Source organism: Oncorhynchus gorbuscha, linkage group LG16, assembly GCF_021184085.1.
Source record: "Oncorhynchus gorbuscha isolate QuinsamMale2020 ecotype Even-year linkage group LG16, OgorEven_v1.0, whole genome shotgun sequence".
NCBI classification, from domain to species: domain Eukaryota; kingdom Metazoa; phylum Chordata; class Actinopteri; order Salmoniformes; family Salmonidae; genus Oncorhynchus; species Oncorhynchus gorbuscha.
Window position 1 is genome coordinate 18512942 of NC_060188.1, and position 70399 is coordinate 18583340.

The 70399-nt window shown below is 42.6% G+C and overlaps 4 protein-coding genes, 2 long non-coding RNA genes and 1 pseudogene across 14 annotated transcripts; 4 read left to right on the forward strand and 3 right to left on the reverse strand.

The window, feature by feature from the left end:
• The first annotated feature begins 17447 nt into the window (after positions 1 to 17447).
• On the forward strand, positions 17448 to 32476 carry LOC123999394 (TLC domain-containing protein 4-B-like). 5 transcript variants are annotated; one of them, XM_046305158.1, is made up of 7 exons: positions 17448 to 17540; positions 20894 to 21056; positions 25541 to 25630; positions 28257 to 28315; positions 28443 to 28537; positions 28709 to 28782; positions 28883 to 32476. In XM_046305158.1, exons 2-7 carry the CDS (start codon positions 20911 to 20913, stop codon positions 29217 to 29219), a joined length of 801 nt encoding a protein of 266 aa, XP_046161114.1. In that variant the 5' UTR covers positions 17448 to 17540; positions 20894 to 20910; the 3' UTR covers positions 29220 to 32476. The 5 variants fall into 5 exon arrangements, with proteins under 5 accessions (XP_046161114.1, XP_046161115.1, XP_046161113.1 ...); XM_046305159.1 differs by lacking the exon at positions 17448 to 17540 and adding an exon at positions 17940 to 17997; XM_046305157.1 differs by lacking the exon at positions 17448 to 17540 and adding an exon at positions 18004 to 18378.
• LOC123999395 lies at positions 27252 to 35169 on the reverse strand. The gene is made up of 3 exons (XR_006832447.1): positions 35038 to 35169; positions 33776 to 33920; positions 27252 to 27520 (listed from the first exon to the last, which is right to left on the reverse strand). It is a non-coding gene; the product is annotated as an uncharacterized LOC123999395 (long non-coding RNA).
• Positions 35170 to 38104: 2935 nt separating this feature from the next.
• LOC123998908 (calponin-1-like) lies at positions 38105 to 46521 on the forward strand. Its single transcript, XM_046304133.1, has 7 exons — positions 38105 to 38351; positions 43219 to 43340; positions 43660 to 43726; positions 45079 to 45216; positions 45359 to 45475; positions 45665 to 45811; positions 45997 to 46521. Exons 1-7 carry the CDS (start codon positions 38292 to 38294, stop codon positions 46234 to 46236), a joined length of 891 nt encoding a protein of 296 aa, XP_046160089.1. The 5' UTR covers positions 38105 to 38291; the 3' UTR covers positions 46237 to 46521.
• Positions 46522 to 48271: 1750 nt separating this feature from the next.
• Positions 48272 to 50712, reverse strand: LOC123998910 (transcription elongation factor 1 homolog). Its single transcript, XM_046304134.1, has 4 exons — positions 50654 to 50712; positions 49394 to 49523; positions 49213 to 49283; positions 48272 to 49039 (listed from the first exon to the last, which is right to left on the reverse strand). Exons 2-4 carry the CDS (start codon positions 49507 to 49509, stop codon positions 48975 to 48977), a joined length of 252 nt encoding a protein of 83 aa, XP_046160090.1. The 5' UTR covers positions 49510 to 49523; positions 50654 to 50712; the 3' UTR covers positions 48272 to 48974.
• A 431-nt stretch (positions 50713 to 51143) lies between these two features.
• On the reverse strand, positions 51144 to 53436 carry LOC123998911. Of its 4 annotated transcripts, none has more exons than XR_006832363.1 (8): positions 53389 to 53436; positions 53086 to 53159; positions 52871 to 52952; positions 52504 to 52682; positions 51834 to 51922; positions 51648 to 51721; positions 51398 to 51512; positions 51144 to 51237 (listed from the first exon to the last, which is right to left on the reverse strand). It is a non-coding gene; the product is annotated as an uncharacterized LOC123998911 (long non-coding RNA). The 4 variants fall into 4 exon arrangements; XR_006832362.1 differs by having other exon boundaries at positions 51834 to 52344; XR_006832361.1 differs by adding an exon at positions 53272 to 53299 and having other exon boundaries at positions 51834 to 52682; positions 53389 to 53425.
• Positions 53437 to 53575: 139 nt separating this feature from the next.
• LOC123999629 (transmembrane protein 205-like) lies at positions 53576 to 55868 on the forward strand. Of its 2 annotated transcripts, none has more exons than XM_046305569.1 (4): positions 53576 to 53727; positions 54230 to 54338; positions 54503 to 54666; positions 54845 to 55868. In XM_046305569.1, exons 2-4 carry the CDS (start codon positions 54239 to 54241, stop codon positions 55145 to 55147), a joined length of 567 nt encoding a protein of 188 aa, XP_046161525.1. In that variant the 5' UTR covers positions 53576 to 53727; positions 54230 to 54238; the 3' UTR covers positions 55148 to 55868. The 2 variants fall into 2 exon arrangements, with proteins under 2 accessions (XP_046161525.1, XP_046161524.1); XM_046305568.1 differs by having other exon boundaries at positions 53576 to 53678.
• Positions 55869 to 58693: 2825 nt separating this feature from the next.
• LOC124000258 lies at positions 58694 to 69652 on the forward strand (annotated as a pseudogene).
• Positions 69653 to 70399: the final 747 nt, after the last annotated feature.

A 70399-nucleotide genomic window follows, 5' to 3' on the forward strand; every position in this document is an offset into this window, starting at 1 on the left:
TATACACTGCTCAAAAAAATAAAGGGAACACTTAAACAACACAATGTAAATCCAAGTCAATCACACTTCTGTGAAATCAAACTGTCCACTTAGGAAGCAACACTGATTGACAATACATTTCACATGCTGTTGTGCAAATGGAATAGAAAACAGGTGGAAATTATAGGCAGTTAGCAAGACACCCCCAATAAAGGAGTGGTTCTGCAGGTGGTGAGCACATCTGGGACATCATGTCTCTCTCCATCCACCAACGCCACGTTGCACCACAGACTGTCCAGGAGTTGGCGGATGCTTTAGTCCAGGTCTGGGAGGAGATCCTTCAGGAGACCATCCGCCACCTCATCAGGAGCATGCCCAGGCGTTGTAGGGAGGTCATACAGGCACGTGGAGGCCACACACACTACTGAGCCTCATTTTGACTTGTTTTAAGGACATTACATCAAAGTTGGATCAGCCTGTAGTGTGATTTTCCACTTTAATTTTGAGTGTGACTTCAAATCCAGACCTCCATGGGTTGATAAATTTGATTTCCATTGATAATTTTTGTGTGATTTTGTTGTCAGCACATTCAACTATGTTAAGAAAAAAAGTATTTAATAAGAATATTTCATTCACTCAGATCTAGGATGTGTTATTTTAGTGTTCCCTTTATTTTTTTGAGCAGTGTACATATTGTGTATGTATGTATGTATGTATGTATGTATGTATGTATGTATGTATGTATGTATGTATGTATGTATGTATGTATGTATGTATGTATGTATGTATGTATGTATGTATGTATGTATGTATGTATGTATGTATGTATGTATGTATGTGTGTGTGTGTGTGTGTGTGTGTGTGTGTGTGTGTGTGTGTGTGTGTGTGTGTGTGTGTGTGTGTGTGTGTGTGTGTGTGTGTGTGTGTGTGTGTGCGTGTGCGTGCGTGCGTGCGTGCGTGCGTGCGTGCGTGCGTGTGTGTATATATATAACTGGTCAAAAATGTAACGCCACATTAAACAATTTAAAGGTTTTACTGAGTTAGAGTTCATATATGGAAATCAGTCAATTGAAATACATTCATTAGGCCCTAATCTATGGATTTCACATGACTGGGCAGGGGTGCAGCCATGGGTGGGCCTGAGAGGGCATAGTCTCACCCACTTGAGTTTGGCCCACCCACAGGAGAGTCAGGCCCAGCCAATCAGAATGGGGTTTTCCCCACAGAAGGGCTTTATGACAGACAGAAATACTCCTCAGTTCCATCAGCTGTCCGGGTGGCAGGTCTCAGATGATCCCACAGGGGACGAAGCTGGATGTGGAGTTCCTGGACTGGCGTGGTTATACGTGGTCTGCGGTTTTGAGGCCGGTTGGACGTACTTCCGAATTCTCAAAAAGGACGTTGGAAGCGGTTCAGGGTAGAGAAATTAACATTACATTCTCTGGCAACAGCTCTGTTGGACATTCCTGCAGTAAACATTATTAAAGTCAGATATACAGATATTACTAGCATCGAATAGTCCCCACGATATGCAATTTTTCAGGGAAGTCAGGAACCAATACACACAGTCAGTTAGGAAAGCAAAGGCTAGCTATTTCAATCAGAAATTTGCATCCTGTAGCTCTAACTCCAAAAAGTTCTGGGACACTGTAAAGTCCATGGAGAATAAGAGCACCTCCTCCCAGCTGCCCACTGCACTGAGGCTAGGAAACACTGTCACCACCGATAACTCCACGTTAATCGAGAATTTCAACAAGCATTTCTCTACGGCTGGCCATGGTTTCCTACTGGCTACCCCAACCCCGGCCAACAGCTCCACACCCCCGCAGCTACTTGCCCAAGCCTCACCAGCTTCTCCTTCACCCAAATCCAGATAGCAGATGTTCTGAAAGAGCTGCAAAACCTGGACCCGTACAAATCATCTGGGCTAGACAATCTGGACCCTCACTTTCAAAAATGATCCGCCGCCATTGTTGCTACCCCATTACTAGTCTGTTCAACCTCTCTTTCATATCGCCTCTCTTTCAGATTCCTAAAGATTGGAAATCTGCCGCGGTCATCCCCCTCTTCAAATGGGGTGACACTCTAGACCCAAACTGTTACAGACCTATATCCATCCTTCCCTGCCTTTCTAAAGTCTTTGAAAGCCAAGTTATTAACAAACAGAACTCTGACTCTGATTTTGAATCCCACCGTACCTTCTCCTCTGTGCAATCCGGTTTCCGTGCTAGTCACGGGTGCACCTCAGCCACGCTCAATCCACCTCTATGCAGACGACACCATTCTGTATACATCTGGCCCTTCTTTGGACACTGTGTTAACAAACCTCCAAACAAGCTTCAGTGCCATACAACACTCATTCTGTGGCCTCCCAGCTGCTCTTAAATGCTAGTAAATCTAAATGCATGCTCTTCAACAGATCGTTGCCCGCACCCGCCCGCCCAACTAGCATCATTACTCTGGACAGTTCTGACTTAGAATATGTGGACAACTACAAATACCTAGCTGTCTGGCTAGACTGTAAACTCTCCTTCCAGAATCATATTAAGCATCTCCAATCCAAAATTAAATCTAGAATTGGCTTCCTATTTCGCAACAAAGCTTCCTTCACTCACGCTGCCAAACATACCCTCGTAAAACTGACTATCCTTCCGATCCTTGACTTCGGAGATATCATTTACAAAATAGCCTCCAACACTCTACTCCGTAAACCGGATGCAGTCTATCACAGTGCCATCCGTTTTGTCACCGAAGCCCATATACCACCCACCACTGCGACCTCTATGAACTCGTCGGCTGGCTGCTACATATTCGTCGCCAGACCCTTTTGGCTCATCTATAAATATTTGCTAGTTAAAGCTCCACCTTATCTCAGCTCACTGGTCACCATAACAACACCCACCCGTAGCGCGCACTCCAGCAGGTATATTTCACTGGTCATCCCCAAAGCCAACATCTACTTTGGCTGCCTTTCCTTCCAGTTCTCTGCTGCCAATGACTGGAACAAATTGCAAAAATTGCTGAAGTTAGAGACTTATATCTCCCTCACTAACTTTAAGCATCAGCTATCTGAGCAGCTTACCGATCGCTGCAGCTGAACATAGCCCATCTGTAAATAGCCCATCCGACTACCTACCTCATCCCCATATTGTTTAGATTTGATTTTTTACTCTTTTGCACACCAGTATTTCTACTTCCACATCATCATCTGCACATCTATCACTCCAGTGTTCATTTGCTAAATTGTAATTACTTTGCTACTATGGCCTATTTATTGTCTTACCTCCATTTGCACACACTGTACAATTGTATATAGATTTTTCTATTGTGTTATTGACTGTACTTTTGTTTATCCCATGTGTAACTCTGTGTTGTTGTTTTTTTTGTCACACTGCTTTGCTTTATCTTGGCCAGGTCGCAGTTGTAAATGAGAACTTGTTCTCAACTGGCCTACCTGGTTAAATAAAGGTGTTCTCAACTGGCCTACCTGGTTAAATAAAGGTGTTCTCAACTGGCCTACCTGGTTAAATAAAGGTGAAATAAAAAAGTGACCAGTGTTCAACGATTGGGTAAAATAGTATGTAAACATGATTAAAGTGACCAATGTTCAATGACTATGAACATAGGGCAGAAGTCTCTAAGGTTCAAGTTAGAACAGTGACTAAGGTTAGTGGTGACTATTTAACAGTCTGATGGCCTGGAGATAGAAACTGTTTTTCTGTCTCTTGGTCACAGCTTAATTTAGTATTTTTCTTTGGTACGTTTTACCCTTTTTTCTCCCCAATTTGTGTTTGCAGTTTTGTCCCATTGCTGTAACTCTGGAGAGGCGAAGGTCGAGAGCCATGCATCCTCCGAAACACGACCCTGCCAAGCCGCACTGCTTCTTGACACACTGCTCGCTTAACCCGGAGGCCAGCTGCACCAACGTGTAGGAGGAAACACCATCAAACTGGTGTCAGCATGCATGCACCCGGCCCGCCACAGGAGTCGCTAGAGTGCGATGGGACAATTGAGCCGATGCTTGGCCAATTGAGCGCCGCCTCATGGGTCTCACAGTTGCAGCCGGCTGGGACACAGCCCGGGATCGAACCCGGATCTGTAGAGATGCCTCTAGCACTGCGATGCAGTACCTTAGACCGCTGCAACACTTGGGAGGCCATCTTGGTCCCAGCTTTGATGCACCTGTACTGTCTCAGTCTTCCAGATCATAGCGGGGTAAACAAGCCGTGGCTCGGGTGGCTGAGGTCCTTGATGATCTTCTTGGCCTTACTGTGACATCGGGTGCTGTAGAAGTCCTGGAAGGCAGGCAGCGTGCCCCCGGTGATGCGTTCCGCTGACCGCACCACCCTCTGGAGAGCCTGTGGTTACGGATGGTGCAATTGCCATACCAGGCAGTGATATAGCCCGACAGGATGCTCTCAATGGTGCATCTGTAGAAGTTTGTGAGGGTCTTAGGGGCCGAATGTCTTCAGCCTCCTGAGGTTCAAGAGGCACTGTTGCGCCTTCTTCACCACAGTGTCTGTGTGAATGAAACTATTCAGGTTGTCAGTGATGTGCACGCAGATTAACTTGAAGCTTTTAACCCTCTCAACTGTGGATGGGGGTGGGCTCTCTGTGCTGTCTCCTGTAGTCCATGATCAGCTCCTTCGTTTTGTTGAAGTTGAGGGCGAGATTATTTTCCTGGCACCACTCCGCCAGGTCTCTCACCTTCTCCCTGTAGGAGTATCGTTTTGGCCACGCAGTCATGGTTGAACAGGGAGCATAGGAGGGAGCTGAGCACGCAACCCTGTTGGACCCCCATGTTGAGGGTTAGCGTGGTGGAGGTGTTGTTGCCTACCTTCACCACTTGGCGTAGGTCCGTCGGGAAGTCCAGGACCCAGTGCCCTCCAAGCATAGTGATGAGCTTGGAGGGCACTATGGTATTGAAGGCTGAGCTGTAGACGATGAACAGCATTCTTGCATAGGTATTTGTCTTGTCCAGTTGGGATAGGGCAGTGTGCAGTGCAATGGCGGTTGGATTTGTTGGAGCGATATGCTAATTGTAGTGGGTCTAGGGTGTCAGGTAAGGTAGAGGTGATATGGTTCTTACCTTAACTAGCCTCTCAAAGCACTTCATGAGGACAGAACTGAGTGCTACAGGGTGATAGTCATTTAGTTCAGTTACCTTCACTTTCAAGGGTACAGAAAAAAGGGTGGACATCTTGAAGAAATTGGGGACAACAGACTGGGATATGGAGAGATTTAATGTCCGTAAACACTTCAGCCAGCTGGACTGCACATGCTCTGAGAATGCGGCTTGGGATGTCGTCTGGGCTGGCAGCCTTGCGATAGTTAACATGCTTAAATTGCTTACATTGTCAACTGAGAACGAGAGCACACAGTCCTCGAAAGCGACAGGGGCCCATGTCGACAACTCCATTTTGTTTTCCTTGAAGTGGGCAAAGAAGGTGTCTGCGATGTGGCTGGATTTCCCTTTATAATCTGTGATTGTCTAGAGTCACTGCCACGAGCCATTGAATTGCGACTCCACATTGTCCCTGTACTGTCATTTTGCCTCTTTGATTGCCTTACGGAGGTCATAGGTGGTCTGTGTTCCCAGTCACCTTGCCATGGTTAAATGCAGTGGTTTGCGCTTTAAGTTTTGCGGAAATGCTGCCATCTATCCATGGTGTTTGGTCTAGATAAGTTCTAATTGTCAGTGGGAATATCATCCTCTATGCACTTCCTGAAGAACCCCATCAGCGAGTCAGTGTACACGTCGATATTATTCTCAGAGGCGACATTTCCCAGTCCACGTGATAAAACAGCATAGAATCAGATTGGTCTGACCAACGTTGAACAGTCCTTACCACAGGAGCTTCCTGTTTAAGTTTCTGCCTATAGGTGGGGCGGAGCAGAATGGAGGCGTGATCTGATTTGCCGAAGCGAGGGCGGGGGAAGGGACTTGCCGCCTCCTGAAAGGGATAGTAACAATGATCCAGGGTCTGTGTTGCGCGTGTAGCACAGGATTTCCTTTATTAAAGTCCCCAGCTAATCTAAATACGCCCTCAGGATATATGGTTTGCACATTCCAGTGTTGTTAGTTGAGAGCCGTCTCTGTGTTGGCTTGGGGGTGTATACACGGCAGTGACGATGACCAAAACATTTCGGGAGGTAATGCGGTCCTCATTTGATGGTTAGGTATTCCAGATTGGGTGAAAGAATCCCTGATGTCTCTCTGGAAGGAGATCCTCGCCCTGAGCTTGTCTACCTTTTATTGTTCAGTTTATTGTCCAACAAGTAATATACTCGGAAGCAGTGGATGGTATGCATGCCGTCCACTCCTGACTAGGGCCCCAATCTTCTTTGGCCTCAACATTTTGGTGCAGCCCCCAGGATGAATTGCGCCTGTCTCGGGAAGTTCAAACAAAGGATCCACGTTTCTGCTCAAATTTCTGGTGGGTGACTGCCGATCAAATATCCAAAAGGTATTTCCAGCTGTAGGTAATAATAAAATGAACCTTCTGAGCAAATAATGTAAGAAAAAATATTGCAAAGTTGGCTAGGAGCTAGAAACAGGGCTACTGTATCTGTCGACACCATCTTGTCATGTGAAAATAAAACATCTGTGTGGTATTTGGGCTCCCCTTAAATTGACATCTGTTTGATAATTGGCTTCCCTGGTTCCTCGGCTTCGGTCATGCTTAAATGGAGGTTTGGTGGAGAGGAAAACAAAGGTGTGTTATTGTGCGTTCAAACTGATGGGGGAAGGGGCACTAGGTTGACAAATCATTTTTGTGTTGGTAAAGGCTCCACAGGTTTCATATTTGCATACATACAGCACTATACTATTCATTGTTCGCATTGGTCAACAGTTATTCTACTTCTTTACAAAGAAAGATCACTGTTGGTAATCATATAAGAGACTACCCACTGGGAACACACTGGTTGAATCAATGTTGTTTCCACATAATGTCAATGTAATTATGTTGAACCAACGTGGAATAGATGTTGAATTGACGTCTGTGCCCAGTGGGTATTGAATACTATCATACTACCAAGCTAGCAACAGGGCATTCTGTATGTTGTGTGGTGATTTGAGACAGAGACCCAGAAGCCATATTAGCAGCTTCCGCAATTTGTTAGGCGCTTTAGAGGGGAGCGGCCGTTAAATTGCATAGATAAATATGGTGAATAATTGATGTGATGCGTAGTGGGGAGCTGGTTTGGAGTGGCACTGATGCTCCTGGAATCCCACAGACTGTCAGTGGTAGATAGGTGTATAGCTGTATCTCCTCTTCTACGTTAGGTGTCCATACCCAGGATGTAGTCCTGTTAGACAGCCCTGTCATGTTCACAGTGTAGACATTATATTGTGTATATACCTCTATACAGTATAGGCATCAATAGAAATCATATAAACAGTTGCCTAGACTATATGTCATAAAGGCCCATATGTATACCTCATGCAGTATGTTCCATGATCCTGTACATGTTATAGATGGCATCTTTGGTTCAGGGCTACAGTACTAGCTACCTCCGTTTGGGGTTTGGGATATGGGAGACTGCCCCTCTCCATCCTTCCCTTTAATTCACTCTCCTGTGTGAGAGCCCAAGGCAGTTTTAAAGAGGGAGTAGAGCTAAAAAGATAGCTTTGAATTTCAGGCCCTGGAACCACAAGGATGCTATCAGACTCCTACCAAAATCCTCCCATTTAAACCCTTTCAGGGCTTTCTGTCTTCCTTCTTTCACTCCTCCTCCAAACGTGTGGTATGTCACATGCAGAGGTTTTTAGAATAATAGAGCTGGATTCATTCCTTTCATGTGCTCGCCTTTTAGCAGAGACGTGCAGAGCAGTGTTTTCTGGGTTTGATTCCCACCCCTTGAGGAAGCAAGGGCATGAGGATGTGAAGTCTCCTTATCTCCACTGACAGCCAATCACAGCTCATAATGCCAGTCCAAAGCCAGGCGATAGCAGGTCCTTTAAGTTTACAGTCTGCCTGTCCCAATAAACACATCTCTCACTCACTCCCTGCTCCTTCCTTTACGCTCTCCCTTCTTTTTCTCTCTTTCTCTCTCTCTCTCTCATGTGTTCAGCGTGGGGGCCTGGGCTCCCGGCGCTGCGGGGGAAGCACACTCCTTCAGATGTGTGTGTGACTGTGGCTCTCACTGATAAACGCAGGGACAGGGATGGCAAGCCTCACAGTTTACACTCAGTCAGGGGCCGGGAATTCAAAAACTGCCAACTTTATTGTACACTGGTGTGGTGTGACAAGGTGACAGCACATGTGAGCTTGCAGTTACATCACGTTCAACTGGCCTTTCAGTCACCCCACACTGTGGGATTTGGACTAGATGTCAGATATGGACTAGATATGGCAGAGTTACTGTATTTTAATACTATTACAGGCATAGATACAGGTGATGTAGACATATAGAAGATATAGATACAGGATACTTATTCATTCATTGACTGTTCATTCCATATTACTACTCCAAACTGAAAGACGATTCTTCCTTTGCAAGTTGTTTTTCTTTTTTTCTCTAGGACCTGGACAATGTTAGCGGTAAATGAACCCCCGCCCACCCCTCCATCTCTCTTCCACTGTAATGAAGCATGGATGGGGAGAGGAGAGAGAGGAGAGAAGATGGAGGGGAGGAAGTGGCCGGAATGTTTGCTCCCGTCTCGACCACGGGTATTCTTGGGTTGATAATACAGATGTCGATGTTATTGCTTGAGAATACGCGTAGCTGAGTGGAAGCCATTTTCCTCAACCAACCTTTCCTTCTGGAGTCATATAGACATACAGGAGCAACACCTTCCTCCAAAGATCAATCTTCACTTTTGTACTATCATTTGTTTTAAATGTTCTACATTATATGGACCCTTAGTGTTGATCCAAGCAGCCTCAACGCTGCCCAACACTCTCTCTCTCTCTGAGCTGTGTTGTGACTGGTACCTTGAGCCCCAACCAGACATCCTCTTCAGAAGGTAAGCGCCTCCCAGCCATATATCACATCCCTTTTTTGCTCTGATTATTCCTCCGCTTGACAGATGCCCTTATCAGAGGCAGTGCGTGGTGAATGGGGAATCCAATAAGAGTTTGTGAGGAAGTGGGCCTGGGCGACACCACACCACACATCAGAGGTCCAGCAGCAGCTCCTGTGGCTCGTGGCGAATAAGGTCACAGCCAAAGAGCAAATCCAATATCCAGACTGGCAGGTAGGAGCATGGACTGAATGCATTAGAGCACAAAGATAAATCTCAGCCTGGATGCTGTTTTCCAGGCTGGTTGGAGGTAGTACAGGGACAGTCAGACAGGCAGGTTGAGGCAGGGCAACAGGGAAGGACAGTCTAGGCTGAATGGTGTGGGAGATTTAACAAGCATTCCAACCAAAGATGTGTGTGTGAACTGGTGTATTTGTGATACAGTGATCTTGGTTAAACTACCTTTTTGTAACGCACATCCAAATGTAGACAGTATCATTGCCTTGCAAAAGTACTCCATTTTTTCACATTTTGTTGTGTTACAAAGTGGGATAAAAATGGACTAAATTGTCATTTTTTTGTCAACAATCTACACAACGTATTCTGTAATGTCAAAGTGGAAGAACATTACTTTTTTATACAAAAATTTGTTTATGAAAGGCTTAGTTAAATCACATAAAAAGTTACATGGACTGTGTGAAATAATAGGGGTTGACATGATTTTTAAAGGACTGACCTTTTCTCTGTCCCTCATACGGTACATACAACATCTGTAAGGTCCCTCAGTCAAGTGTTGAATTTCAAGCACTTATTCAACTACAAAGATCAGGGAGCTTTTCACATTTTTATTTTAAAAAAAATTAGACATTGAATGTCTCTTTAGGTATGGTCAAGTTAATAATTATGCTCTGGATGGATCAACAACATTGTAGTGACTCCACAATAATGGCCTAAATTACAGAATAAAAAGAAAAACACAAATATACAGTATATTCCAAAATGTGCATCTTTTATGAAACAAGGCACAAAAGTAATACTGCAACAACAACAAAAACATAGCAAAGAAATACACTTTTTGGCCTTAATGCAAAGCCCTATGTTTGGGGCAAATCCAACACAGCACATCACTGAGTAACTGCCTCCTTATTTTCAAGCATGGTACTAGGGAGTTGTTAAGGATAAAGGGAAATAGGATAGGGCTAAGCACAGGCAAAATCCTAGAGCATAACCCGCTTCAGGAATTCACTTTTCAGCAGGACAATAACCAACAACATAAGGCCAAATCTACACGGGAGTAGCTTGTCAAGAAGACAGTGAATGTTTTTAAGTGGCCAAGTTACAGTTTTGACTTAAATCTGCTTGAAATACTATTGCAAGACTTGAGAATTGTTGTCAATCTATGATCCCCAACATCTCGACAGAGCTTGAATAATTATAAATAGAATAATAGGCACATATTGCACAATCCAGGTGTACAAAACTCTGAGACTTACCCAAGAAGACTCACAGCTGTTATTGCTGCCAAAGGTGTTTCTAACATGTATGGACTCAGGGAGCTGAATACTTAAGAATGACTATATTTCATTTATAACATTTGTATTCATCTTACATTTTTATATATTTTTTCAATCTTCCACTTTGACAGAGTATTTTGTGTAGATTGTTGACAAAAAAAAAGACACTTAAATCAATTTGAATCTCACTTTGCAACACAATAAAATGTGAAGAAAACGAAGGGGTTTGAATACTTTTGCAAGGCACTGTACATGTACATTCATTTTCTGTTCCATTTTTTTATTAATACTTCCACTTGTTTAACTGCACCTGTACGTGGAAAAGCAGAAGAGAACTAGTAGGGTTGTGTCGGGTGGTCAAATTAATAACTTCCCTCTGCGGTGATTTTCATTTTAGTGTTTTTAGGGTGTAATAAGATTATGTAAATACCTTGATTTCACAGTGGGAGGAGTCTGGGTCTCATCCGTGTAAAGGGTCTTTGACAGTGTCTCTGTATTAAACACTCAGCCAAGAGGATTCTCCACAGCAGCCCCTAGAGACAGCACTGACATGAGCTCCTCTCTCTCAGGGAGGTGTGTGTGTGGGGGGGGGTCGCATGCACGTATGATAGACAGTTGGCCTAAGGTTAGCACAAGCCTCCAGACTCTTTATTCCAGTCTCTTCCTCCATCCTTTAATTCATGATAGAACTTGATCTCTAAGCCCCCGCTCATTAACCATTTTAATAACTTAATTTGTCCCTAATAAACCAAATTCCATGTTGACCCCATGTAATGGAAAGCTAGAAAGTAAACTACGGACTTGGCGGGTAAGATGCCCAAGATTTGAGTTTGTTTACTTAATTACATACAGTACTGTATGTATTCAGGTTATAAATAAAGGCTAAAGAGATTGCTCACACTGTTATTCCCTCCACTCCCATGGTCTTGCACTCAACAATGTTGCAATGTCATATTTACTATTTGTTTCTATTTTGGCTATATCAACTGACCATGTTTATTTTCTGTGCATCTTGCATTCTCTTAACACTAGCATATCACTAATGAGATCTACCGTGTCTACATCTGTGATGAAGCTGGTATGCTACTGTATATTGTTCACAACTAAAACAACACCAGACAAGTCTGACTGCAGCCTGTCTCTCTGTACACTTCTCCTAATAACCATCCCAGTGAGCAAACAGAACAGAGAATTCAGACTGGGAATAAATAAGGAGGTCTTGGATTTGCTGGGTGGGGATAGCTGTAATTTCCCCTGGATGGGTCACTCCATTACAATTACCCTGTAATATTTATCTAGACAAACAAAAGGCTGTGTGCCGGCCGCAGGGAGGAAATCACTGTGCAATAAGAGCCCTCTCATTAGGACCCTGTCTTTATCATGGAGGAGCTCTTATGTGATGTGGCAGATTAGAGGAGGGAACAGAAGGCCAGGAGAGAGTAATGAGATGATGACCGTTATTGCAATGATCATCACTATTTGTCATCCAAATAGTGCACGTTTGCACCTGTGGTAAATGCAAACTAACCGTGTGTGTGTGTGTGTGTGTGTGTGTGTGTGTGTGTGTGTGTGTGTGTGTGTGTGTGTGTGTGTGTGTGTGTGTGTGTGTGTGTGTGTGTGTGTGTGTGTGTGTGTGTGTGTGTGTGTGTGTGTGTGTGTGTGTGTGTGTGTGTGTGTGTGTGTATGAGAGAGTGGAAGAGAAAAGAGTTTGCATCATTTCATGTATGTGTGTGAGAGTGATTGGATGCATTTAGAATGAACAAATAGATAAAGATAGAATTAAATAAATAAGATGCAATCACATGCATTGCTCTTGGTGCCTGACAACCAGATCTATTGGTTGCCGTGGCAACAGTTGCTACCAAATGTGAGGTGATTGGCAACCATGCCAACGAAGAGGGAATAACATTTGACCCCTCCTGCTGACGAGGAGAGGTGAGGGGGCAGAGGGGAGCTGAGAGAGAGAGAGCGAGAGGGGGGGGGTAGAAAAGAGTAGATCAAATAAAAATGTAGATATTCATCTTCTGAAACCTCTTTCACACTCCTCCTTCTCAACCTCTCCCCTCTAGCACCAGCACACTTAACTACCACAGATACTAACACACACACGCTCCTGCTGCTCGCCTGCACACACACACACACACACACACACACACACACACACACACACACACACACACACACACACACACACACACACACACACACACACACACACACACACACACACACACACACACACACACACACAAGCCCAAACTCACACTCTCTCACTCAGTCATTCTATCACACCCCCACCTACAGACACACAAACACGTACAGTATCTACTCAACACTATCTCTCACACATGCAAAAAACACACACACTCATACTCAGCACACCTGTATTCATCAGCAAGGCATTGTTTTGCTCCTGAAGCTATGTGAAACAGAAGGCAGTGTGAAATCATTATGTGAACTGCTCTGCCAAGAGGAGGGCCTCTCTTCCCTCTCCATCTCTCTATCCCTCTTTCTCTTTATCTCTCTCCTCTTTCCTCTGTCTGCATGGCTAAACTAATAAGTGAGTGATTAATGGTCTGCTAATTGCTGTGTAATCTCCGTTAATTAGTGTTGAGATTTTTCAGTGGCTGAGTGCAGTGAGAGAGAGACAAATTTAGAGTTACTGACAGTTGGACCCACAGACACAGAGAAAGAGAGAGCCGGGGGAGACAGACCAGGGAACAGATGAGTGAGTAATTTGATAAAGAGGTGAACATTACTATACATGTATACAGTATTTGCTTGTTGGTCAGGAACCCTCATGAATATGTTCTTTATTCCCGGATAGAGTTTCCTCTTTGTTCACTGGTTATTCAACCAAGATGGGCAGAATATAGCACAGCAGTATGTCAGTCAGGTCAAACCTGCACATTCACCAGATACAGATAAAACAAATGAAAGTGCATAAACAGTACACAATGTATGTTCACGATTCTCATTTAGACGTAAACCAAACACTGGCAGTGCTTTTGAACTCTACACCTGACCCACATGCACCACAGTGTCTGGACTGGAGTATCTGAAAGTATTTTGCACCAGCGTTTAGAGTAGTAGATGTAGCTAGAGCCGCAGGGATGTAAAGTAGCCTCTGGGAGTTGGGCTCCAGGTAAGCCAGGTGACAGGTGTGTGGGTGTCTTCAGGATGGAGAGCAGCAATCTCAGGCCAGATGTGCTGCGCCACAGATGTGTCAGTGAGAGTCATAACAGATCAGAGCCCAGCTGCTTAGATAACACATTGCACCTTGTCTGATGGCTGCCCTTAAACTGGGCATGGCAGGCCTTGTGATAGACGGTAAACAGGGTTAAGTTCTGCTTGACATTCATTAGGGCAAATGTATGGACTGAGATGTTGTTTGTGGTCATTGTGTGTGTGTCTGTGTCTATGTGACCTGTGTGCAATATTGGTGCTTTATATGAATGTGTGCTCTGCTTGGTTGTGTGTATGTGCATGTTTCTGTTAGTTAGTTGTGTGTGTGTTTGTGTGTGTAGGTGTTGCATGGAATAGATTGTGCATGGCACAGTACAATTTATGGCACCTTCTACTGCCCTCCCTTTCAGACGCCTCCACACGCCCCCACACACAGAGACCTGGCAAAATCTGTACTGCTACACATCTCATTCCAACTGTTTTACATTAATAGCAGAATATTACATAATGTTGCATAAACTGAATATACACACAGAATGTATTCCTTTGGGATGAGGGCAAAGAGAGCAAAGGAGTTTGGTAAATATGGTTTATATTTTGTTTCTTTGCTATATTGACTTCTTACATCATGAAATATTGGTGCTCATAATGCCGAATTTCACAACCACAGGAGTCATTGACAACAATAAACACCTCGACTCCCTTCAGAGCTGCTGCCTGTTACTATAAGATAACAATAATGCCATCTTGTGTTCCTCACTGGTACGACAAGGCCATATTTTGAAAGCTTTGTCTCGTTTTGGCCTTTGACCTTTCTTTTTTAATATAAATTACAATAATAATACGGTAATTTAGCATACAATTAGCATACATGTTCCTTATATACAGGTTTTGTGGACATTTTACTCACAATCTTGAGCTTGTTGTCACTAAGCCCCAGGTCCAAACAACAGGGCCACTTTACTAAAACTGCTAATCTAATGTCATTATGGATGAAGTCAGCATGTTCCAGGTTAGTTTGTCCTCATTAAAATTCTATAATTGTTTCCATTTTTCTTTTACAAGTTAATTGGTACTTGCAATAAACTAAGGCTAAACTATTATCTTTTAAACATACATAAGCTACTAACAGAAACGTTTTTATATTCAGACAGTAGGCTAACACAATTGAACATGGAGTTTGGTGTTGCATTGCTCACAAGTGACCCTTCCATTGTCCTTTCTGAACCACACACAAATCAGCTTCTTGACAAAAATGGCCATAAGAGAAAGCAGTGTTTACCCATCATTCTCTTATTTTGTCACGGTTGTTTCGTAAATCTTTTTTTTCCCGTTTGTGATATATCGAGACAGTTATTTCAGAGCTATTATTATTTATATGTGTTGTTATCTGAGTTAGTTGGCAATGGGCATGTAATAATGTGTGTTTGAACTCTCCCGCTTCCTTCACACCTGCTTAACCTGCATTTCTTGTCACACATCCAGACACAATTGACACAGTTGCCTTCCCACGGATCATTATGCACTAACAAAGCTTTTCAAAATTCCCTCATGTTACCTAATTATGCCCATTAAGTGACCACTGACAGTATGTGACCACGTTATTTTCCATCAGCCACTATACCAACTTCTTTTACTCCTTTCATCCCATCTCCTTTCATTCAGCCACATTGATACCCACTTACTTTCTTTGGCATAATTGAGTACCGTCTCCTCGCAAGATTGTGTCTATTGCAGAGAGATCTCATGGATCATCAATTCTGTCCCTACTGGGCAAAATAACCTGTCTCTTAGTCTCTACAGTACACGTGATGCTCGTTGCACTATAATTTAATGATATTAAGTACTTTAGCTGGGAGGGGCCTTTTCATTCTCAGCTGCTGACCTCCTCCTCTAGATCTTCCTGAAATCCAATCAAGTCCCAAACAGCTGTTTCCTCAGGCCACGGCCAAGGCTATGTATGCCTGTGTTTCTGTCATAGTTTTGACTCTCATCTCCTTTCTTCTTTTTCCTCTAAAAAATGTTCTCCACAGCCTGCCGATTGACGACCTTCTCCTGGGCTGGATGACAACTATCCAGGACCTCCATCCTCTTTGCCAGTGACATCACACAATCCACTCTCTTTTCCCTATTCTTCCCCTGAACTTGACAGTGGTTCACTGTTCCTGTTGGCACGCGCACAAAGATTCAGATAGTATCTTGAAATCTACTCTGCCCTCCAGCTAGTAGTGCTTAAGATTCATTGCTTATCATTACTGAGGAGGACACCCACAATTGGCACAGCAGTAAGGTGACACATTCACTGGAGAATTTGGCTAGCATGAGCCTAGAATAGCTTCCTTAAAATAGCTACTCTCATACACATATCATTATCATGATCTAATGGATTTAATTACGTTAAAGAAATACATGTTGCAAAAATAAGAGTGACAATGTGTGTAAAGAATGTGTTACTGGCAATTTTAGTATGATTTTGTTAGAAATTACATTTGTTTGACAGCCTTGATTGTGGTAAACACAGCCACCTCCCATCATGCACCAGAATAAAATGATTAGAATGGTTTTGACTAGATGATATACAGCTATGGATGAAAGTGACTTTTTTGTAGCAGGTTAGTAGAATTTAAGCTGCAGGTTAAGATAATTTAGAAGGTTAGGATAATTAGATGAAGGTTATGAAAAGGGTTAGGGTTAGCTAAAATGCTCTCCTAACCTGTGACGAAAAGTGACTTACGTCCATAACTGTATCCTTTCTAGTCACAACTGATAAGAATTGACCTGTTAATACTACTGCTTAGTGCTGATAGAAACATGGTAAGACAACCAGGCAGCACATTGGTGTCAATTATCTGCCAGTTATTCTACAGGCTATGTGCACAGAGCAAGCATTCTGCATTTTAAATATAATTATAAAAACACATGCCCGGTAGAGACATCTGTGGTATGACCAAAGGTCAATGCGGCAATCTGAGGAATTCACATAGTTTAGCAGAAAGCAGATGTTATGGAATAAGCAATGTACTTTACCACTCTACTGTACCATAATGGACTGTATAGCATACTGTTTTCCTCATTTAGCTAAAAGCAGCCTTTATTGAATAAGTGGCTACATGTTAGAGACCTGCCATAAGGATTTCCTTTATCTTTCTCTAGGCATACCGATAACAGTGGGCATGGCGAAGCACTGCCCTCACACAGTTTTTGTAGGACAAGTTTTGAATGTTGCCTGCAATCATGACCATGAAACCTCAGGAAGGGAAACCGTATTTCCCTTCAATTTGAAACTGAACGTCAATAAAACACGTGCTACTGTGTGCAATATTTCACAATCAATAAAGTGTTAAATAACCAAAAAATTATATAACTGTTTTTACCATCCTGAAGTAGTTTTAATTTCATATTTCCATTGCATGTGATTGCATTATGTCTCCCAAGGATGTGATTGTTTGGAAGAATGACTGGTGTTTAATCTGCTCTGATTAGCAGTTCATGTTTGGTTAATCTTTGAAGCCCTTGATTGTTAGCGATAGGATTACTTTCACCGGTGTCATCTGTCTCCATCCACTCTTTCAGCACTTCACTCTTTGTCCCTGGATCTCTAGCCCAGGGCCTTCTATTTACAAGAAGGCTCTAATCTAGCCTACAATCAATGCCAAATACCTGCGTGTTAACATGGGAAGTGCAAGGAACACAGGATGTTGGTGGCATCTTAATTGGGGAGGAGGAGCTCATGGTAATGGCTGGAGAGGAATGATTGGAATATCAATGGTTTCCAGGTGTTTGATGCCATTCCATTTGCGCCATTCCTGGCATTATTATGAGCCGTCCTCCCCTTAGCAGCCTCCTGTGCTGGGGAAACCAGACAGACAACCTTGACTCAGGAGGATGACTCAGTAAGTGACAGCACAGAGCCATAAAATGACAGAAATAACCACTCCTTTCAAAATAGATTGGATTCATAATATCTCTGTCTGTAAAACCCTTTCAGTTTCCAATTATAATAAGTAAAATACACATGGAAATGTGCTAATATAAAAAATGTAGGCTTGATTTAATTGGCCTATGGCAAGTGTAAAAATATGACCTAACTATTTGCGGTATATTCAATAGCTTGTCAAGCTGCCTGCAGTTCTTCGTGTTTTAGTTGTGGACATCTTACAAATGCAGGTTTCGTCATAGCAACGATGCTAACTAAGCCTTTGCATGTTATTGGTAGTGGTATCAGCTGTTCCGTCTTTGTCATTGAAGAATATAACGCTGTAATGAATGTGGCCTTTGTTTATTGTGGGTGTGGCCAAACCGAGGGGTGTGAGCTAGAGGGTGGGTGGTATCTGCGTGTACGCGTCACAGGTTAGTGCTAGCTGTCAATTGCATAACGGAACGTCTACAACTTTATATTTTAGGCAAAACTTGGAACGCATGGTGGCAGGGAAATTAGCCTGGAATCCGCAATTATCTAGCTACTGTAATAGTTATGCATGAATGCCGCTGCTTTCGTCGTATAGCCTTTTTCACGAGGACTTACACTAGAGAGCTAGCTAGTGGGCTACTGCTAGCTAGCTGACTTGCTAAGTTAGCTACCTAAGAAAGTGAACGAAGACGGCAGCTGAACAGAAGCTATACCAACTTACTCAGACCTATGCGACTGATATCGGGTAGTTATCTAGCTAGCCTTTCACTTATTATTTTGTTCACAACACAGCGATACATTGAGCTAATGCACTGCAATTGGTATGTATTAAACATTTAGCAAGTGACCGCAATACGACCAATGAATACGACCCTGGTTGTGGCAATATAGCACTGCTTTCTAGTCAGTAGCTGTGCTCATAATTCGTGTAGCTAGCTTGGTTAGTCTACTTGTGGCTAAACTGGAAAGTGTGCTACTGGCGACAATGTTGCCGAAAATCGAAGGATTGTACACGTTTCTTGTCGTGCACACGTTTGCTGTGTCACTCGCCGCAGAGAATAAGGGACTGTGCTGACAAGTTACGCATGATGTAGCTATCTGCCTCTGTAAGAAGGAGCACTACACCAGACGGGAGAAGCTGTCCATTTACCAGTTATGATTTAATATCCTCATTATTTTTAACTCTAGGCCAGGGCATGTAATTGTACTCAGTAGCACCATCGTTGGGGAGGATTTTTGTCTGCATCTCAAGATTTACGTTATTAAAGTGTACGGAAATCTCGTCTCTTGTCAGTTGGCCTAGAATGCCAGTCGTAATTTTACAGTCATGTGAGCTGCATTTAGACTAAAATAATATTACATTCATTGTATTTTTGCACATCCTGTCTTGTAAAAACCTCAATGGCATATGCATTGCATGAGAGCGAGAGGGCGTTGTATATTTCCACTGGAACATGGGAACCGCTATTTGTGTTGGTCGATATACCAAAGGGTCATAGTTTGCTGACTACAACATATAGTGCAGGAGGACAAGGTCAAAAGTGGTTGGTGGTTGTCGGGTATGTGCGCCTTTGCCCTCCTAGGCAGTCAGAACCAGCTTGCCATGTGAAGAATGCTAATGAATAATTGAAGCACATGCAGCATATGATCAGCATGCTCTGGAACAATGAGGCTTCTCTCCAACACTGCTATTTTATTGGTCAATGCTATCTGGATAATACTACAAATTCCTGATTGCTTACAGAGTTATGTCTATTCCAGGGAGAGCTGGGGTTATTGTATGGACCACTGCAGTAGCTAAACTATGGGTTTCCTGTGATGGTGTTGATCAGCTTGTCACAATGGCCTGTCCTCACATCCATAGATCTGGAGATTGAAAAATGATTTTGCTCAGAGCACATGAAACTGTGGTTTGTAGTAGCCTATGTTAAACAGTACATGTGTTTGTATCAGACTGAAGTGGCATTAGGCTGTACTGTACCAATGCTCCTTTGTACTATAAATGTGTGTTGATTTTGACACTATAGAACCTGCGTGAACATGGGGTGTTCCCTATTGTCTGGCTGTCGCTCTGGGTCCAGTCCTATTTTCTATTCATTTAGGCCAGGGGTACTAATTTACCCTATGAGGTCCGGAGCCTGCTGGTTTTCTGTGCTACCTGACAATTAATTGTACACACCTGGTGTAACCGGTCTAAATTAGTCCCTGACTAGAGGGGAACAATGAAAAAATGCGGTGGAACTGTCTTCGAGGTCCAGATACATGGTATCATGACATTGGATTTTGAGTATTAGAAACTACTGTACAAGTTTAAAGTGCCAGTTAGGGCAGAGATTAAAGCCTATTGGGCTTAGGTCTAGTGATATTGGAGAAAGGATCAACTTTCCAGTATCACTAGAATCTCCCTGTTGGTGACTAGTCATCGAATCAGTTGCCTTACCCAATTGTAATCGGCAGCACATTGTTTGTACTAGGATAAGCAGTTAGAACCTTAGAGACTATTGTTGTTGCTTCATCCAAGTAGCCAATTTCTCTGGATTTCAGATTCTTGTGGATTTAATGGTCCCAGATGCAGTTTTTGTGGAATGTTAGTATTGTAGTTCCTTGAGTACTCTGAGGGTTGAGGTGAGGACACATGACCAGTCATGGACCTCAGTCAAAGAGCCAGTAGTTTTGAGGACCTTTTGAGTTTACTGAAAATCTGATTCTTCATGAAACACAATCCCTCTTCTGGGAAAACGAGGTCAAGGGAGTGAGTGGCTGTTTCTTAGTACAGTGTAAACAGGGAGCGTGGACTCCAAGCTCTGTTGATACGATGTAATAGTGCTGCAGTTGATCCATGCCTGTCCTCAGGCTACTCAACTAGTCTCCAACGCTGGACACTGCAGGGCAATGACCCCTACACACAGATGCACATACACTGCTAGTTTCTAGACTTAGTCAGTCTTTCTACTTGTGTTTTTGCATCTCTCATCAAAAATGTTCTTCCTCCTCTCAATAGAGTGCGTTCACCAACGGGAACCTCTAGCTCCATCTTTACAATTCTCTTTTCTTTCAATTGTTAGCCACAATTGCACATTTAATCCCCGTGCAAAATATTTGTCCAATAATGAATTATTTTCTCGTTTCTGCTCTTTTACCACATCTCCTTTTCAATGGCTCTCTCCCTTGCCCTCCTGTCCCTCCTTTGCCACCCTGTTTTCCTCCCTTCCATCCTCCACTTCTTCTCTTATTCCTTCTGGCCCCCCTCTACATTCCCCCATGCCAGTCTAGGGATATTGTGTCTTCTGTACAGTAACAGTACATGCCTCTCACCCCGTCTCTCTCCTGGTGTAGTATATTGTAGGTGAGTGATGGAGACGAGAGAGTTGACTGTGGTGGCTGGCAGCTTCGTGGGGTTTCAGCTGCTCTTCTCTGTGGCCAGCCCACTGTTCTCCTCAACCTTCACCCCTGGTTACGGCCGCCTGCCCTCCACCAAGCTCACTGAGTGGAACTCCAGGTACAATATCCTTCCAACAGGCCTCTTAACAGGTTTCACATTATAGACTAGTACTGTACCGACTCTGCTGTAACACACCTCTATCAGACATTAACCAAGGCACACTGATCTGAGGTCAGAAATGATAACTAGTTGAAAGGTAGGCTAACAAGTTAATGATTATGTAGATACTTATTCTCTACATTGCTCTTGTACTGGCTTTGCATTCAAATAGTTTTATTGTGCTGATACTTCAGCTCTAATCAGACAAATTTTAATGATCTATTTACAATATTGTCATTTAGGTTGTCATGTGTACCATGGAAAGTTGAGAAGATGACCCGTCAGGGGCTGGGCTTTGAATTCAAAGACCAGAAATGTGTAATTAGTTTGGGGTTAAGTTCAAAAGTTGCCAATTGGTGTTTGGAATGAGTTACTCCATGTACTGAATGGTATCTCTTCTCTGGTATCAGTTTGTCTTGAGCTGGTGGGCGGTACTCACTATTACCACTGTTCCCTCAAAAAAATGTTGGCACTGAGCAAATTTCAGGTTTACTGAGTGGTAACTTGAACATTGTGAAAATTCTGTGCATCCTCCAGCTCATTTCTGTGAACACTGAGGCTGTACCCACTTTAAGTTAAAGTTTTAACAATGGCCAAGTAGTCTACTGTGGCTATTTGATTGTAATGTAGAGCTACCAGAGTGGACACCATCAAAAGCCCACATTCCATGAGACTTTTGGAAAAAAAAACTTGCAGGGCTTGACATTAACCTGTTAATCCACTTGTCCTTTGGACAAGGAGATTACTGAAAATGTTGTGGTGTTTGACGCAAGAAACCATTTGACAAAATAAAATGCTTTTCCATATCATTATGACAGAAAATCTGACAAATGATGTTACCCTCTGTCTATTGGCTAATTAACTCATTCAAGCCTGTCTCAAAATACAACACTGTCCCTTTAAGACAAAAAAAAGCTCTTAACCTGACTCTCTTTTCAAAGATGTCTAGAAATGTACACGTTATGTGCTGTTATAGGAAGCAATCACTCCCCCATTACTGACTATAAATTCTCTATAACTAGGCTAATAACTAATTAACTAGCAAAGGATATGAACAAAATGTGCACACGTCGCTACATGCAGCTCTCGCTTTGATCTCAAAACAAGCGCATCTACTCACGAACACTCATGCTGTAAACACAGTCCAATGCAATGTATTTACTTTGAAATGGTCTATTTGCATATAGGCCTACAGCAGCTCTGATTGTTTATGCCGCACCGGTATTTGTAGAGTACGGGCTGAGTAGTGCGTGTCAATGTAATAAAATCCTACTCCGATGTGTTCTGCCTACAACAAAATCTCTTGCATAGTTTGTTTTGGTATGTTGCATTGACAGTGGCTAATGTTGATTTGATCACAATTGCACAGTAAAGGGAAACTTTGATCATGTTAACAGGGAAAACTAGAACAGTAGTCACCAACATTTTCCGAGTCAGGATCATGGGGTGGCAGGGTAGCCTAGTAGTTAGAGCGTTGGACTAGTAACCGGAAGGTTGCAAGTTCAAACCCCCGAGCTGACAAGGTACAAATCTGTCGTTCTGCCCCTGAACAGGTAGTTAAGCCACTGTTCCTAGGCCGTCATTGAAAATAAGAATTTGTTATTAACTGACTTGCCTGGTTAAATAAAGGTCAAATAAAATAAAAAATCACATTCTGAGTCAAAATGCAAGCCGAGATCTACTGCTCAGATTTTATTTTTTTACATGTTTTAAAAAACGTAATCCAATGTCAAGATCACTTTCTGAGTCTAAATGAAAGCTGAGAATTACCACTCCATTTAAAAAAATAAAAAAACATTACAAAACAAACTTGTGGCCCATGCTACATTGACCAATTAAAAACAGTACTGTAGCACTGAGGTTTGTGCAGTAAGCTATAGGCACATATTGGCTTTGCTTGAATTGCCCATGTGTTGTTGTTTGGGCCATTTAAAAATATATATATATTTCAAAATGTGAGGAAGGCTATATGATCAGACCGGTAATAGATCATTGTTGCATTACTTGTGAGGCACAGCTGAGTGAGCATACATTTAAATAATTTGTCTTTTATTTTACTGGGCTGATGGTGCCCACATCTAATGGTCAGTCTCAGTGGAGGGAGAGAACAGCAGACTGAGGGTCCACCTCTCAACATCCCTCCGCTCTCCCTTTCCTCCACTGACACTGACCAAAAAGAGACACCGTCTTCCAGCTGATGGCAACTCGAGTCTCACTGTTATTTCTGCCTCATGCACAAATTCATGTTGTTACTCCTATGAACAGAGAAAGTGAACTATTAAAAAACCAAGACTCTAATAATAACAGCAATGCAAGCCTATAGATACACTTTCCTACTCATTCATTACTGCTGCAGTGCTTGTTGTAGCGCTGAGTGGAAATGGGAAGAACATGTGTTTTATGGCTTATAAGTGTTGAATACAAAGTGTTGACAGTGCTGAGTAAGAACTTTAATGTGATCTCAATCATAGAACAGCAGCTCTTTGATATATTTGTTGACAGTCTCTCTAGTCATGGGTTTTAAACATTTTGAAATCTCACAGTATCAATTTTGCTATAGCTTTCTTTTATGCCTGCTACATTACTGCCAACACAGTATTCTGAGCCATCCGATTGGCTAGCGATGGGCCTATAATGCACTTGATTTGCTCTCCGGCCCTGTCGGGAAGGCAGTTTGTACTTTCAGCCACATGAAATGGTTCAAAATGGCAACAGTTCACCTACTTGGCACACAGGCAGCTGAATCGGGTGCACATACCACCAACAGCCCGAGACAAATAAAATAGGAACACAAGGCTTTATTGTTTTTACAGAAAGGTTCGTCGACTAGGAATGCCTTGGAGATCGACCAGTGGATCGCATTTCACCTGTTGGTGACCACTGCTCTAGAAAGTTGTGAAGTTCAGTCTCGTGCTTCCCCCTGTGGGTTGATATTTCTTCTGCGCGGCAGTCCTGGGGGTGGAGCTGCGCGGCAGTCCTGGGGGTGGAGCTGCGCGGCAGTCCTGGGGGTGGAGCTGCGCGGCAGTCCTGGGGGTGGAGCTGCGCGGCAGTCCTGGGGGTGGAGCTGCGCGGCAGTCCTGGGGGTGGAGCTGCGCGGCAGTCCTGGGGGTGGAGCTGCGCGGCAGTCCTGGGGGTGGAGCTGCGCGGCAGTCCTGGGGGTGGAGCTGCGCGGCAGTCCTGGGGGTGGAGCTGCGGCAGTCCTGGGGGTGGAGCTGGGGTCCTGGGGGTGGAGCTGCGCGGCAGTCCTGGGGGTGGAGCTGCGCGGCAGTCCTGGGGGTGGAGCTGCGCGGCAGTCCTGGGGGTGGAGCTGCGCGGCAGTCCTGGGGGTGGAGCTGCGCGGCAGTCCTGGGGGTGGAGCTGCGCGGCAGTCCTGGGGGTGGAGCTGCGCGGCAGTCCTGGGGGTGGAGCTGCGCGGCAGTCCTGGGCCTCAGTTCATACAGGGGTCATGCACACTAAACACTGCTACAGGATGTGTACCATGGCATAACAAGCCAAAGGTGACGCACTGATAGTGGTTGAAGTTTGATTCAAAGTTACCCTTCATTGCATAACGGTTCCCAGTGTGTCAGTGTGTTATTTATTCAAGCTTTGCTTGTAAAGGGACACAGAGAATATCTACAGAAAGATGCACAGCAGAGATGTAACCCTGAGGTGTATATACTGTACTCGATACCATCTACTGTATGCTGCTCTGTACCATCACTCATTCATATATCCTTATGTACATATTCCTTATCCCCTTACACTGTGTATAAGACAGTAGTTTTGGAATTGTTAGTTAGATTACTTGTTGGTTATCACTGCATTGTCGGAACTAGAAGCACAAGCATTTCGCTACACTCGCATTAACATCTGCTAACCATGTGTATGTGACAAATAAATAACATTTGATTTGATTTTGATTTGAAGGAACACCTCACTAGCTAGAGTGAGGGAGGGGCTAGAGGGAGAGCAAATGCACTTGCCCCTTCTGCTTCATAAGAGACTGCCTCAAATTCCACTCCAGTTATACTCTCTCAGATAGTCATGTTATAATGGTGACACTAAAAATAACAATGTTTATTGTACAGTGGCTGGTTTGTGGAGCCAGCATTGCTAGGCCTTTGGGACAGCTTGTGTGCTCAGGGTCTGGGGACTGTGTGTGTGGATGAGGGGAGATAAGAGGCGTGGTAGCACTGGAGTTCTCTTCACTAGCCCAGATAAAGAGTCCCAGAGGTCAATGAAACCTGAGTAGTTTTACACACACGATTCTCCTTCAAATTAGTTCCATTGCTAAGGTTCCACACGGCCCCAATGAGGTCTTCATTGTGTTCTCAGTGTTATAAAGGATGTTATTGTTATGTTACTGGAACTGTTTATTAGTATTACTGCTGCCGTGGTGCTAGTCTTGTATCATTCTCTGCCATGGCGCTAACTGTCCCTGTTTCTGTGTGCTTGCCCAGATTGGTGTCCACTGTCCATGCTCTGATCGTGGGCCTCTTCTGTCTCTACATCCTGTGGTTTGATGATGCTGTCAACGCAGACCCAGTCTGGTAAGAAACTGCATTACTGTCTGCTTTCTGTCACTCTAGCAGCCATGGCTACTAGCCTACCCCAAGAGGGTAGGAAGGATGATGCTGCCATTCCCCACTGTCAGAGAGAAATCTCAGTGGAGTCTCCAGAGGTGTAGATGCAGTGGATTTGTCCTTTCATTGTCTTTTCTATGTTCTCTCTCCTACTGCTGACTGTGTGATTACATCATTGTATCCTGAAAGAGAGGAATGGTAATTTCCCCCTATCCCTGCCTCCCTCCCTCTCCCCTCTGTTTCTGTCTTCTACTCTTGTTTCTCTTCCTCTCTTGTTCTGATCAGACAGACCAGAGTCCTGCCAACAAGGCTCCTTTTTCATAGCAAACAGCAGCCCATTCTTCAGCCCCCCCCTCCCCTTCTGGTGACGGTCTCCCCTGACCCCCCCCCAGCAGCACCCTGCGTCTCTGGCTGTCTGATCGATACAGCACTTCCCTCGCTCTCATTGTCTCTGTCGCTGATGGAGCAGAGAAAAGGGGTTGTGAAGGGCCAATGGGGAGGAGTCCTGCCACCCCCCCTTCATCTGCTCTGTGTCCACATGTCTCACATTTAGACTACTTTCTTTTTCCTTCTTTGTTGTTCCTTTACTCTCATAGGGTTTGTTTAATAGGGGTGTAATTGTTGTACCCTCCCAGCCCAAGCCATGTTGTCTTGTTTTTTTCCTTTGTTTTGGTCTTTGTCTGTGTAGTATTGGCACTATCCTTTTGTCTCTTATGTATTTGCTTTCCTCTCTTTTAGTCCCTTACTTTTCCTCTATTTAGACTGGTAGCCATGTTATTTTGCTAGCGCAGTAGCTAGTTCCTCTTATTGCAACACTGAATGGCGTAAGCATTAAATCCTCAGACAATCTGATTGCATTACAGCATCATTTAGACATGCACAGACTGCCATTGTGCTGGGCTTCACAGAACTAACCGCCCATACAACCTGCATTGTGACAGATTTCAGCTTCTCACAACGTCACTCTGGCTACCTGGGTTTTGTCATCGTAATCCAATCAATCCAAATCGCTTTCCAAATCCGCCTACCTCACATCGCCTGATTGGTTTAGCTGAGCTTTAAAAGTGCGACGTGAGCAGAATACAGACTCAATTGGTTTAAAACAATAGTGCTCAGTTGGTTGATCAGAGTTCAGTGATGTAACCCCAGGTGTGGTTTACTGTAACATTAAGATCCCTTTATTGGTCAAATACACACTAAGATCCCTTTATTGGTCAAATACACACTAAGATCCCTTTATTGGTCAAATACACACTAAGATCCCTTTATTGGTCAAATATACACTAAGATCCCTTTATTGGTCAAATACACACTAAGATCCCTTTATTAACCCTCCGGTTGCCAGCTCACTTCCCGACAGATTTTTCCCGGCAGACCCGGGATTTAAACTGGCAACTGTCCGGTTGCTGGCTCTCCTCTAACCGCTAGGCTACCTGCTGCCCTGCCATACCTGGATCAGTCATGGAATCTGAGAACCTTTGAACTGATCTCATCCTGACCCCTCCTGTTGATCTATCTAAGTTCATCTCTTAACTTTAACAGATACACAAGTTTATTTACGAATGTCTTTGATTCTCTATATGCGTAAATAGATGATTAGGCTTATGGGTGGGCTCCAGGATGTACAGTAAACATGCAGTGAAGAAACGATTGGCTGCATATGACATTGATCGTGGCTACATGAGTGGGGGTTCAGAGAGGATGTTGCACTCAGACATACCCTGAACGGGTACGTTGGGGTGAAGGTCAGTAGAGGTGAGGGAGGGCGGTGTCACGTGGCGCCCTCCTCTGATCCAGAGAGCACGTCGTGGTGAGCTGTCACAGAGAGCCATGACCCCGCCCTCAGCAACAGGATACCTGTGATGGAGAGAGGCCAAAATCAGATCCAGTGTCACTTTACTTAGACGGAAACACATTAGGACCACAGTCACTTAGCAGATGCTTTTGTCAAGAGCCTCTTGTGCTACAGTCCACTCACAGGCCTAGGCAGTAAATGTGGCCCATGTGATACAGTGATCTGATAACCATGGCGTTGCCAAAACCTTGTCCGAACAACTGAGTCGTACAATCCACTCCTACAGTCGAGAACAGTGGTACTCACTCTTACAGTATGAATGAATGCAGGCTACTGCTCACATGTACACACATCCTGACACGTATTTGTCCATGAGCACACAATCACACAAGGGTACAGCAGGCAAACGGAAACACTCTGTGTGTGAGCACAACGCATTTGTCAACACAGTGCTATTTAAACTGGACCTTCCCTGGAGACGGGTATCTCAGTAGTAGCAAGACTATGACTCATGACATGGCCATGAGAAGAATGTGCCTATTTGAATGCTAGAGAAAAGATTGTAGGTGAAGTTTTATTTTTTTATTAGCTCTCATTGGAGACCCCTGCAGTAGACTTCACTAATATAGTATGTAGAATGTTTTGTGGACTTCACTAATATAGTATGTAGAATGTTTTGTGGACTTCACTAGATTTCTGTGAAATCGTAAGTAGCTTTTGTTTCTGTTTTACTGCTTTAATCTGTAATGTGGCAACTGTTATTCTGAAAGAACACTTTGTTTTGTTTTTGCTGTACAGGGGGGAGCCTGGACTAGTGAAACTTAATGTGGCCATAACATGTGGTTATTTGCTCTATGGTGAGTCTCTCTCTCTCTCTCCTCATGTTTATCCTCTTGTATAACAATAAGCCATCCACATTTCCCTGTAGACAGTAGATGAAAATAATAAACTGTGTGGTAACTACCCACTTGTTGTTCTGTGTAGACCTTGTGCTTCTGGCCACTAACTGGAGCACAATGGGGGACAGCTTTTTTGTCTGCCACCACTTGGCGGCGCTCTATGCATATGGATATGTCTTGGTGAGTCTGGGGGAAAATCATGAGCACAATGGCTAATATTAGATGGCTCTTTGGGTTTTGGTATTGAAATACTCACCTCTTCTTTCTAAAGATGTGTTGCACATTTAGTCTGTTTTTAGTTTATTTCTGCCCATGTCTATTTGTGGTAATACGTCTTTACGCTCTCTGCAGTCTCGTGGCGTGCTTCCCTATTTCGCCAACTTCCGTCTCATTTCAGAGTTATCCACACCTTTTGTGAACCAAAGGTAAGCTAGCTCCACTTTTACTATATATGAATGAATACTCCTGTTTATCAGCCCCTACCTCTGTCAGTGTTGACGTTATTCCGTTCTGCTCCACGTATAGGTGGTTCTACGAGGTGCTGAAGTACCCTCGCTCGGACCGCTTGGTTGTGGCCAACGGCATGGCCATGGCAGTGGTCTTCTTCATGGTGCGCATCTTCGTCATGCCTCCCTACTGGGCCCGGGTGTTTGCCACCTTCGGAACGGAGGCCTTTGAGCGCTTGGGCACCGGTGCTCAGGTGGCCTGGATCACATCCTGTATCGCCCTGGACATCCTCAACACCATCTGGATGTACAAAATCGCCCGCGGATGCTACAAGGTCATGATGGGCGCCCGTGGCAGGAAGGCCAAAGAGGTCTCCCCACTCAAGCAGAACCATGTGAATAACCACACAGATTAAGAGATACTGGCCGGAGGGGGGGGGTAGACAGACTCTGTGGAAGGGAGACAGGAAGGACTTCAAGGGCTCTTATAGCCCCTGCTAGCTCCAGCCTTGCTATTATCGCCATACCTGGAAATCATGCAGCCGAATGCTGTCAGGTCCTCATCCGATTCAGCCTTGCAGAATGAGACTGGTCCCACACTAGCTTCTGTACCTCAGTGTTTCATCAATGGTATGGTGGTACCCTGGCTGGGTTTGGTTGGAGATGACAGAGTAGCTGTTAAGTACACTCATTATTGTTCACGTTCAACCCAAACTCAGTCATCTGAAGTGCCTGTGATGGACAGGTAGAAAGCAATAAAAGAAACCGTACTCTAGCTCTGTCAGACTCCCTCGGCCATCATCCTTTACCCTTTTAAGTTCCCTGACCCGTCCACCCAGAGGGGAGCCTCCTGCTTTGCCCTCAGAATAAGGACCTCTTAGTGTGCTAGTTTGACAGACCGAGACACCACAATGCCTCTTACTGCATTTGCTGATGGCCTCCTTTTTATGAACACCACCTACATCGCCAGCAGACCGGTCCCCCGCTCACCGCAACAGTTCAGATTGAATCACTACTGGATTTCCCATCCACAGCCTGGATGCACATCCAGGGGAAATGGAGACGGGGATGTGGGGATTGGATGCTACCGCCAACTCTCCGGAATCATGTTTTTCATTGGACGCTTTTGCCTCATCTCGTCCAGGGTCTGGATGTGCTCTGTTTGGGTCTCAGTTATCCCATTTGTTCCTCCTGTTACTCAACATCAAAACCAGGAATTGACATCAATGCGTCTTAACTTCACTACACTATCATAACCCTCTGTCACAGCGGAGTGGTTAAATCCATCCAGTTTGATGCTTCTGTTCTACCTCTCCCCTGCCTTTATAAAGACGTGTCAGTCCCTCCATATGAGAATAATCACAATGAGTTGTTTTCTCCTTCTGTAAAGATGTTTTAGCCTTTGAAAAGATCTCATCCATTATCTCTAGTGGACTGGAAAGGACATTTTCTCTGGAGATTTTCCCAGCCACTGCAGTGTAACACTACTGTTAGACACTAGAACAAGTGTTGTGTTTATCTAAGGTACCTCTGGGGATTTTAACTTCCATTTTTCTCTATTTTCTGTGTTCTATTGAGAACTGAATTTGGAACAAGAGCGGGTTCCTTTAGGGGGGAAACATTCTCCTGTTTTAGGTGCTGTTCTGCCTACAGAGTGGCAGCCATAGGAATGCTGGAAATGTGATGTTCCCAATCGTTTCTTTAGATATTCATGTAAGATCAATTATAAATGACCTATCTGACAAGAACAGCCATACGCTGGCAATGTGGTACTATATGTGTAGCCATGTAAAGTCCTACTGTATTACTCAGTTGGAAATCTTCCTTTCAAATCAAGTTGATTTGATTGATTCAAATCACAGAGCTTGTTAAGGAAACGTTGGATTATGATGATTTATACTCTAGTTTGGATCACTAAACAGGATAAATATGAATTGCATTAATCTATGGGTTCCTCTGCACTTCATTTTAATCAGTGTATTTTATGTTTTTCACCCAGCTGTATTGAGTGCATGTTAAGTGTTTTGTTTTCTGTCCTCCTCCTGTCCCTAAAGCGTTGACGTCGTTTGGGACGGGGGGTCTGAAATGTTAGACTTTTCACTGTGGAATGAAAGCACACTCCCCATGGTGGAGCAATAACCTTTTGAGCCCCTCCATGTACCACCTAGGAGGGTTGTATTGTCGTGCCTTTACGCAAACAGGAAATCTATTGCAGTCCGGTCGAGATTAGCATGACATTTTAATGTAAAACTGCTGTTTGTTTTCCTTTTTTTCTCGCTATTGTAATCTCTTCTCTCTATGGATACTGTCATGTATATATTTTTGTACCCTGCACAATAATGAATCCAGACCAGTATTCTCCAAAGTTGACCCCTCTGAAGGGCCTGCTTGTTTTTCTTCTGAATACGGGAGCGGGCCCCGCTATAAATGTTGTGGTGGTTTTAGTGGCATTAGGAGGAGTGGGAAGTGGCTTAGAGGCTGCTGGTTATGACCAGAATGAAGATGAGATTGGAAATGTAATTATTGTTGTGTAGTTATTCAGCTACTTCAGCTTGGTTGAGAAGCTAGTGAGATTCAGCTCACTCTTTTCACCCAGTCCTCCAATACGTCAAGCTGTGAATAGAGCAACATGTTTATCATTCATCAGTCAAGAAAACAACTGAGTACATGTGTAGCCTGATGATGAGATTACTGGTGCGCCAGTAGGCTGTGGTGCACATTTAAGTCTGCTTCGGATGCTTGTGAGAGAGGCTGTACTTCTGCACAATGTCCAATGTTTGTACAAACTATTAGTTGGATGTGTAGTGTTTGTCACTTGACTTCAGTGTGTCTGTGGTGTGTTGAATTGCAATGTAGACCTCTGGGTGATTTTTAAAATAGTTAACGTTTTGGTTTTTGGAAATTAGGAAGTGACACAGAGGTTTATGTAACATCATGCCCGAGTGTACTTGTATCCGCAAGAAATAACCGTGTGGCCTTCCATCCCTTTTTGGAAGGCTAACATTGTGTATTAAGAGAAGGTACAGAGGGTCTCAGGCCCTGGTGAGAAATGAGGACATGTTGTAGCTCCTGGAAGAACTGGTAGAACCGTTGCATTTATTTCAGCTGCATTTCATCTCTTTTGATCTCTTTTGTAAGGTTGAACTTAGCAGCGTCTCAAGACTTTTAGCCATTTGATACTAAATGTCATGGATTAGCCAGTAAATAACCTTTGACTGAATCAATGAATTCTTGCCCCAGCTTTTTGTGGACTCTCTCTCGGGTAGTCCTGCTTCACCTGTGGAGCAGATCTGTAGACCGCAGCAGTCGCATCCTTTCAGTCACAAGGAGGTGCGGAGATGGAACAAATTAAGTCAAGAAAATAACTAATATTCATGATGGCGATGAAACGAGTGAACATGAACTAATGAGGAAAAAAAGCATAGATCAAATGTTGCCAGTGGATTTTTGGTTGTTTTTTTTATTTCTTATTTTAATGCAATGGCATTTATTGTTTATTTTCTGAATATTTTAATGTGAAAAGAACAATACACGGGCCTTAGGGTCCCTGTCTCAACACCATGTGATTTAGATTGTCTACAATGACCACTACTAATGATGTTGTTGTAGCACTGAAAGTTGAGACTTACTTGAAAGTTTTGCTCTTCAATAAATTTGAAGACAGAAAAAGCAATTGTCTCAATCATTGCTTTTTGGCTTCAGAGTATCAATTCAAACACCATTGACTTTCATGTATTTTGTTTACACTGGTGCACACAAACAGACAATTTTATGAAAATACTGCATGTTGGATGCATCAGTCAGAATGCGTACAGCAGTGTTAGAAGGCTTAGAACTATCCAAGGTTTGTCTGACTCAGTCTAGCTAGTCCATCACATTTTAATTGTCACAAGCTTTGGAAACAACAGGTGTAGACTAACAGTGAAACGCTTACTTATGGCCCCTTCCCAACGATGCAGAATAAAAGTAACACGAGAAATAAATACACAATGAGCAATGATAGTTTGGCTGTATACAGGGGGTAGCAGTACAGTCGATGTGCAGGGGTCCGTGGAAATTTAAGTAGATATGTACATATAGGTAGGGCTACTGAGTGGCGCAGTGGTCTAAGGCACTGCATCTCAGTACTAGAGGTGTCACTGCAGACAACCTGGATAGAATCCAGGCTGTATCACAACCGGGCCGTGATTGGGAGTCCCATAGGGCGGTGCACATCTCCCGTCTGGATTACTGCAACTCGCTGTTGGCTGGGCTCACTGCCTGTGCCATTAAACCCCTACAACTCATCCAGAACGCCGCAGCCCATCTGGTGTTCAACCTTCCCAAGTTCTCTCACGTCACCCCGCTCCTCCGCTCTCTCCACTGGCTTCCAGTTGAAGCTCGCATCCGCTACAAGACCATGGTGCTTGCCTACGGAGCTGTGAGGGGAACGGCACCTCAGTACCTCCAGGCTCTGATTAGGCCCTACACCCAAACAAGGGCACTGCGTTCATCCACCTCTGGCCTGCTCGCCTCCCTACCACTGAGGAAGTACAGTTCCCGCTCAGCCCAGTCAAAACTGTTCGCTGCTCTGGCCCCCCCAATGGTGGAACAAACTCCCTCACGACGCCAGGACAGCGGAGTCAATGACCACCTTCCGGAGACACCTGAAACCCCACCTCTTTAAGGAATACCTAGGATAGGATAAGTAATCCTTCTCACCCCCCCCCCCCCTTTAAGATTTAGATGCACTATTGTAAAGTGACTGTTCCACTGGATGTCATAAGGTGAATGCACCAATTTGTAAGTCGCTCTGGATAAGAGCGTCTGCTAAATGACTTAAATGTAAATGTAATGTAAATGCACAATTGGCCCAGCATCATGCGGGTTTGCCTGTCATTGTAAATAAGAATTTGTTCTTAACTGACTTGCCTCGTTGCATAAAAAAAATAAAAAGGGATAGTGACTAGGCAACAGGATAGATAATAGTTACCTGTGTGAGAGGGTGCCAGCTACCGCTCCTCTTCTGCCCGTTCTACAGGAGTTAGAGAGAAAGAAGCATCTGAACCACTGTTTGGCTCTGATAGAATCCAGCTCTACCGTGTGCGCCGGTCAAGGGGCTGGGTCACAGACTGGGCCTGGAGAGTGTTACCAAACATGGTCACATGAGACTTGAGGAAAATCTCTTCTGCTACACACTCACACACACACACACACACACACACACACACTATGTCACCTACACTAGTACACAACATAAATGCACAGACGTCAGTGCTTGTAATGTAGTCTGACTGAATTTGCAAATCTGTTGGTGCTCCTTGGATCACAAATCTGTCTGTTTACTGTAAGTGGATAGTGTATTTTAAAACACTGATTCAATCATTTAGGTCTATAAGTATTAGTGAAATCTCCTTTTCCATTTTTACATAGCATCTTTACAGCTTTCAGCAGTTCCATTCAGTAATCAAGCTCCCCATGTCTTTAACCAGCACTATTGAGCAGCATATTGTTACATTAAAGTAACACATGCAGTATTGGGATGTTTGAGGAGGTATTTGTGCAGTAAGCTTTCCCAGACTTTTAAAAAACTACTCTGAAATCAACATTCCAGACTTCTGAGAGGCTATAAAAATAACAGATTTTTTTACAAGGTACTTAAAACCCTTGACAATTCAGTGGGGATTTAACATGACTTTTAACCAGTTTATCAAATAGCACTTTGCTATCAGCTACTATACACAAACACTTGGGTATTAATTCACCAAAAAATTGATTAGTCAAGCCCATATTTTGTTTAAACTTTCAGTCCTACTGTACATAGACACCCCAAATGATGATGCTAAGAACCCAGCCTTCTGAATTCTTCTCAGCCTAGGTTGAGGAGGCCTTCTACCCTAAATAGCCAGACAGAGTGGATGAGGGTGTGGAGAGGGGGGAGCTGGAACTTTGGAAATGCCCCTCTACCATCCAGAACAGCGGTTTTCTGTCTCTCGCTGCTTCTCCATGTTTCTCAACAGTTCCAGCTACACACGTGCACATTATTTCTTTGCTTTGTCAAATATTATGACTTGCACAATTTGTCTGCCTCTCTTGGATCTCGTAGCTCTCCCAAAGCCTCAGTCTTCTCATCTCCCTTTGCCTGAGCTCTGTTTGTAGCCTAGGTGTCCTTCCTACCAAGGTGTACCTTCTCTAATGGCTCTTTTCTTGTGTTTCTAATTCAGTTTGAATTTAAAGTTGTAAAGTTATCCAAACCTTTTCATCTCAAGACTCCACGCAACACAGTATTTCCAGCATGTTAGCATTCAAATAAACAGACCATCATAAGAGGTTTCCAATCTGGAGGTGTGGTATGTTCCCTATGCTTCCTCTCACTGTACATGACCCACAACAGACCCACTGCACAGCAAACATGTAACAGTAGTTCATTATCAGTTTGAGGGACTCCACTTTCACATCACATTACATCTGGGCTGCTCCAGCCAGTTACGGCCCTTCCTTCTCCCATCATGCCCAAATAAAGTGTCCAAATTCCTCCCGTGTGCCTCTTCTCTCCTTGAGATGTTTATAAGACCCTTGCTTGGTCCCACACTCAGCTATTCTCTCTCTCTCTGTGCTTGTGCGCTTCTGTATTTCACTGACAGTCTGTTTATGGCCATGTTACACAAGGCTTCACTATAATTTTAGTTTGTCATCACAGTCGCAGCCTCATACCTAAAGTAAGACTTTAAGGTGAGCTTTAACGGGGCAATCAGTTATTACATCCTTTTTTAGACATAAATGAATGTTTCCATTGATTCTTGAAGAATGTAACTTAAATGCCTCATGAGCTTAGTTTTAATGTCTTGCCCCACCATCAGAACGCCAAATATAAGCCTGTTTTACACCATTGTTTGTAAACAACAGCAATGTAAACAAACACTGTATAGCCTCAAAACATGGTTAAAACTATAATGTTGATATCATGGATGGTCAGTCCTTGCATCCATAGGTCTGTATGAATTTGAGAGTGATTACATTTCTACAGCTCCATCTCTCAGCTTTTTACAAAAACAGTGGTTATTGTTTCAACTGCTGATTGGCCCTTGGTTTATGAGTCCTATCTTCACAAACCAGCTCTACCTAAGCTTTGCTTAGTGTACCTTTTTCTGGTCATTGTTTGTTAAAGTGTGTACTCAGATTCACAGTGTTCCTCAAACTCTTTATGACTATGTCCTGTTAATAAACGTCAACTATTGGGTTATAACGTAGTTGTTAACATTGTTAATGGTGCTCAGTAGTTAGATCAGTAGCCCAGTAAGAGTCTAAGCTTCATAACCTCTTGGTTTATACACTACCACTACAGCTAGCCTATCAGGCTGAAACTCATTTATCGTCAAATAATGTGTGACCTTTTCATAACCTCTTGGTTTATACACTACCACTACAGCTAGCCTATCAGGCTGAAACTCATTTATCGTCAAATAATGTGTGACCTTTTCATAACCTCTTGGTTTATACACTACCACTACAGCTAGCCTATCAGGCTGAAACTCATTTATCGTCAAATAATGTGTGACCTTTTCATAACCTCTTGGTTTATACACTACAACTACAGCTAGCCTATCAGGCTGAAACTCATTTATCGTCAAATAATGTGTGACCTTTTCATAACCTCTTGGTTTATACACTACAACTACAGCTAGCCTATCAGGCTGAAACTCATTTATCGTCAAATAATGTGTGACCTTTTCCACACAAATGCAGTGCAATTGCAATCGTCTGAGCTGAGGCATTATGACTCTTCTCAACCCAAATCATTTACTTTTATAATGTTGGCAGGTCTGTAATCTCCTAGAAACAATTATAAAACAGGTATTACACCGCTGGTATACTGGTGGAAATAGTTCATTTGTCTTTGTCGCAGGCAGAGAAAGTCCACCTGACTTCCACTCTTCTTCATTTGAGATGCCCTGCAAGAAACCACATTGGTGTCCCAACGATATGCTCCAACGTGTAATTACACTGTAACTGGAATTAGTCATTAATTGTCCATCCTTGTCTAGGAACCTCCATATTAAAACCACTTGGAATCATGTGAGCTTTGCAGACCGTTTCACTGCTGCTCTACCATACTACTCTTGGCATTTTATCATCAACTTGATTGATTTACAGTAATGCTGCCTGTATTGTTATTGGGTCAGGGTGTTTGAACTCAACTATTCCAGCATTCCCACAACCCTCCACCATAACCCCTTTCCTCATCCTCCATCCCCTCATAGTGCTCTTTCCAGAACCTTCTCTTCATGCCCTGTCTGGTAACGCATTACCACCATGTGTGTGGGAGAGTGAAAGTGGGACAGGACAAACAGCAGTAGGGTGAATCATCATGCTGCTCTCTGGGGAGCAGTGCTGCCTGTTCCCCTTTGACACTCCACAGCCCGCTGGCGTTGCATTCTATTCCCCTGTCATCTGCCTGTGGACGAGCAGAGAAGTGGAGTGAAGCACTTTTTTAAAAGTAGATTGTAGTATTTAGTTCCAAGTTTGTTATGGAAAAACCAAGACAGGAATTGTAAAGCATCAGGGTTGAAAATGGTAGGAAGAATACATATAAAATGTGAATCACTACGTAAATACATTTGGGATACATTTAATGTATTATTATCAGGATGAATCATATTGCTATTCATACTGAAATCATGTTACATAAGAAAGTGATCAATTCAATATGCTCAAGTGAGAAAGTATCCATGTAGCCTTTTCGATATCTGCTTTCTTAGCCATCCTTGACCATGACCGTAATTAGGGTTACACTGGTCTTGAACCTCTTTGCCCAACAATATAAACCAAGCTTCTTCAGGTTTATGATGGATGGGTCAATACTTTCAGGCCTGACAAATAATTATGTCATATAGGATCTACATCTACAGTAATGAAACACCTTGCAGCATGTATACATATTACTTTATAATACTTTGTATAAATATAAAGTTAAATGTGTAATTCAAAACTCTAAAGGTCTGCCTTGACCTGTGATTGTGAGGTAGACCCTCAACTATTTAATAATAGCTATAGGTCTATGAATTTGTGATGTGCTTGATATTTATTTCATTTGGTAATGAAAGTGAAATTGGGATGCAGTAAAATTAGGCAATTGAAAAGGATCCTCCATCCAACATCCAATTCCCCTTAAGGTGGAAAAAGTGACACTGAGCGAGTCAAATGCCATACTGGTGACATCACCCAGAGGAAGAGGCAACGTCGGGATTGGATGGTGGCCCTAGCCAATCGCGCCGCACTCCAGAAATCCACAGATGGGAAGAGTTTAAAAAAGATTGAGAAAAGTGTTGCAAAGTGGTCCACAGCCTCACCAGAGCGGGCAAGAACGTTACAGAATCTGAATCCGCGGGTCTGTCATATCCATTGGAGTCCAGGGAGAAAGAGGACTTTGCTGTGAGTTTTCTCGTGCCAGGATAGAGGGGTGTATTTCACCATTTTTAAATCTCCTCTGTGAATAATCAAAGATAACTATGTCAAAGAATTTCAAAGGTGGACCATCCTTCGGACTTTCTGCTGAGGTCAAAAGTAAGGTATGTATCTCGCATGTTATGTAGCTTTTCTTTTAATTGAAATGAAAATAATGGGGTCTTTGCGTAATTGACATCAGTGGGCCAAGAGAATGCTCGCGCTCAGGAAGGTGCGCACTTGACGCTCGCATATCTTGTTACTACGTGCATCTTCTCAGATGTATTAGTTGTAGGGGAACCAATGGTATATCGAGGGCCAATAATATATTTTTGCTTTCTGTTAGGATATTTTATCGAATAGGCTTTTTGGACTGTCAAATTGGACTGTCAGTGGTGATCATAGGTCTAGGGCCTAGGCCTATACTGATAAATGGCAGCCTACCGTTCTTACAGTTTACTTTATCGTTTAATATGTGAGGGCATCCAAACCAATTGTCTCTGATTCACAACTTCGAACTGGGTCATTTAGATAACAGGTGATATCACCGAACCTGTCTGTCACAGAACACAATGACATAATTCCTCCAAGACGAGCCCACAAGGCCTGATTTCAAGGTGTCTCTAGAAGGCTACCAGTATGTATATATTTTTTAAAGCGTCAATCTGTGATCGCTACATTCATTTTGGACTTTTAAATTCATGATACTCATTGATTCTTGAAGAATATGACTTATAAGTCCTTCATGAGCTTAGTTCCTTGTTCTTACCCCATCATCAGAACCCATCAGTGGTTACATTTCTACAGACACATCCCTAAGCTATTTTACCAAATCAGTGGCGGTTTGTCCGCTTTGTTATAGTTTGAACTGCAGATTGCCCTTTTAAAGTCTAGGCAAGAACTAAATGAGTCACCAACACCAACCAAGAGTCTATGGACCAGCTACTGTAGGCCTATCATGTAGGCGACTGTGCTATCAACAACCACTAATGTTTGGGAGAAATTGTATTTTCAGGGACAGTGCAATAACAGTGATGCACGATATGTGTGTGCGTGTCATAACTGCTGACAACCCATGTTCAGCTTGGGACACAGCATGACTCTGCCAATGGGATCAAGTAACTATCCCAGGATATTCCAGAACTCCCAACTCGATGTCTGTCAATGACAACTGAATTTGCTATTCCTATCATAAACCTTATTGTGTTGGAAGAGCCCTGGTTCTTGCATACATAGTGGTTTCCTGTCCATACTTTTATAGGGGCACTCTTCAAACAAACATTTCCTTATACTTGGCCACCATGGTCATTAGTGCTGTAGTATAGAAATAGGTCATATTCAAACGTGTATCAGTCAGTATATATGTATATATATATGGCATGACATCCGATGATAGCGGATATATTATTATTATTATTATTATTATTATATGCTCCAGAGACTGATAGACAGGTACGTCAGCAACCTAAACCTCCTTTTAAGGTGTCCCTAAGCTCTGTCTTACAACCTGAGCAAGTGTCTCTCTGTAAACAATTTACACACCAGTGAGAAATGACAAAACACTGTTGAGGCAGAGGAGAGACAGACAGAACAAAGCCCTGTGGATTCACTGGAATGTCAACCTTCAACATGTTTATATCCAGGGGTGAAAGGAAATGTAATGTATTCCCGGGACAGGGACCTTCTGTGTGTGTAGAATTACATGTATAGAATCCCTATTAATTTAATAGGATCTCTACAGGCCTAATAGTGAAGATTTGTCCTTTAACTTTTAAAATGTATTAGCCTACCTTTTAAATGTGGCATTAACATGACCTGTCATGTGTTTACATCTGAGTGTCAATCAGTTACGTCAAAACGCTAATGTAGGCTACATGCGCAAGTTAATCAGGGATGTCTGAACAACAGGGGGTGCGGGAATAGTTTTTAAGCTATATTTAGATATTTTTCTGCTTTTTGTTTTGTTACATTTGTTAGTCAACTTGTCTATAATTAGATCCTTACAGCTCCTCTTCTGTCATTACTTGATGCTCATCTAGAATACTAGATAAAGCCTTGCTAATGATGGCATAAATCAATAGAATTATCAGTGCATCATCTACAATCTATACTGAACAAAAATATAAATTCGACATGTAAAGTGTTGGTCCCATTTTCCATGAGCTGAAATAAAAGATCCCCGAAATGTTCCATATGCACTGAAAGCTTATTTCTCTAAAATGTTGTGCACAAATTTGGTTGCATCCCTGTTAGTGATCATTTCCCCTTTGCCAGGTGTGGCATATCAACAAGCTGATTAAACCTCATGATCATTACACAAGTGCACCTTGTGCTGGGGACAATAAAATGCCACTAGCAGTTTTGTCATATAACACAATGTCACAGATATCTTGAGGGAGCATGCATTTGGCATGCCGACTACAGGAATGTCTAACAGAGCAGTTGCCAGACAATTTAATATACATTTCTTGACTATAAGCCGCCTACAACTTGTTTTAGAGAATTTGGCAGTATGTCGAACTGGCCTCACAACCGCAGACCACATGTAACCATGCCAGCCCAGGACCTCCACATCCACCTTCTTCACCTGCATGATCGTCTGAGTGGGGGGAATGGGGGTGCTGAGGAGTATTTCTGTCTGTAATAAAGCACTTTTGTGGGGAAAAACTCATTCTGATTGGCTTGGCCTGACTCACCAGTGGGTGGACCTGGCTCCCGAGTTGGTGGGCCTATGCCATCCCCGGCGCCCCTACCTAGTCATGTGAATGAATTTATTTCAATTGACTGATTTCTTTTTATGAACTGTAACTCAGTAAAATCTTTGATATTGTTGCATGTTGCGTTTAAATCTTTGTTCCGTATAGGTGACATAGTTAAAGTTTCTCTTTCATTTCTGCTTCTCTCACGGAGCGAGGACGTTTTGGGACCAGGGAGATTTCCAAATGGCATCTGTTTGACCGGTTTAAAGGAAATGAAAAGCTGTGAAAACGATCCAACATGTTTCTGATAGTATTTCAGTTTGTCCTGGAAGCATATTTAAGGTGGCTGAAAATGAAATTACTGTCAGCTTTTATGTAGCTGAAGAAAATTGCACTTTAAGGCTACACAACAGGTCCCTAAAAGCCTCAATCTCATTCTCTCAAGATGCTGAAATAGATTAATTGTATTTCTCCACTCCTGTTCCCGGTGACAAAATTAGCATTTGGTCTATAATTTTACTGCGAGGAACACTTAATTCTGCTGGAGTATGATGTCATAAGGTCATAAGGTGAATGCACCAATTTGTAAGTCGCTCTGGATAAGAGCGTCTGCTAAATGACTTAAATGTAAATGTAAATGTAAATAATAGGCGACATATGAGGCCTACAGTCAGTGTCCAGACTTTAGTTACTATTCCAACTATTACGCCTCTCCACACTAAAATAATTCCGGCATCCATACAGCAGTGCCTTTTTGATACATGCAAAGATACATCACTTACAAAACACCAAAAAGTGTTCTGAATGACATTCGGTGATTGTCCTTCATTAGGCCTGCACAAGTCTTGTAACCTGAATTGATGTGTATACTGCTGTCCGCGTGCATCTCAGTCTTGGCCACTCATCTCTGCCTTATCAAAACGTCAGTTTTGTAGTTGAACCACACTGCATTTTGGAGCGTATTCCACAAGTTTTCAAGTCCATTCAAGTCCATAATTTTTCATGCGAATGACATGCGATATGATAAATAGTGTGATAGCCTACAGTTTTATTTAAATCTGTTTTAATTATTGTGATAGGTTCATGTTTTACCGGTATGACGTAAACCCATTCGTTATTTTGCCAGTACTCCATACTGGACCGTTCCGTCTTACTTTCACACCTGTTTGTATCAACTTAAACCATTTTATTCCTTATTCCATGGCCTACGATGATTTAATTTATATTCTCTCCACTGAGTTCATACATGAAAAACACTGATAGAATCAATGGATAGGTGCCAATTGTGGCATCAAAGACTTATACATTTGCAAATAAATGAACCAGTTCTGATTACATTCCTGACCTCCTGACACAGTTAAATGAAACTCTGACCAAAATACCTTGGCTGGATGCAAGTGCTGTCTGCAGGTCTTGGCATCTCATTATCAGATGTGGTTTGCCTAAGTAGATTGCCTCACTGTAAAAGTACAGATTCCGGAAAACCCAGAGGGAGAGAGGGAGCACAAGGAGGAGTAATAGGGTGAGCTGTTTCTCCCAAGTTTGGTGTGATGGACTGGAAGCTAGGCAAACCCTGCTGCTTTGAAATACCTGTTTGTGTTGGCTCCTGGTCTCACAAGCCCTCTCCCAGACTGTGAGTGAGCAGAACTTTCAGAAAAGGAGAGAGCGCAGAGCGAGAGGGGGGCTACAGACCCACCATAGAATTTCTGGTATTAGGGGGATGCGTTTGTGCCAATAGGGAGATACAAGGAAGCAGAGAATCAGTGTTTCTCCATGCAGGAATGTCCCCTGGCCATTTTTCATTTTCTTCCTGTTGTTTCCTAACTCTAATCTTCATCTTTAGGTTTTATTACAATGGGTAGGCTTTCAAAGGAAAGTGGAGAGGAATGTTATCCCTCTGTTACAAGATGAGAAAGGAAAAGGGAGGAGGGATAATAGCTCTGAATATCATAGTTCAATGACTCTTTTACTAAAGTTACAGTTTGTTGTAAGATCATTTGTATTTTTCAGGTAGCCAAGCACCTGTCACAAGATCATTCATCATGCAGAACTGACAGTTACAAGACATTACCCTGAGTGTCTGCAGATGTTAGGATGCAGTCAAATGCAACACATTTACAGTGCATCCGGAAAGTATTCAGACCCCTTCACTGCGTTGTTTTCGCTTTGTCATTATGGGGTATTGTGTGTGTGTGGCGGAAAAATAATAACTTCATCCATTTTAGAATAAGGCTGAAATGTAACAAAATGTGGAAAAAGTGAAAGGGTCTGAACTTTCCGAATGCCTCTTCAGTTGGCCCAGAAGTATGACCCCCAGAAGGAGGAGGAGCTGAGGCTGTGGATCCAGGACGTAACAGGCAAGAAGATCGCTGATCCTTTCATGGAGAACCTAAAGGATGGGGTCATCTTGTGCGAGTGAGTGAGCGATACTCTCCCAGTACTGTGGCCGTGCAGAATGTCATGCAGAATGGCATGCAGAATGGCATGCAGAATGGCATGCAGAATGGCATGCAGAATGTCATGCAGAATGGCATGCAGAATGGCATGCAGAATGGCATGCAGAATGGCATGCAGAATGGCAGAGCATATTGTGTGTCATATCACCATATTACTTTCTGTTGATTCCAATATCATTCAGTCTCATTCATTTCCCCCTGTTAATGATGCCTGTGCCACTCAAAGTCAGAACAGTATTTTGACTGTTGTTCTGTGCTTTCTCTTTACTTGTGTGTAGACTTATCAACACACTTCAGCCAGGATCTGTGAGAAAGATTAACACTTCCCCTCAAAACTGGCATCAGGTAAGCTTGTTCTGAGACAGAATAAATGTTTCTATATTATTATATAACATTTACATTTACATTTAAGTCATTTAGCAGACGCTCTTATCCAGAGCGACTTACAAATTGGTGCATTCACCTTATGACATCCAGTGGAACAGCCACTTTACAATAGTGCATCTAAATATTTTAAGGGGGAGGGGGTGAGAAGGATTACTTTATCCTATCCTAAGTATTCCTTAAAGAGGTGGGGTTTCAGGTGTCTCCGGAAGGTGGTGATTGACTCCGCTGTCCTGGCGTCGTGAGGAAGTTTGTTCCACCATTGGGGAGCCAGAGCAGCGAACAGTTTTGACTGGGCTGAGCGGGAACTGTACTTCCTCAGTGGTAGGGAGACGAGCAGGCCAGAGGTGGATGAACGCAGTGCCCTTATTTGGGTGTAGGGCCTGATCAGAGCCTGGAGGTACTGAGGTGCCGTTCCCCTCACAGCTCCGTAGGCAAGCACCATGGTCTTGTAGCGGATGCGAGCTTCAACTGGAAGCCAGTGGAGAGAGCGGAGGAGCGGGGTGACGTGAGAGAACTTGGGAAGGTTGAACACTAGACGGGCTGCGGCGTTCTGGATGAGTTGTAGGGGTTTAATGGCACAGGCAGGGAGCCCAGCCAACAGCGAGTTGCAGTAATCCAGACGGGAGATGACAAGTGCCTGGATTAGGACCTGCGCCGCTTCCTGTGTGAGGCAAGGTCGTACTCTGCGGATGTTGTAGAGCATGAACCTACAGGAACGGGCCACCGCCTAACATCATGCCCATCATGACATGCAGTAGGCTATAGTTATTATACATACTTTGCATAGTATTGAGCAGCATAAGCATGCCAAGAGTCAGTAGTTTCTTCCACTCCATACCTTTCATCCACTGAACTTGCTAAAATATGTAACCAGATAGATAGTCTTCTGCTTGTCATAGTGATTATTTATTTACATACGTTTTTTAATGAGGCACATCTCTGTGTGTCTTCAGCTCTCTTATATGAGACTCAAAAAGAAAACAGCACTTTTAAGTTGTTTGTCGAGGCACTTCCAAAGAATCATCCATGACATACAATGTTACTAAGCATCAATGCACTCACATGTGGTCCCTTTGTCAGGAATAAAAGAGAAAAAGATTATCCAACTGGTGAGTAGGGCTTTGAAGAAAACCCAAGAAAGCTGATCCTTTTGAAGTCCTGAGTCTCAAATAGAATGACTATTTAAAGAGACATGACAATATCAAAATAACAAATAACTCAGTAACTGGTGTTCTCTTTGTTTGTACTCTTGCTTTTACCTCAGTGGACCATTTGTTCATGGCTAATTCTTCTTTCTTTTCATTGCCCAGCTGGAAAACATTGGCAATTTTGTCCGAGCCATCACAGTTTATGGTATGAAGCCATACGATTTGTTTGAGGCCAACGACCTGTTTGAGAATACCAACTACACCCAGGTCCAGAGCACGCTCATCACCCTGGCTGGAATTGTGAGTGGAATCCCATAGAGGAATCTCAGCACATTGTACAGTACTGTATGTAGAAAGTATTGTCAGTGGCTTGTAAGAAGCCTACTTCTACTTCACGTGAGGATCCATAATCTGTTTTTCTAACCTCCCCCTCTTTCACCAGGCCCAGTCCAAAGGTTTCCACTCCAAACATGACATGGGAGTGAAGTATGCGACAGCACACCAGCGCCGCTTTGCCCCAGACATGCTGAAGGAAGGGCGCAATGTCATCGGCCTGCAGGTCAGAAGAGTCTTTGTATCATATACACCTTATACACTAAGATATCACTGTTATTACAGATGTAATATAAGTAGTAGTAGCAGCATGTCATAACATACCTTCATTTGTTTTTAGTTTGGCCGATAGGATTGGTTTAATGGTATTATAGTTCAGGCATAACCAGTGCGCTACCTTTACCTGTCTGTCCAGATGGGTACCAACAAACTTGCCAGCCAGAAGGGCATGACATCTTATGGCACGCGGCGTCACCTGTATGACCCGAGGGGGGGAATGGAGAACCCTCTGGACCAGTCCACCATCAGCCTCCAGATGGGCACCAATAAGGGTGCCAACCAGGTGGGGCGCCATTTGATTTCACAAATAGATATTCTCTGGTAGAGATAGATATAGAATTGACTAACATTCTGCACATCTTGGGAGTTTTCCCTCTCTCTGCCTATCATGAAAGCAATTAATATGATGTAAAATATTACACTTTGTAGCCTATATCTAATCATCCCCTGCTTTTCTTCCTCTCTCAGTCTGGCATGACGGCCCCTGGCACCAGGAGACACATCTATGACAAGAGTCTGGGCTTGGAGGAATGCGACACCTCCACCGTCTCACTGCAGATGGGCACCAACAAGATGGCGTCCCAACAGGGCATGACCACATACGGCCTCCCTCGGCAGGTCTACGACAACAAGTACTGCTCCAACCCTGATGAATTCATCAACAACGGGGAGAGGGCTGAGTTTGACGGTACTATGTACTATGACTAAAGAGAACAGGATAACCCCAGTCCACTCCTCTCAAGAACCCCTCTCCACCAGCAAGACCACCCAAACTGTTATTTACTGTTTTCATTATCCTCATCCCTTGCTGTTTTCTTTGTGATCAACCATTCAAATTATTGTTGTCCTTTGAGGGGATTCATGCCTGGTTCAATCTCTTTGACCTTGTTTTTAAAATAAATGTAATGTTTTGGCCCACACCCCTCTCTCTCTTTGCAATGGAGATTTTTCTATTCAAATACGGTCAAAATAAATACTAATAATGTCAAGAGACCCATTCCTTAATCAATCATTTTTTATTGATAGATATTTTATAGTTTATAAAGTTTAAGCTTATAGTTTAAGCTTAAACATTGAGAATACAGGAAAAAGTTAATTGAATGGAAAGAAGTGACCGACATGTTGCTGTTAACCTTTAACCCCTGAGGAACAGGAGTCCGCTCTGGGATTCAATCCCTCTGGATGACTCGAGGCTCAGAGAATCAGACTGAGTCTTCCAGGACACAGGGGCATGGACTAGAAGCTTTGATCAGATGTATTCCTTATGACTTTGCCTGTGTATGCACCTCTGCGCTATGCTGACATCCCTGCTCTAGCTCACAGGACTGCCAACCAGCCATTTTATACCACAGATGGAATGTTTTTTATAGTATTCTTTAAATCATTAGAAGATCAGTAGTAGGGTTCTCAAACCTGATACTTGAATTAATGTGAGCCCCTAAAGGCATTGTGAAAAGACCATAGATTTGAATATTAGTAGTATTATAAGCAGTATTCAAGACGTCTCGCATACTTCATTAGTGGTATACAATGCAGATTAAATTTTAGCCATTGTGTCAGCTATGTTAATTTGGATGTCATATAGGCCAGTTTGCATGAAACAAGTTATAATCCCTCTATAGTTTCCATGTCACACAGCTTTAATATATTGCTGCGCTATTTGCACTTTGCATCACCTTGTTGAATATGTACATGGATAGAATTGTTTATGACTAGATGGCGGATAAGTCAGGTCATTGAGAGCCATAACATCTGCACACTGTTATACACGAGATAACGGTCTAATTAACGTCCACTTAGTCATAGCTCAATACAGCAGACCCTGTATCACTAACTACTACATGATATGGGGTACCCACCGCAGATCTTGAATGTAATGTGATTTTGAGCACTGCAAGATGTGACAGTCATTCTGTGGATTCATTAAGTAATCACCTGGTACCAGCAGTCGCAAATGAATAGCATTAGTCTGCAACATATTTATGCTCAGGATAATGTAGCCTAACACAGCTGCTAATGGTTTAAACATTAAACTGTGCATGCTTGACCAAACCTTTGAAAAGCAGGCTTGTTTGCTTGCTAAGAGGTTTGTTCAAGATCAGACACTTCCTGTGTTGCACCTGGAATGTTCCACAGATCACATCTCTATGCCTTGCATGCTCATGTACAAAGCATGGATTGGTTATACCTTGTTCATAGATTCCTTACAGAAAGGGAAACAACATTTTTTACATTTGGGTGAACTATCCCTTTAAGATACATTTAAAAGGTCTTGATATCGGTTACTGGGTGGTATTGTGATGTGTTTTTAAATAGGAATCCCCCCCTGAGGTTCTGACCTCTGGAAATTTATAGTGATGATTTGTCAAACTTTTTTAAAGGCTTAATACTTTAAAAGGAACGTTGTTTGATGCTGAGCTCATAATCTGAAGGCCATATTGCATTTTTTCCCCCTACATTAGTGTGCCATCTAGTGTTTTGAAATCCCTTTAACATTTGAAAAAAAACTACATTCCACAGATTTAAGGTAAAGATTTAAGTGTGCCTCAAGAGGTGTCTTTTATTAAAGAACCTAACTTATTCTGTATCGTCACATGTCCAATAGCTGTATACGAAGTCAGTTGTGCATTAAGAAAATATTTTTAGTTTAGAATGAGAGCCAACCGTGCCTAGTCAAAATACAATTGGCAATATTACCCTCTGGTCTAAAAATGTGTGTCAATGTTGTTCAGACTATCAATTGTTCAGTATTCTGAAAATCTTGTATTTATTTGGCTTTCACTTACAATGAAATTAGCTGCAATACAACAAATCACATCAAAATTTTAAAAAATTAATTTGGGTTGTGAGTGCAAAACTTGCCACCAGGCCATATCAGATGAGTTTTCATTCATATTTGTTCTAGATATTTGAACCATTTCAGCGGTATGTGACAGATGCAGTTAGGTGTGAATTACATTGATGTGTTTATTGATCAAGTCATTCCCATACAAAAAAAAAACATAATTGAAATAAAAATCATGACATCAAACAAAAAACTACAGAATCACCCCTTTTCAATTTTTACAAATGTAACCTACCATTAAAGGGGTACATGGCAGCTTGGGAAAGTCTAAAAACATATCCACCAACAGGCTTACCTGTAAAACATAACAAATGATGAGGTGGTTTGAAACTTAGTGGGATTCTCAAAGATCAGGACCATTGGGACATTTCATTGCCCTACCCACATCCCACCCTGCCACAGAGAGGGAGGACAGGAAGTGTATCTTTCTTCATATCAAATCCATTAGTGTGTAGACACTGAAGATTTCACAGATGTGTTATCTGTCTTTGTTTGTTCTCCACAATCACTACTTGACAAGGCCCTGGCCCAGCCAGAGATATGTGACCCATCATAGGGAATGAGGGGTGAGGTCAGGCAAGAATAGTCAGGGGGACGTCACCTACTGATTGGCTGCTTCGCAAGCATCTATCCAATCACTGTAAACATCCACTGGTTCTGAAAGATCTGGAGACAAATGTCAAGGAAAAGTTCATTTGGGAGGTACAGTTGTAAAGAGATTGCTTTTATTTGTTATTTATATATATTTATTTATTTTACAAATACACAAGCCAATCTGTGAGCTATATGGTGTGTAGATAAGTGAATATAGTGATCCAATCAAATAATCAAAAGGATACAAGTAATGGGAGTCTGGAATTCTTCCAAGCAGACGGTGCACGATATTATCCCTGTGTTTCGAGTGCGTTCCCTGAAAAAAAAAAAAAAATGTGCCTTTGGATAGGGTGTTAGGATATGTATCAACATGTAATCAGTGATCATATTTTACAGCCAGACCATATACTGTTCAACACAACTTACATTTTGACATCACAGGACTTCTCGTGGTTACAAAAGGGACAGGTGAATTGGGTGTCCAAGTTACCCGTCAGTTTCTTTTTGGGAGGTGGCTTCCTCTTTGACTTTCGGCGTCCCATTCTCGATGTATAACCTGTAAAATACAATAGCTACATTTTTTGGAGTTCACAAAACAAGTTCTGTTGACGGTCAAATTCAATGAATAATTAGGTCAATCGTGTTAGCTAGCATATATTATAGCTAGTGTATGATGCTGATATTCATTTGATTTTGGACAGTCATGCTGCGTTCATCTCGTAATTTTGAAAAATACTACTTGTAAACTGGGAACAACTAATGTGTGGGTTCATGTGCTTTGAACTCGTTGAGAATGCTGATTGCCGGTTAATGGCAAACAAGCTGTGTCAACCATGAACGAAAAAGTACAGCTTTCATGCTCATATACATATTAGTGTTATAATAACACTTTTATAAATCATGTTTTGTTGTTGAATTGAACTGCTGAAATGGCTGTTATCGAGGTATTGGCCTTGTCAGAGACAGAGTTCATCATATGGGCAGTAGAGCAAATTGGAGCACAGGGGTGACAGAGAAGTTTCCCATTGGTAATTACGAGTTGGAGGTGCGTTAATGTATTTTCCCCAGCCCTATGCCCCTATTTGGAAATGTACGAGATGTTATAAATGCATCAATATTCTGCCGCTATAGACCATCTACTAGTACGCATGTGCGAGCTAATACATCACGCTTGTGTAAACAAACATATTTCTAACCGTATTTTCCACATAAATTCACATGATATTTCCGATCATTTAGTCCGATGTCGATGATTAACGTTACTTTTCTCTTGTTGGGGCCATGTTCACACTACACAAGAGTGTAGTAGCTAAATTCCCCGCCATCGCGCATGGACTTTTGTTTTTAGCTTGCAGCTATAAAATAGGAGCTCAACAATGTTGCCTTTTATACAAAACGTCCTGCAAATTATACAAGTCCATTTCCAACAATATTGTTAATTGCATGAACCGTTTATTTTTGGATGATTTCTGAAGAGGCAGCTAGATAGTAATAGCTAGTAACGTTAGAGCGCGAGGAAAACAAAGTTAGCTTGTGTTAGCTAACTAACGCTGTATTTGTAATATGCTAGCTATGCACAATTTTTTTTTAAATAGGAGAACTACACATGTAATTTAAAATCGTGCTGAATGTATAATTTAGTTGTTAGCCATATAATAAAACCCGCTGGATTAAGCATTTTCTTACCAGATAAGTGACCCAAGTAATGACGCTAACAAATAGAAATTGTATCCGGAAATTATTCTGAACTCTTTCATCTGATTGGAAGATTAAGGCGCTTTTTAGGGTTGTCATTGGTCAAACAAATTATCAACCCGCCTCTCAGAATTTATAAACCTCTTTGATACAATCCCCAAATAATTACAATATATACATACATTGATTATGCAGTCTACCACAGGAGGCTGCTGAGGGGAGGACGGCTCATAATAATGGCTGGAATGGAATAAATTGAAGGGTATCAAACACATGGAAATAATGTTTCATGAGTTTGATTACCATATCATGTATTCTGTTCCAGCCATTACTATGAGCCTGTCTTCCCCAATGAAGGTGCCACCAACCTCCTGTATTTAATAGTCTACAGTACATAAATATTGTTGGAAAGAAAACAGCATTTTACCTGAATTATTGATAAAGAAATGTGTTGAATGCACAAAGCTCAAACAGAAAATAATTGTCAGTGTAGAACTCGTTTTATTTTATTTGGCAGTGAGACAAGGTAGGCCAAAAGATAGATTGAGGATTCCAGCTATGAACTTTATTTCCTTCTGCAACAGAGACAAAATGAAGAATTCACTTCTAATGTGGTTACCCTTATAACATATACATCAATTTAAGTGTGGTCATTAATTAGATGATAACATGAATTACTGTTGTCAGTAATAGATGAGAAACAGCAAAGAATGTTATTTGTGTGCTTTCATTTACCTGGCAGACACATTGATTTCCACTTTGATCTTTGGTGTCATTCCTTTGGCACGTTCCACTTTGCCTGAATCTGAATCGGCTGGCATAACCCTCTGTCCTATTCGTTCAGTTAGGCCTAGTATGCGATGCAAGAGACCATGCACACAGCAATGAAAACTGATCTCAGCTAACAGAAAAACACACTTTTTATTTCAATGCAAATGCTGTATCTTTTGTAGATCAACAGAAAGTTAATTACCAGATATCTTACCCGTTTTATTGGGAGCCTTGCCTTTCGATATTGTTATAGTTTGAAGCTTATTCTGTAACTCAGAAACATCTGACCTAGGGGAGAACACTTGTTATAAGGATGCATCATCATAATTCATTTAGGAATAGCAGTCTGTCAGATTGCTTGCCATGCTCGTCTACTCTAACCTCACACCAGAACTTTCACCTTAAATTTGACCTGAGCATTTCCTGAGGCCTCTGCAGTTTGAGTATGTCATCCTTCATCTAATAGCTGTCAATCATCCTCTCCAAGCACTGAAAATGGAGATATATATTCCAGAACATGTCACATAACATGAGATAAGCTTCAGCAGTCCAAATCATTATAACCCATGTATAGTTCAGAAGATTGTTTCAAGTGTAAAGTTTGTATAATTTGTTTGATGAGTGAAATCATTCATGTCAAAGTGATTTGGGGGAGAGAAATGTGAGCTCTGAGCTCTGAGCTCTTATAATATTTGCAGTATTTCTCTGTCAATCTGCGCATAGTTTCGTCTCTTAGTTTTTCTAAAAAGGAAAGGAAAACTTGAGTAAGGTTTATAAAAAGCCTCCATTAGAACAACATCATGGAAGGGGGTCTTGTTCTGAAAAACATAAAATCAAACTTGCTAAACAGGCCATGAAAGTTGTGGACTTCCTCCCTTAGCTCAGCAATCTGCTCCCACAGGACTCTTCGACTGAAGAAACAGACAACATACACAGACAAATATGGAGAGGGAATTACATGTTATTACTGCATTATCCCACTGAGCTAAAGTCTGCTTATCATCATGCAAGTGTAGTTCACCAAAGTATCCCCACCACACCACACTCCAGACTGACTTATCCAGATCTACCTGTGGTAGAGTTCCTGAGAGATGTGGTTGATGGCAGCCTGCCTCTGGATATCTGAGGGGTGAGTGCTGGAGCATGAGGCTTGGAGAGTAGGACAGGAGCAGGGAGAGTGGGACAGGAGAGTGCGCAGGTAGTGGAGCTCAGTGGAGACCTCACAGCCTAGGCCCTCAAAAGTGCTGGGCTGGAGGAACGAGGACAGGAGGACAGTTTATGTCATATTTAAGTCATTGTTATGACAGTGCTATTTAGCCCTTATGACAGAGGGTTCAACTCAAATAAAGAGTAACCCATGCATTCAAAAAATAATAATAATCAGGGAATCAAGAGTCAGGTGTGTTTCAGGCGTGATTGTGTTGTGTCCTCCCTTACATTGAAGGACTGCCATGGTATTGAGATTCTGGGTTCTCTCTGCCTCTTGCATGGACAGAGTTTGGCACAGGGAATCAATAGTCTACAAAACAACAAATATTAATTGAAACAATATCCCCTGAATAAAACAGTAACCAATATAAGCCATCAAATAAAACAGTAGACAATAGTGAATATGGGAAGAATACAACATTCTACAGGAAGCAGTTAGTCACCTTGGCTTGTGTTTCAACCTCTGACCTAATTCTTTCCACATCTCGGAGAGACTCCTGAGATTCACCTCCTGCTACTAGAAGACAACTCAAGAAAGTCAGTGAACAATGACCATGCAGTATTACACCAGGCATTGTCAAGTTATTTTACTTTCTGATGATCACATTGACACAATAACACTTACACACCTTCAGCGGGAAGGGGCAGTGGTTCACACTGAAACAACAATCGACATTGTATTGAAAAATCATTCTAACTATTTTGGTACTGTATGACATTGAGTGCCAAATGTGTTTTCTACTCACCAAGGCCCTCTTGTCCTCCATGTCAACTGGCCTGAGCTAAGTTAATTGTATGTGGGTGGAAAAAAACGGCGTCACAATGACAAGGCGGGGATACGTTCTATCTCATTGATAATTGGTTTGTGGTTTATAATTTAACGTAATATGTATTTTGTGATAATGTGATTTGTAGATATTACTTGGGGGGCGTGGTTAATGGCAATTGACGTTTGAGAGAGGAAGTGTTGTTCTAGTGTTCGATCAACGGGAGTTGCGAAAAGAGTGTTTCCCTTCAGTCAACATACCACATGCAGGTAGTTATTTTTCAGTAGAGTTTTTGGAAGGAAAAAAGAAGACAAACAAGTAAGAAGCCACTTTCCTCTCTTTGGAATGCACTGCAACACTACATGCGCGCAGTTGTGTAACTCACCTAGCTAGCGAGTTACTATGGGTTGTGCTAGCGACATTTGTAGTTTATCTGACAAATGCCATTCCACTCATGGTTTCCAATTCCCAAAATGTGATATTGAATTAAGTATTTAATCCTCAACAGTATCATTTTTAGATTTTTTTGTTAGCTAGCTATCCAACTTTGAAGTATTAGTCTTAGTAAACAGGTCAGAACTCTTTTCTCTCGAAGCCTCTATCACTTGCATGCTAATCAAGCTTGCACGTGTAGACGGACCACTTTCCAGTCATCAAATGATGCTGTTTTAAGGGGGTTTCAAAAGGTCTTTGTAGAATTAGTGATTTTGTGTGGGGATGTTTTTGGGGGTTTTATGTCCCCAATGCTGTAAATGAATGTTTCATTATCTGGTTTGCTTGCTAACATTTATCTGGGACTTTTTCTATTTTTGTCCCCCAGATTAATACCATGGTCACCGAAGGGGAGCCTACAGATTTGGTAAAAGTGCTGCACCTGCTGGTGCTGTCTTTCGCATGGGGAATGCAGTTGTGGGTCTCCTTTATAGCAGGTGATGATATTGGGATCGATAGTGGATGAGCAGAGGAAATCTGTTAGATTGTAGGGTTTTGCTAACACTTGAAGTGGCATATCAAAAGTTAAAATTAAGAATTTGAGGCACTGTATTTGTCACCCCATTTCTCTCACTTACATTATCTCTTTTCCCACCCACAGGTTTTACACTGGGGAAGCAGGTAACACTGCACACCTTTGGGCTGGTGCAAAGCAAGCTGTTCCCTGTCTATTTCTATTGCTTACTGGGCAGCAACTTTGTCAGCCTGGCTGTGTATGCAGTCTACCACCCCAGAGAGCTGCTGGATTGGCACGAAAGCCTGCAGGTTATATCACATTCTGTTTTGTAATTTAGGGCAGGATTCAATCTGTACTGGTGAAGCGTTACAGCCTGCACAATCAACATGTAAAGATTATTTCCGATTTAGATAATGGTTGTATCTACATTATAGACGTCACCTATGTTATTGACAATTCTGAATAAAAATTGTTCTTCCCCTATAGATGGCCCTGTACTTTGTGGCAGTCATCATGGCAGGTCTAAACGCACAGTGGTTTGGCCCGTCTGCCACAGAGGTCATGTTCAAGCTGCGGGAGGTGGAGCAGGAGCATGGCCTGGGGAACCAAATAGGGATAGGGAGCCAGAGGGAAGCCTACGCCAAACTCAGGGAGCAGGACCCCAAGTACAAGGCCTACAAGAGCACCTTTGGCCACTATCATGGTCTGTCCAACCTATGCAACCTGATTGGCTTTATCTGCACAACCACCAACATAGTGTACACAGCTCTCAATTTACACACCATTTAGAGATTGTGTATATGTGGTGTTTGGTGACAGGTTTTCATATTGTCTGTCAATGAGAGGATGTATGTATCAAGTGTCTCAGAGTAGGAGTGCTGATGTAGGATTTTTGCCTTTAAATCATAAATATTATTACATAGCTCTGGAAAAAATCTGAAAAGATGTCATTGGTCAAAAGACCAATTAGTGGGGGAAAAATATCAGAATTGGCTGCCTGTGTAAATGCAGCTTTAGGCATATTACATATGGATCTTAGTTCAGCACTCCTAATGAGACGCTTGATGCATACGGCCCTCAAACAATGCTTAACCATATTTTTTTTAATGTACCTTTTTAATCTAATTGTTTCACCTGTCAATAGAAAACAGCACACAATGTCAAATTATTTCTGGTCTTAAAACGGAGGTTTAACACTTACACAGAACTTGAAGATACATTTTTTTTGAAAAGCACAAGCTTCTGATGGGATAAAGGATGGGACATTGTATTGCTTATGACTTCCACTAGAGGGTACTGTCTGCAGAACATTTATTTTTACAATCATCAGGCAGTTATTTTTTAACAATTTAATATTTAGCTCAGGGTTGTTGCACAGAATGATGTACTGTGAATAAATCACAATTATGGAAATTCCTACAAATAATGAATTCAATAGCACCAATAATATTAAGTCATTTTTTTATGTTGAAACAAGAAAAAATAAAGTTCAGTTTGAGTTGTTACCCTTGATGGATTCAGGAAATGCACTCTCCTACAGTTTGAGCATTTTCTTTGGAAAATCAGGTGCAATACTGGGTCAATAACATGCAACATATTGAGACCAGACCACACAGTTAGTGCCCACCTCTTGGAACAGACTGGTTCTAACTTCATTATTGTGATGGACATCACATTTTTTTTAAACAGCTTTGAATAAATGGACCGACCAGTGCTTTGCTGGCAAGCCTGGGAGTAGAGGGATGATGTCTTAATAAAGTTAAAATATCACTAATGGATAACTGGACAGAACCCAAAACTAATGGTGTTTCAGAGTGAGTGAAAAGGCTTCTAGTCTGGTTGTTTTAGCTGCATGCATGTATCTTTATTAGTGTTAATGTCAAACTACAATGTTGAGATTTTGACTCAGAATAGTTAGTTTACAGTGGCAAATCAAAAATAACATTTATTTATATAGCCCTATCAGCTAATATCTCAAAGTGCAGTACAGAAACCCAGCCTAAAACCCCAAACAGCAAGCAATGCAGGTGTAGAAGCACGGTGGCTAGGAAAAACTCCCTAGAAAGGCCAAAACCTAGGAAGAAACCTAGAGAGGAACCAGGCTATGTGGGGTGGCCAGTCCTCTTCTGGCTGTGCCGGGTGGAGATTATAACAGAACATGGCCGAGATGTTCAAATGTTCATAAATGACCAGCATGGTCGAATAATAATAAGGCAGAACAGCCAGGTGGACTGGGGACAGCAAGGAGTCATCATGTCAGATGGTCCTAGGGCTCTGGTCCTCCGAGAGAGAGAAAGAAAGAGAGAATTAAGAGAGAGCATACTTAAATTCACATAGGACACTGGATAAGGTCCCAAGAAACAAAGAGATCTTCTGTTGAATCTGACAATTAATCTTATTGGTTGTACAGTCGTCTCAAATAAAACTGTGAAGGACCTCGGCGTTACTCTGGACCCTGATCTCTCTTTTGAAGAACATTTCAAGGACAGCTTTTTTCCATCTACGTAACATTGCAAAAATCAGAAACTCTGTCCAAAAATGATGCAGAAAAATTAATCCATGCTTTTGTCACTTCTAGGTTAGACTACTGCAATGCTCTACTTTCCGGCTACCCGGATAAAGCACTAAATAAACTTCAGTTGGTGCTAAATACGGCTGCTAGAATCCTGACTAGAACCAAAAAAAATGATCATATTATTCCAGTGCTAGCCTCCCTACACTGGCTTCCTGTCAAAGCAAGGGCTGATTTCAATGTTTTACTGCTAACCTACATGGGCTTTACATGGGCTTGCTCCTACCTATCTCTCTGATTTGGTCCTGCCGTACATACCTACACGTACGCTACGGTCACAAGACGCAGGCCTCCTAATTGTCCCTAGAATTTCTAAGCAAACAGCTGGAGGCAGGGCTTTCTCCTATAGAGCTCCATTTTTATGGAACGGTCTGCCTACCCATGTCAGAGACGCAAACTCGGTCTCAACCTTTAAGTCTTTACTGAAAAATCATCTCTTCAGTGGGTCAAATGATTGAGTGTGGTCTGGCCTAGGAGTGGGAGGGTGAACAATGTACGAAGGGCTATATAAATACAATTGATTTGATAAGACAGGATAAGTACTACTATAACAAACTGACCCTAGCCCCCCGACACAAACTACTGCTGCATAAATCATCATGATGAAACCGTTTAATATGGAAAGAGAGTGACAGTGTCATAGGATATCTTGTTTAGATTCCTTATTATGCCTATACTTCATGTCTCTCAGCAGTCTGGGCCACTCCTCTTGGCTCAGAAGGAAAGACTTCCTCTTGAGATGAGCCTTGTCAGTCAGGCTTAAGTGGCACAAGGAAATAGCATTCTTTGAACTCCAGCAGCACAAATTCACCTACTCTCTGATTAGGAGAGATTTCAAGAGAAATCTCTCCCTATGTAATTAGAGGTAAACCAGGCCACCAATTCTGTAATTTCTTTGTTTACTTTTCAAAAAAAGGAAAATACCAAATTATCTAAATACATACTGGTACACCACAACCAAACTCATTCACTCCCCATGTTACATTACCCAGATACCACAGCTGGTCAATGAGCCACAAACTGGTGGTGTTGGTATGGTGGATATGGTGCTGCTAGAAGTAAGCTGTGTGAACTAGAAAACAAAGTACCCTTCATGTGCAGTAGTAGAAAAAACATTTCACACACTGCTGATTTCTGGAATTCCTAAGTAGTGACTATGTGGTAGTGTCAAACAGGATTTCCAAAACTCTGTGCTCATTTTATTTTTTGCCCTAGCACTAACCATCAAAGCCATGGTGGCTTTGATTATTTGAATCAGCCGTGTAGTGCTTGAGCAAAAACCAAAACATGCACCTAAAGGGGGCCCTAGGACCGAGTTTGGGAAACCCTGGTCTAAAAGACCAGGAAGTGTCAAGGATGTACACTTATTCACTCACAGAAATCATTCTGATTTATTAACTGGTGGATGCTTTTACAAAGTTGGCTTACCATATCTGTACGAAAATATTAACTTACACAACATTTTAGAATCTAAACCCAGTGATCTCATTAGTGTATTTCTAATGATCTACAACTCTGCATTATCAAATGTTGAGTTATACTTAATAAATTATGAGGTTGGCAGACTGCAAAGCATCTCCAAAATTCAGATCAGAAGACTGACCCAGCTGAGAGTATTCCCTATTTTCTTCAACAATTTAATACACATTAACATAAGTCAAACACAAACATACTGTATATGCTGCCTTGATTTGTGAAAGTTCTTATTTCGAAACAGGCTAGAGCGGAGTGAGGGATCATAAAGACCAGGAAATTTGCTCTCTGGAAGTGTGTGAGAGATTATAGCTGTGTGAATACTGTCGTGTGAGGTGGCCACTACACTGACTGCTGCGCTCTCGAAGGGTGGGTGCTCCTTTGTACACAAACGAGATCCGGGAGCTGCCTGTTCTATTCCGCAAACGCTCAGAGGAAAACGGTGAGGCAGAAAGCCGTGGGCGGAAAGAGAATTCAGGTTGTTGAAGACCCTAGGGAACTTTCACTCTTCACTTGAAAGGAAATAACATTGAAGGTTAAAGTCAAAGAATTTCATTTTCCATAGATTAGGTAAGTGGTTGGAAAAAGTTTTGTAAATATTTTCTGCGCCTTTGTCCAGCTTCCTTCATGTACAAATATAAATAACTTGCTGGGCATTGTATTCTCGTTTACTTAACTCAATGTAATGTACACTGGACTTAGTTGTACATGTTTCTATAATGTGACAACAGGTTTTCGAGTCATCGCCAATTAATCCTCGAGGCTCGAGCACCTGGTGCGATTTGATCTCCGACGGATTTTCTTCACCCGCATTCTCTGTATAGAGTCTACTTTGGCAGTTCTATATCATAAATATATATAGCGGTCACACTCTAGGCGGCATGTGCCTTCTCCCTACAGTTTTCAGCCATTAGCGTCATCCATGACTACCTCATGTGAACTAAAATCCCGACGCTGTGTTTCAACGTTTTGAAACGTCAAATCATCGCTTGCTATGTGGCCTTTGCATTAGCGAGAAATAATCCTTTAAAAAAAAAATGCACAGATCTATGCAGCTATGGGTGCCTCTATCTGACAAAACTATACCTCCCGAGTTACGCTTACATACAGGTGTTCAGAACACGCTCCATGGCTAATTAGCACAGGTGGTCGCCTCTTATCTTCAGTAAACAAGCTCTGTAACATGGAGATATGGCCTTGTGGGAACACTAACCACAGGAGGTTGGTGGCACCTTAATTGGGGAGGACAGGCTCGTGCTAATGGCTGGAGTGGAATGGTTAAAATGCATCAAACACATAGGTTCCATGTGATTAATGTCATTCACTCCTTTCCAGCCATTATTAGGAGTCGTCCTCCACTGACACCAACCCTATCAAGGTGTATCAAATCAACCTTTTTAAATGATTTCTCACTGGTATGAAAGATAAGATCCTTATGCTTCCAAAACAGACGCTTGTTAATGTTCAGATTGAGCATCCGGGCTCTTAACAAAACTCCCCCATACAGAAGATGCCTTTTGTCCAATAACTTATGTGTAATGTCATGAAACTGAGAGTCATGATCAAGGGCTTATAGAGATGGAGAATGGACACTTGACAACTTTCAATATGATGGGTAGAGAGTGAGTGAGTGAGTTGACACAAAAGTATCGGCCTACTTATTGTGCTATTCATTTGAGTTTGTCCAGGTATACTGAAACCACTACAATTTACTAACCTACCTCCTTCACCTGTGTTTACGACCATTCTTTAATAGGGAACAGACAGCTGCCAACCAAGAGTTAATTTCCTATAACAGCCAGGGACCTTACTCTGCAAACAGTGCCAGCTGAGAGACCACACTAGGCCTATTCACCATAATGGCCTCTATTTGTTTTACAGAACTAATGCTTCTCCAATGCATAAAAAAATGACTCCCATTTCAACTCTACTAAGTGGAGGCCTGTTCTGTGATGACAGTGATGTAAAATCTGTCCCGTCAGAGATGTACCCGATTATTGTGGCAGATGGTGGCATGCCAGTATTAAATTCATCACCCCCTGGTCAAAGTGATCTAATGCTACTTGTCCACAAAGACTTTTGGCAATGTGTTTCTCAACACTTCATCATTCAGTGACTTTGGTCTCTAATATCTTAGAATAATTTGGACAGTATGACTGCAGCATTGGGCTGGATTATATAATATTATTATTGGATATTGAATTGAGTGATATTGTAGGCTACTCACTGCCTCAGCAGCACAACAGTTGTCACAGATTTAGGGTAGAAAAACAGTTTCCCCAAATATGATTTTGCCTTAAAGACTTCTTAAGCCACAGTGTAAATGTGCATGATGTGACCAGGATTTAGTAGGCTTACGTTCTGAGGGGAAAACAACATTTGATCCAATGGATTTCCCGCATATTCTTTGTACACAGTGTGGGACCTATGATCCAATGACTTCAGACCCGCAAAGCAATGGTCAGATGAAAGTTTGATTGGTGCCATGTGATAGGGGATTATAGATAGGGGTCCTTCTGTAGCTCAGTTGGTAGAGCATGGCGCTTGTAACGCCAGGGTAGTGGGTTCGATTCCCAGGACCACCCATACGTAGAATGTATGCACACATGACTGTAAGTCGCTTTGGATAAAAGCGTCTGCTAAATGGCATATATTATATTATTATTATTATAGTAGACCTGCCTTTTGCACAGAATCTTTACAAAATCGTTTTGGCCTGTACATCATGCATTTGCCATATTTCACACATTTACTGCACAGGTCATCCCCCATGTTACAAGTAAGGGGCAGTGACTCACTCTCACACCCTATAATCTCTGTGGGCACAAACATGGAATCATAGCGATACAGCTTCAACAACAGATTTTCTTTGCCCCACAATAGTGTCTGTGGACCGTCCTCTACATTCCCCTTTGTTGTTAAATATCACTACATCTTAAGATGGACATGCTGAGCTAGCTGGCCTGGCCCATTAATTGGCCTGGTGGTTATGTTCTGGACCGGTATCCAAGGAGACAGTCCTCATCAGAGGGAAGCTGTGGTGTGCAGCCCTGATTGTTCAGCTGAGGACGAGGGGGGAGACCATGGACTCTCCTTTCACGCCCATTCCTTGCAGTCATTACACCCACTTTTAGGAATGAGTGACAGACACTAAAAGGTCTTTATGGTGTGCAACTTGATACCCAGTGGCAGATGCTTGCAGCCTGCAAGTGACTGAGTCATAATAGCTATGACGAGCAGGTTTTAAACTCCCCGCAACCCTTCGTTACTGGATCATAACAATTTCGGGGACTGGGCCTGGCCTGTTGATTTTACCTACCAACTGTTGGTATGAAATTGAATGACTCATCAAATGTTGTGTCACATGCGCCGACTACAAACAGTGAAAGGCTTACTTACGAGCCTCTAACCTGATGATTGTGTTTAATTCACCCTGAGCTGTAGTATCACCTCTCACACCTCTGCCTTCCCTTCTAGATGGCGTCAGTGAATGACTCTCGCCTTCAGCAGCAGCCTGCCCAGAAGGATGCGGCTGACCAGAACTTTGACTACATGTTCAAGCTGCTGATCATTGGCAACAGCAGTGTGGGGAAGACCAGCTTCCTGTTCCGCTATGCTGATGACTCCTTCACCTCAGCCTTTGTCTCCACTGTGGGCATAGACTTCAAGGTCAAGACCGTCTTCCGCAATGAGAAAAGGATAAAGCTACAGATATGGGTGAGTTAGCCTTATGCATTTTGTCCCACATGCCAGCTATGGTCTCTACAACATGATTGCCACCTTTGTGCCACATTTTTGCCATCATAGTGGACTCACATACACATCCCATCAAGAGGAAAGTTGTCTTCTGTATTAAACCAGAATATAAATCCATAGGCCAAATCCTTTGCTATTGAATTGTGTTTTTCTGACAGATGGCTGATAATTCTATAGTGGGTCAATCACCAACTTTCATCTGCAAGGCCCTTGCATTTTACACAGTTGTGTAAAAATACTTTGAAGTACTACTTAAGTTATTGTTTGGGGGTACTTTACAATTAATATTTGACAACTTTTACTCCATTTTATTCCTAAAGAAAATATGTACTTTATTACTCCCATACACTTTCCTTGACACCCAAAAGTATACATTACATTTTGAATGCTCAGTCAGGACAACAATATGGTCCAATTCACACACCTATCAATATAACGCATCTGGTGGACCACTAAACACAAATACTGCATTTTTAAAAGATGTCTGAGTGTTGGAGTGTGCCCCTGGCTTTCTGTAAATCACGCCATTGGGTTTCCTTAATATAAGGAATTAGATTTATAGTATGTCATTTTTTACCTTAAGCATGACGATTTATCAATTTTTTCACCACTGTAATTAAGTACATTTAAAACCAGACGCTTTAAGACTTAAGTACAGTGCCTTGCGAAAGTATTCGGCCCCCTTGAACTTTGCGACCTTTTGCCACATTTCAGGCTTCAAACATAAAGATATAAAACTGTTTTTTTGTGAAGAATCAACAACAAGTGGGACACAATCATGAAGTGGAACAACATTTATTGGATATTTCAACCTTTTTTAACAAATCAAAAACTGAAAAATTGGGCGTGCAAAGTTATTCAGCCCCCTTAAGTTAATACTTTGTAGCGCCACCTTTTGCTGCGATGACAGCTGTAAGTCGCTTGGGGTATGTCTTTATCAGTTTTGCACATCGAGAGACTGAATTTTTTCCCCATTTCTCCATGCGAAACAGCTCGAGCTCAGTGAGGTTGGATGGAGAGCTTTTGTGAACAGCAGTTTTCAGTTCAAGGGGGCCGAATACTTTCGCAAGGCACTGTAGTATTTTATTGGGTGACTTTCACTTCAGTCATTTTCTATTATCCTATTGTGACTAGGGGGCAGTATTTTCATTTTTGGAAAAATAACGTTCCCGTAGTAAATGGGAAATTCTGTCAGGACAAGATGCTAGAATATGCATATAAGTGACAGCTTAGGATAGAAAACACTCTAAAGTTTCCAAAACTGTAAAAATATTTTCTGTGAGTATAACAGAACTGATGTTGCAGGCGAAAGCCTGAGAAAAATCCAATCCGGAAGTGCCTCATGTTTTGAAAGCGCTGCGTCCCTATTGAGCAGTGAATGGGCTATCAATCAGATTACTCTTTCTCCGTATTCCCGAAGGTGTCTACAGCATTGTGACGTAGATTTACGCATTTATGTTGAAGAATACCCGTAAGCGGCTACATTGCGCAAGTGGTCACCTGATGGCTCCCAGAGTGACTCTCGCGTAAAATACAGAGGTAGCCATTATTCCAATTTTCCTACTGAAAAACGAATTGTCCCGGCGGATATATTATTGAATAGATATTTGAAAAACACCTTGAGGATTGATTATAAACAACGTTTGCCATGTTTCTGTCGATATTATGGAGCTCATTTGGAATATTTTTCGGTGTTTTCGTGACTGCAATTTCCGGGCGATTTCTCAGCCAAACGTGAAGAACATTTTGAAAATCTGAGATGACAGGGTGATTAACAAAATGCTAAGCTGTGTCTCAATATATTTCAATTGTGATTTTCATGAATAGGAATATTTTCTAGGAATATTTATGTCCGTTGCGTTGTGCTAATTAGTGTCAATCGATGATTACGCTCCCGCATGTGGGATGGGTAGTCACTAGAGGTCTTTTAAGGTATCTTTGCTTTTACTCAAGTATGACAATTGAGTATTTTTTCCACCAATGATTTTATCCTCTGTCTCTCTTGTATGTTCTGCAGAAAACTTGGTTTCTCATCTCAAGCTACTGCAATGTGTTGCTGCTGCTTGTACCACATGCTCTCGAGACTAAGGCTGTGCTTGGACAGGCAGACCAATTCTGATCCATTTTCCAATTATTGGTCTTTTGACCAACCACAGATCTTTTCACATCAGTTCTTTTTCAAAGCTGAACGATTGGTCAAAAGACAAATTAGTGTGAAAAAATATCAGGTTCTGTGAAAATACTTGAATTACAGAGCTACCAGATTTCTACAATGTATTTCTCTTTAGCCTAGTCCCCTGACGTCTGAAAGTGTTTCAAAGCAAACTATTTCCACGTACAGTGAATGCTGTTTAAACAAGACAAACATCCTATATGGTATTGTATTCAATCAAGATGAATCAGCAGCAACCGTGTCCACACCAATGTACACACCAAAACCAAGCTGACTGACGCACTGACCCTGTTTCCACCTAGGACACGTGATTTGGCTTAATGTCGTCAGTGGTGGCTGGGATCACTGAATGCCATCCGATGAGCATCCAGTGATTTTCAAATCAGAGAACAATGAAACCTTCCTCAGTTTGCCTCATACATTGGAGGTGTGGAAGTAGCAACCATGTTCAATAAATGAGCCCTGGCTTCGAGAGCAAGTGTACAGTTAATGAACAACCCTATTTGGATGGCGTTTAATCTGCAGCGCCCTGTTTTCACTCAAACCCTCTGAGCCTCACCAATCTATGAAGGGTGTACAGGTGGTGCGCTGTCCACACTGCTGCAAGCTTTCCTCCGCGTCTGTGGCATGAAAGGCTTGAAAAAAATGTTTTCTCGTGGTTTTAAAAATTAGTTTAATTTGAAGCCTTCTATAGAACCATTACCTCAACCTGAACCATACTGTTTATTCTAGGAGGATACACCGCATGGCAATATGTTAACTGCACAATGACACACCTGGTGTCGGAACCACAAAGCCCAGGGCTTAGATTGTGTCCCTGCTTTGTTTGGGCGGCAGGACCAGGTGACGCTTGCTGAGAAGGGTCCTAGTGACATCAATGGCTCTGACCCCCAACCATTTTACACTTATTGTCATCATGCATATGCTTTTGGGCAGTATTTTCTTTACTTGGTGTATAGATAGTTGTGGAGACAGTGTGAGCCATGGGGACAGTGTATTTGGTTAGTGCTCCTGTAAGATCCATTACGATGCCAAATATTTGATCATGTCTGCACATATCAGGTAAGATCTGCATCTGGTATCCTTCATTCATAAATGAAACAAAAATGACCCTGAGATGACGCAGACTCTCCTTCTGGGTAAGGTCATTGAACAGAAGTACACCGCTGCGGATACACCGACTCACTCACTTACAGAGCACTTGTCTCTCTAGCCCGGCACCTGCTCTAAGTTGAGAACAGCTCTATTTCTTGCAATCTCTAAATCGGTGGCAGTTTGTTCGGGCTGACTACCCTGCACACTATTAGCCCTAATGAAACATTCATAAAACACCCACCCCACTATTCAGTGATGTGAAGTCCTCCAATGCAAATGAGGGACCCAGGCCAGGTTACCAAGCGACGGCCAAGGATCGTTGCCGTGCCAATTTAACCCCCACACCTGCTTGACTTTAACCTTTTCTAGGGAAGCAACTCTGACATCACACTCAACCTCTACTTAATTGAAAGGGGCGGCAGCGTAGCCTAGTGGTTAGAATGTTAGACTAGTAACCGAAAGGTTGCAAGTTCAAATCCCTGAGGTGACAAGGTACTAATCTGTCATTCTACCCCTGTACAGGCAGTTAACCCACTGTTCCTAGGCCGTCATTGACAATAAGAATTTGTTCTAAACTGACTTGCCTAGTTAAATAAAGGTAAGATAAACAGGTCTCTACAGCTCTGCGGCACCAGAGAGCTGTTATCGACATCTGAAACTCTCCGTGTTCTTACTGGGTTTTTGTTAGTGGGCCAGGGTTTGTTGTTTGACAAGATGGACATGACAAAGGTAAGATAAACAGGTCTCTACAGCTCTGCGGCACCAGAGAGCTGTTATTATTAGTCTTTGTTTAATCATGTAGTCTTTTCTAGACTTGCTGAATATTTACAAGCGTATACACACATACTCACCTCTAGCATCTCAAGTCTGTAGGCCTTAGTCAATATTGCCCCCTTCTGGTCTCACAAAATACCACACAATGTAACATGTTCCCAAACCCAACCTGTAAAGAATGACCATCCATCATGTTCCCCACAGGACACAGCGGGACAGGAGCGCTACCGTACCATCACCACAGCCTACTACAGAGGAGCCATGGGCTTCCTGCTGATGTATGACATCACCAACCAGGACTCCTTCAACGCAGTTCAGGACTGGTGAGTAAAAGGTAGAAGGTTCCATCATTTCCATATTGACCCTGCTGCCTTCTCAGACTGTGCATTTGTCTACTCTCACCTCGGTCATACAGGGCAACCAGATTAAGACATACTCTTGGGACAACGCACAGGTGATCCTGGTGGGAAACAAGTGTGAACTGGAGGATGACAGGCTGGTCCCCACAGAGGAAGGCCAGAGACTGGCCGAAGATCTTGGTGAGTAGTATCCACGACAGCATGCAGTCTTCGCAAAGACTATACACCAAGAGGTCACACTACCACGGCATACTGACCTCATGAGAACACACTTACACCCAGATATAACAGGGGACACCGAACACTTAATTTCCCCGTCTCTGTCTGACAGGGTTCCAGTTCTTCGAGGCCAGCGCCAAGGACAACATCAACGTGAAGCAGGTGTTTGAGAGGCTGGTAGACGCCATCTGTGAGAAGATGAACGAGAGCATGGGCGGAGATGCCAACCTGTTGTCCAATCACAGGAGCACCAGTCTACAGGACTCGCCTCCAGAGAACCATGGGGGCTGTGGCTGCTAAATCCCGCCTCACTTCTCCTCACAGCCCCACCACAAACCGGGCGGCAGCGTAGCCTAGTGGTTAGAGTGTTGGACTAGTAACCGGAAGGTTATGAGTTCAAACCCCCGAGCTGACAAGGTACAAATCTGTCGTTCTGCCCCTGAACAGGCAGTTAACCCACTGTTCCCAGGCCGTCATTGAAAATAAGAATGTGTTCTTAACTGACTTGCCTGGTTAAATAAAGGTTAAAAAAAAATGAAGGTGCTTTTGTTTTGGATGCCCCCTGGCTAGGTGCTCTGCTTCGAATGTATTCATTGGACTAAACTTCTCAGAATTCAAAACCAAAATTCAAAATTCAAAACCAGACAGAAAACAGCACCCCAAAACCTGAAAAACAAAATCCACATTTTTGCTGTGATATCCTTGATCAAAATCTAGATGTAACTGTAATTAATGAAATCAGATGACATCATCCAGAAAATCACAAAACTGAGTTATTCTGCTGCTTTGGCCTTTTGCTTCCTTATTTCCCTGACCTCCGTGCTTTATTCTGTGACACTGAAGATGCAATTTTGCCATGTCCTCAGAATAATTGTGCACTACTATTTTTGAGACTTTCTTAATTAACCACTACTGCTTATGGGAAAGAGGAGGTGAAAAGTCTGAGATTCTGCTCCAAACAATGTTAGAGTAATGTTGTGCTCTAGGATGTTTGTCTGGGAGGAAGTCGTATAACACTAATGACACTGACACGCGTCATGTGATCTGCTCTGGCATGTCCCCGCTCACCCCTCTGTGCTCCCTTCCTACTCATTGTTCTTACACTTTCCAACCCGATTGCACCAGGCTTCAACAGTGTCCTGTAATCTGGATGTGCCAGTGTAAACTGTCTGCATTACTTGCATGATGTTACTGTACTGTTCTTGCATCTAAGTTACTGTCTATGAAGTAGCCTAATTAAAGCGAGGTGATTGGCCAAGCATGACACCCATGCTAATTAATTTTCCAAATCATACGCTTAAACAGAAAGACAAATGGTGCACCTAAAGCATGTACAGTGCATTCCATTGTACTGCTTGGATGGCTTCAGTAGAAAAAATATGCATCTCTCCAACTGGACTGGAGAGACATGTATCTCCCTGTTCTCCGGTCCTCTGTTACTCACAGACACTGCCATTTCCCTATCACTAGCCCCACACTGTTCACTGGTCCTCTGTTACTCACAGACACTGCCATTTCCCTATCACTAGCCCCAGACTGTTCACTGGTCCTCTGTTACTCACAGACACTGCCATTTCCCTATCACTAGCCCCACACTGTTCACTGGTCCTCTGTTACTCACAGACACTGCCATTTCCCTATCACTAGCCCCACACTGTTCACTGGTCCTCTGTTACTCACAGACACTGCCATTTCCATATCACTAGCCCCACACTGTTCACTGGTCCTCTGTTACTCACAGACACTGCCATTTCCCTATCACTAGCCCCACACTGTTCACTGGTCCTCTGTTACTCACAGACACTGCCATTTCCCTATCACTAGCCCCACACTGTTCACTGGTCCTCTGTTACTCACAGACACTGCCATTTCCCTATCACTAGCCCCAGACTGTTCACTGGTCCTCTGTTACTCACAGACACTGCCATTTCCCTATCACTAGCCCCACACTGTTCACTGGTCCTCTGTTACTCACAGACACTGCCATTTCCCTATCACTAGCCCCACACTGTTCACTGGTCCTCTGTTACTCACAGACACTGCCATTTCCCTATCACTAGCCCCACACTGTTCACTGGCCATCAGTTAGGGTCAGGCACGGTCCCGGCGTGATAGCAGCCTTGTGTTTTCACGCCAAAGCACTGCTAAAGCTGAGGGGTTGAGTCAAAGCCCGCCAAAAGTATTCATGAGCGCCTACTCTCTCCCATTGCTTATCACAAAGACACTTATCCACCTGGATGCACAGCTGATGCTGACTCACTGTTTGATATTAGCGGGCTGATTTGTATCAAGTGATTTCCCTTGTTTATCTCCTACCACGAGGAAGTGGTCTCGTTGTGGTGTGAAACATTTTACTGGAGACTTAACTGTTAACCTTTTATAGCTGTGTAAAAACACTATACCCACATTACATCTGCATTATGCCCAAGTTGTAAAGCTTTCTCCTGGGTGTTGTTTGTCAGTGTATTTAAATAGTGTTTTTCTTTCTGCTGCTGAAGGTAACTGGATTGAAAGAGGTTTTACTGAAAGTCCTGAGGAGGACTTCTCTAAATCACATGCTGATGCACTGATACCCAGTTTATCTAAATATACAGTTGATTAAAAAAAACATTTTTTTTTGGATAATTATGTTCATCTGAAATTGAGTCATTTTATCCTTTTATTGTCTTTCTGTGGAATTGGTTAGTTTTGTGTAGTCCGGCATTCCATAGGTTATATAGGAGGTTTGTTATAATATTAAGGGGGAACTATACTGTTGTGTCTTAATGTATATTTGTTTTGTTCCTATTTAAAGCTCTGTTTGATGGAAAATCTTATTAGAAAAGGCATATACATTGAATGTGTTTATGAAAATAAAGACTACAAAATATAAATGCTGAGTTGTCGTTTTATTGTGCAATCCTGATGCTAAATCGTTTAGATGATTAGAATTTGTGAAAGCACAACATCTGTGCAGTCAAGCGGACAAAGGCTTGAGACCCATGTTCTATGTGGTTAGGTTAGTCTTCATGGTAATACCATCTATAATTTATGGCCTTACGTCCTACCTCCCTTCCCATTTGGATGGGGGGGGGGGGTAATCTAACGCCACAGAAAACCACACTGCTGTGGTCCTCAACAATAAGAGGTTTCCTGGTGCCCTTTCCTGTCACCTACCAGTTACCCACATCCTTTCTGTGTCCTTTGCAGTTAATCTACTTGCAATGTTTTGTAACCTTTTATATTTTTACATCATACTGTAGTCTTCCATCATATACTGGTGCCTATCAGTGATCTTCCTTAGTGCCAAATGAGAAATCCTCAGCCTGAGCCCACTGAAGTCAAGTGATGTAAGGCCAGGCTAAATTACATTCAAATTATGTAGGGTTGGGATGAGCCTAAACGCCCCAATGCTTATCTCGGGACACTACCCCTTGCAATACAGATAACGCAGGTCGAGCTCAAAAACATGGGTGTAGGTCAGAGATAAGAGACCGTTTATGCCGAGTTGTGAGTTCACTGGCTCCATGTGGGTTTTCAGTTATTAGGCCTACCCTATTACCTGAGTATGTCTGCCACGTGCCTCCTTTGTTCCTCACAATAAGGAACCTCAATTATGCATGTCGAAAAAAATACCCACT

Excerpts from the sequence above, each read along its gene's own strand:
- LOC123999394 (XM_046305158.1), top strand. The coding sequence starts at position 20,911 with ATGGAGACGAGAGAGTTGACTGTGGTGGCTGGCAGCTTCGTGGGGTTT. Across the intron at positions 21,057-25,540 it reads CTCACTGAGTGGAACTCCAG|ATTGGTGTCCACTGTCCATG; the intron begins GTACAATATCCT and ends GTGCTTGCCCAG. Across the intron at positions 28,316-28,442 it reads ATGTGGTTATTTGCTCTATG|ACCTTGTGCTTCTGGCCACT; the intron begins GTGAGTCTCTCT and ends TGTTCTGTGTAG.
- LOC123999629 (XM_046305568.1), top strand. Across the intron at positions 54,339-54,502 it reads GTGGGTCTCCTTTATAGCAG|GTTTTACACTGGGGAAGCAG; the intron begins GTGATGATATTG and ends TCCCACCCACAG. Across the intron at positions 54,667-54,844 it reads ATTGGCACGAAAGCCTGCAG|ATGGCCCTGTACTTTGTGGC; the intron begins GTTATATCACAT and ends CTTCCCCTATAG.
- LOC123998908 (XM_046304133.1), top strand. The coding sequence starts at position 38,292 with ATGTCAAAGAATTTCAAAGGTGGACCATCCTTCGGACTTTCTGCTGAG. Across the intron at positions 43,727-45,078 it reads CCCCTCAAAACTGGCATCAG|CTGGAAAACATTGGCAATTT; the intron begins GTAAGCTTGTTC and ends TTCATTGCCCAG. Across the intron at positions 45,217-45,358 it reads TCATCACCCTGGCTGGAATT|GCCCAGTCCAAAGGTTTCCA; the intron begins GTGAGTGGAATC and ends CTCTTTCACCAG.
- LOC123998910 (XM_046304134.1), bottom strand. The coding sequence starts at position 49,509 with ATGGGACGCCGAAAGTCAAAGAGGAAGCCACCTCCCAAAAAGAAACTG. Across the intron at positions 49,284-49,393 it reads AAGTCCTGTGATGTCAAAAT|GGAACGCACTCGAAACACAG; the intron begins GTAAGTTGTGTT and ends TTTTTTTTTCAG. Across the intron at positions 49,040-49,212 it reads ATTCCAGACTCCCATTACTT|ATCTTTCAGAACCAGTGGAT; the intron begins GTATCCTTTTGA and ends ATTTGTCTCCAG.